Below are 72089 nucleotides of genomic sequence, written 5' to 3' on the forward strand. Positions count from 1 at the left end.
ATAAATATTGTTACTGCTTACTTGTAAATAAATGTTTAGATTCTTCCTCTATCATTCAATTTCGATATGATACATGTAAATATGCCATATTGTAACATTTACTGAGGAGACCGCTCTCAATATTTTTCAAAATCTTTTGTTTTTTTGCATGATTGTAATGTACTTTAGTAAACTAATATAGCCTGCAAAAATCAAGGCTTTATGTGCTGTAGTTTTGTTAAAATCTCGGATTTTGAATAAATCGTCATACGATGGAAATATTTGTCGAACGCGTACACGATATGTTCATAACACAGTACGTACATAGCATTCGGATGGTTGTGACATAGCAAAAGAACCGACCCGACTCACATTCGAATACGCATATGCGCTGCTATTAAACACTAATTTACTTTATACTACCTCATCTGGTTGCGCCAAAATTAAAAGAGGATAGGGCTATATGGCAGTGAAAACTAACATTTTGTGAAAAGAAAATGGAAATGTTACAATATATGGCTTTAAAACGAGACCTGTATTTCATCTGTCTCTATTTGACCAAAATAGAAGGCTAATAGAGCTCCGAAAGCCCCTTGATTGTTTATAATTTAGCTCTAAAAGACCCCAAAATTGCTCATTCCTCATATTTCTGGGTTTTTCAGGCGATTCATACTGCAGTTACTGTCCATTTTCCTATACATAATACACAGTACTCTTACCATTGACGCGTGACCTCTACAAACAGTGCATGTTATAGGTAGGCCTATATGGGCATTGCCTAGTTAACATCACTGTGTGAAAAATAACCGGCTAATATTTAAAGTACTCTCTTGGTTTAATAGCTTTAAATGGGGCTAGTCCTGCAAAGATCGTGGTGAATTCTACTGTAGACATGACTGCATCATGTTTCAACCAGAAAGCCAAGAAAGACCCTTGAGAAATCCTACAATGGGTTTATATTTTGAAGAAAAAACAATCCTTAGATATGTGTCTCCTTTTAAAAAATTTCCACGCTACGCCCGAAAAACACATTATTTTAAAGCCATTTGCAGCGACGCCCTCAATTTTTGCATGATTGTAATGCCCAGTGGTGTACTAAAATACCACATGAACGACTAAGTCTGAAGTGCTTTCAGTACAGATAAAATTAAAAAACTCGTAGATATGGGGCTTAGAAATGGGTAAGCATGGTAAACAGGGATTTTTCTCAACACGGACTTAAAAAATCCACCTTTTTTTCTTAAATTAAAAAAGGGGGAAAAATGGAGAAAAAAAACATCTGCAAATTGCAACAGATTTTGATGATTTAGGCTACTAGGTCTAGAGTTTTGGCTATAAGACATAAGTTTAGGGTTTGAAATTATGATTTAGGGTTAGGGTTTAGATTTAGGGTTATGTCATAGAGTTAGAGTGTAGGGTTATGATTTAGGTTAGGGTTTAGATTTAGGGCTCAATGCTCTAGGGTTAGGATAACACCCCCACCCCCCTGTATAAAACATTGTTCCATGCATCTCACAGGTACATGTATGCATGGCTGCATATTGCCTGGCTACAGGGCTATGTAAACAATGACATGTATCTGTGTGTTGACACTGCACGAAAAGGTGTGAAGTGGCTAGAGTTCATGTTGGCTATTACATAACAAAGCTAATACTGATATAAATTATGGGAAAGTCAATGACTTTGAAATGTAAAATTTTAAACTTGGAACAATTTTGTTGGTTTTCATTTTGTGGCAAATTTGCACTCATTTTAAAATAATTGTCACTCTGACTGTGTGTGTTTTTTTGTTGTAAATCCACAGGCCTTTTGCCAATGACTGGTACGTCAATGTTTTCCGAGTCGTAACATTATGCGGCATGTTGAACCGTAAAATTGTGCGTATTTTCTACAGAATGGCGCAGCACCTTTAAACGAGTCGTAACATTACGCGGCATGTTGAACCGTAAAATTGTGCGTATTTTGTACAGAATGACGCAGCACCTTTAAACGAGTCGTAACATTACGCGGCATGTTAGACCGTAAAATTGCGCGTATTTTCTACAGAATGACGCGGCACCTTTAAAAGAGTCGTAACATTACGCGGCATGTTGAACCGTAAAATTGTGCGTATTTTCTACAGAATGACGCAGCACCTTTGAACGAGCCGCAACATTACGCGGCATGTTGAGCCGTAAAATTGTGCGTGTTTTCTACAGAATGACGCAGCACCTTTCTTGAGTCGCAACATTACGCGCGGCATGTTGAACCCTTGAATTGTGCGTATTTAGCAGATATGCTCATTATGCACTTACTCGATTTCACATTGCTATGGCAAGCTATTAATAGCATTTATAGGGGGGTCAGAAACCTATAAGCTTACCAAATATTTGTGTTCAGCCCTGTCATACCCCTACACGATCCTAGTTTATAATACTCACATGCCTATAGCAGACTTCCAAATGTCCATAAATCTATCATGAACATGGAATTAAACAGGCTTTTATAAATATAATGGTTATCCTATCTGATATCACGTCCATGTTCATACACTTTGTCATGGAGCTGAATTCGGCAGCCGCGACCTCCACAACCGTATCAAAATAAATTTTAATTTTCCAACTGAAAAATATTATGTCAGTCTGATCGCAAATAATTATAATCATGCATTATAATTAAAAGCAAAACAAAATCAACAAAATGCAAGTTGTGCTTCAATTCAATGAGTTTAAATTTTGCACTATAACGAGTTGCACAACTTTTGCATTTCCGGTGTGGAAGCTTGCCCATTTCACCCCCCCCCCTTCACTTGCTTTTAATACGCTACGCACACCATTAAATTCTTTAGAGTAATTGCAAAGATTTGTGCCAAGTCTACATATTTTACAATAAGCAATGAACTTTTTAGACTGCAACAAGCCTGTTTTAGGCTGATTACACGTCTGTCCTTTAAAAATATAAACTTTTTTTCATTTTTATATGATCAAAATAAATTGCAATTTTTAGGTAATTTTTTTGTTTCGATTTCAAATCTGGACATTTTTGAGTCCGTGTTGAGAATAAATTCTGTTGGTAAGGGTTCGGAAGCTCGAGCCGTAGTACATACCCGTCGAAAAATAATTCAATGACCCCCCCCCCCCCCGCATACTACCATGGTAACAAAACACCCCGGGCAAAACAAAACACGAAGACAACAGTAACACGGCCGCTAAACTACAACATTAATATAGATATCCCCATCTTACCTTCAAATATGATATGAAGTTCTTGCTCGGTAGCGAAGACGTATTTTACTAAAACAGAATCTTATTCACCTGTGAATTTTGTTCATTTTGAACAATTCCAAGTAAAAACGAAGTTGTTTTACTCACGTTTTTAGTGACGTTTCACCACTACACTAGTGGCTTCTTCAGACTGGCAACTCATCACATCTGACTGCTTGCTTTTATAGGCAACAGGAAGCACCGTAGAGGGCGTGATGAGTTGGTCAAAGATGTTGTTGAGTGAGTAGGCCCCCTCGTCCTTGTTTAGAGTGTCTTGTCCTTTTCGGCGGATCCAGATGGCTTCTTTCAGCCACCTGGTGGTCTTGTCTGCTTCACGATCAATCACTTTTGAGTCCTCCCAATTGATGGAGTGATTTGTAGAGGCTACATGATCAGTGATGGCGGATTTGTGAATGTCTGTGACAGATGATTGGCGTTTTGCTCGAGTGAATGGTTTTGATTCAAATTTCTCCACCTCTTTAACGTCACTAAAAATGTGAGTAAAACAACTTCGTTTTTACTTGGAATTGTTCAAAATGAACAAAATTCACAGTTGATATCAACATTCCTAATGAACTTGTTCAAAGAAAAGAGAATCTTATTCATCTGGTACATGACTCAATGACTCTTTAATACAATAAATTGCTTTATACCAGCACGTATACCTCAGTATTTCTTTTTACTAATCAAACGTAATGAGAGGAATTCATCGAGATACATTATAACATTCACTGATTAATACAAAACATAATTCGCTGATAGAGTACCGAAGTGTGACGTCATAAATTTTCTTTTTTGCATTTCAGCATTTTCATGACCATATTTCAGTAGAACATGATGAAAAACATCCACAGTCCAAATTTGATGGGAATCGGATCATGAGGGCCCGAGATATGGCCGCATGAATACCTAATTAGCCACATCAGTGTAAATTGGCCTGGTTCATAGCTGTTTGGAACCAGGCCAATTTACACTGATTTCAACGGGGCTATTAGGTATTCATGCGGCCATATCTCGGGCCATCATGATCCGTTTCCCACCAAATTTGGACTGTGGATGTTTTTCATCATGCTCCACCGATATAAACACCTCAAAAGAAATAAGTCCCCCTCTCAACATGTCGTCATAACATCGTAAGGTTTCATTTTGTACCAACAAAACTAACTTTGAAATAATTATATGACTGTTTACTAAGTGCTGTGTGAAAATGAGAGATTTCCATGACTTCAGGGCTGAATGAGCCTAAATTGAAGGCAAAACTGCCCTTTTCAAAAGTCACAAAGTAGGCCTATGCTTGTCACAAAAGTTGATTCATGGCTTGTTACTAATGGAAAACCCCATGTGTTTGAGTGCAGTTTAAAATCCTCACCAAGTGAACATTTACTGTAATGTGTATCGATTCTTGATCATTCATGCAAATCCCCTTGGTGCAGAGTTCAGCACAGTGAGTTGTAAGATGGTCAGTTCCATTCCTTGTCCCAATACGCTTTGCAGTTAACAAGCATAGGCCTACTTTGTGACTTTTGGAAAGGGCACTTTTGTCTTCAATTTAGGCTCATTCAGCCCTGAAGTCATGGAAATCTCTCATTTTCACACAGCACTTAGTAAACAGTCATATAATTATTTCAAAGTTAGTTTAGTTGGTACAAAACGAAACCTTACGATGTTATGACGACATGTTCAGAGGGGGACTTATTTCTTTTGAGGTGTTTACATTCAAAACGCTGAAATGCAAAAAAAGTTTTCGGTGACGTCATCACTTCGGTACTCTATAGAGGATTACCGTTGTCACGTGATACCAACACAAAAGCAGCACATTTGCGTAAATAGACAATCTGAAGTACCAAGCTTTTAGTTAGTAAACTAAAGTCGTATGCAGACTCCGAGTATTGTACGTAAAATATTGTATGTAACCTATTATAATAGCTTATAATCCATTATATGCGCGCATGTTTAGCGAGCAGGGAGACATTATACGGAACGCACCTTGCATTGGCTGGCGACATGGAGGAAAATGGATATGCATAATCAGCTATATTGTTTTATACTTTCTAGGCATGTTATAAAAAGCAACTCCTAAGTATAAGTTAGATTAATAAAAGTCCTTTTTTCCTGACGAAACAAGTCTGAATACGACTTGAAACTATGGGCGACACAGGTATGACATTTTGAACACTTCATCGGAGAATGGGCCATTCATCAGTTCCCACCAAAATATACTCGTGCGGTAGATTCTTTTCATGCTCATCCATCTGTATAGAAACGGCCTTGGAGTACTGTGAAATATGGAAAGATTTTAGCAAACCTCGAAATCTCAGTATAAAAGCTACGGATAACAATGACCAACTTTAAAAAGAGCCAACGCCCTTTATAATCAAGTTAGTTGATACCTGGTTTCTCATGTCCAATGATAAACTAGAATTGGTACCATTTTTTCTTCCCACGAGGGGTCGAAGGTCATAATGGGGACAAAATTTAAAATTAGATCTATCATAATTGTGTTGCAATATACATCAAACTGTTACCCTCATTGCTAGGAATAAAAAAAAGTCAATTGCCATATTGTGCTAGGGTGCTTAGTTCAGGAGCTAAATAGTTTGTCGAATGTCTATATCTCATGCCAAATATCAAATTAATATTATTAATCAAATATCCCCGGAGGGGGTTCTTCCTGGTTGAAGGTATACGAGGATGTGCCACGGTTTTGGGGTCCCTTTTCAGCGATTTTGGTATATCGATGGTATGGGTGGGTTTTCAGTAGAGACCAATGCACCCAATTGGGCGCATTTTGGCAAAAGTGCCCTTAAAGCGCCCAATTATGGCAAATTTGGGTGCTTTTTCTTGCAAATTGGTATACTGATGGGTAGCAAAAACAGCAAAAAGTAGGTACAGAGAAAATCAGCATCCGAAAGTCTGCGTGGCACACCCCCGTACAAAATCTTTCGAAGAACCCCACCGGGCAAATATCACGGAGGTCAAAATTTCAAAATGCACCAATTCAATCGTAACATGTCTTATTACGCCTACTATTTTCGGCAATTTGGCAAACGAAATAGGAAGATAATTTGCTTGAGAAATGTATAACCTCACAATAGGATGAAATTATGGGTCAAATGTTAAGCATACGACATATTTCTATTGGACTTTAGCTGCATTAACTCTGAAGGGGATATGACAATACAAATATTGCACCAGAATTGTGAATTAAGAATGTGGTAAGATTTCTTAAGCATGTTAAGTTTAGGGGAGTATAAACTTGAGACCAGTTTTGATGAAGGACCATTTAAAAAAAAATACCTCTTTATACATTTTTGATATTCTGATTGGTGATGTCACATTGTGCAACTTTGTTGCTATGCCAATTATTCCCTGTAACTCAAAACACAATACAACATGAACATCTTTGAAGAACATGTGGTCGGCATACAGAAGAAGTCAAACATAAAAATTTATCTTGTATCTTAACAGCTAAATACAGATTATTCCAGAAATGAATATTATTTTCATTGATTGAGAGCACTCGTGGTAATTTATAGATAAGAAAGGTATGTTGGAAGGAACATTTCACCCTTACAAGCAGGGTTCGATTTAGGTGATGTTCTTATGATATTGGCATATATCTTTACATTGTAAAAAACTGCAATACAAGCTTATATCCGTTAAATCGAACACTGCTTACAAGACAAGATACTTACTTGGTGCATACGCACCAATATGAACCTCGCGCCAATCGATCCGTGTTCAACGTTACATAGTGACGTATATTTTATGCACTGGAGAAATAGGTAACCCTGAAAATAGTATTTGTTCCTTATGAGGAATAAATGTTTAAATTCTTCCTCTATCATTAATGATATATTATGCTTAAAACGAGACCTGTATTTAATCTGTCTATTTTACTATTAATATGGTGATATTTGATGATATTGATTATTGAATATTATCATATCATGCCTTCCATAGTTTTTTCCTCTATCTCCGCCATAGCACATTATCAGGAACATTACGTCCCGGGCATTACGTTCTGTTAGGTCAGTTCAAGACAAGTACATGCCACGACCATGTGACTTTTGATACTGACATCATAATCGCGTAAAACGTCACAGGGGCATCGGTTAGAACATTTTCCTGGCGTATTGAGCTAACTCCTCAGCTACTTGGTTTTTCACAATATGATAGTAATGGAAAGAAACGACCAAATGTTCGCCGTTTTTCGTCATTTAATTTTTTTTTAACGACGACATAAACATGCATCACCTCTTACACAGGTCAGTCTCTTACACAGCGCATGCCACCACATGCATGATCGCGCATTGAGTGTATGACTGACTTCATTTGCGCAAACATGTGGCTTACCCTATAGTGTATTACTCGAGAATCCTTGGCATTCCTGACAATATTCATACTGATAAGGTTGCTCTGTATGAGTTCCGAACTTCTGCTGCGTCATTTGTGCAAATCATTTCTGGCAATATTCACACTGCGTTCTTTCATATGAGTGTTAATGCGAGTTTTAAGAGACGAATTTCTGACAAAACTCACACAGATAAGGTTTCCTCTTTCATACAGGTATGAGTGTTAAAAGATGTCTTCCAAGAGTATTGTTTCGTGAGAAGGATTTCTGAAAATACCCAGTGGAATACTGACAATATTCCGCTTCACACTCCACTTAACAATAGAAGCGAAAGTAATTTTAATTGTACAACTTTATCCAACTTTGAACAAAAAATAGCATTATTTTGTAGCAGTATTTCTCCAGTTTCCAGCCTTGAATAACAAGTAATTTAGGGCTTATAACTTCTTCTTTTTTACAATTTTTGTAAAAAAAATCAAAAAAATCGGGTACCCGGATTTCCGCTCGAATATTCAACCGGGTACCCGAGTACATAATTACCCGTTAGTTGAACACCCTAATGCAGTGTTTCTCTGGAATGAATTTCTCCTTATTGTGAGTACGCATATGCCTTTTCAAATTACCTGCAAAGTATTTCTGACAATACTCACACTGATATGTTTTTGTGTGAGTTCCGATATGATATTTAAGAGCACAAGAGTGTGCAAAGCATTTCTGACAATGTTGGCACTGATAAGGTTTCTCATTTGTCTGAGTTCTGATGTGTCTTTTGAGATCACCATTTTGAGCAAAACATTTCTGACAATGCTCGCACTGGTAGGGTTTCTCTTTTGTGTGAGTTCTGATATGATATTTAAGACCGCCTGTCTGTTGAGGTCACCATTTTGAGCAAAGCATTTGTGGCAAAATTCACACTGATATGTTTTGTCTTTTGTATGAATGTTAATGTGAGTTTTAAGAGTACTTTTGGTTGAAAAGGATTTCTGACAGAACTCGCACAGAAAAGATTTCTCTTTTGTACAGGCAGGTCTGTGAGTGTTAACGTGAACTCTAAGAGTATTGTTTCGTGTGAAGGATTTCTGACAAAAGCCACACTGATAAAGTTTTTCTTTAGTGTGAATTCTCATGTGGGATTTCAGGTTGCTAGCTTGTGCAAAGCATTTCTGACAATACTCACACTGATAGGGTTTCTCTTTAGTGTGAGTACGGATATGCTTTTTCAAATTAGCACGTCCAGGAAAGCATTTCTGACAATACTCACACTGGTAAGGTTTCTCGTTGGTATGAGTTCTAATGTGTTCTTTAAGATACACTGATTTTGAGAAGCATTTCTGACAGTATTCACATTGATAACGTTTCTCTTCGATGTGAGTTTTGATGTGGTAAGCAAGAATAGAAGAATCTGCGAAGAATTTCTGACAGTACTCACACTGGTAGGGTCTCTTTCTAGCCTCCTTGCTTCTATAAGCCCGTGTATATTTGATCATATGTCTGTCAACATGATACTTTAATCTGTCGAAAGAGTGAAAGTAGATGCCACAATGCATACAAGTAAATAGTTGCACAAGTCTCACCTTCATCGTTCTTAAAAATTGTATAAGAGTTTAGCTATACGTAAAAGATGTGTTGAACTTATTGCCCCATCCACCACTGGAATATATAGACAGCTGCATTAAGGTCCACTTCAGTCACGTACATAAACATATTTGAACTGAATTTGTAGCGGGCGGGCAAGTCAATACCTCAGTACTACCGGAAATGTCACGTAATAATTTATAATCTGGTGCATCTTCTCACTTAGCCAACATGGCCAATAGTACATGTACATGTACAGTCCAAACAATATTTGTTGTCGTCCGGTTGTTTTCCATATGATCCACTTGCGCGAGAAGTGCTTCAACTTAAACTAAAGTCTGCACAAAAAGCAACTCAGCTGTTGTAAATACGCCTATAGCTTCAGAACTAATAATTGTTTCCACAATATTTCAGCATAGAAAGAAGGACGATTTATTTACGCGGATTTTGATACCCCATGTCCAATTTTGTTCAATATTAACATCACAGCAGTGTTTTGAAAGAAAATTATCCGAATTTAAAAGTTGCAGCTATTTGTATTGATTTGAAGTCAGCGCGAAGATAAATGGAGGGTGTTACGTGCTACAATGCTTGCGTAAAAACCATTGATCGCTGTAAACTGCAACTGTTAAATTCGGGTATTTTTCTTTAAAAGCACTACTGTGTTGATAATATTGAGCGACATTTGACAAATGGGGTATCAAAATGCGCGTAAATAAATCGTCCTTCTTTCTATGTAGAAATATTGTGGAAACAATTATTAGTTCTGAAGCTATAGGCGTATTTATAACAGCTGAGTTACTTTTTGTGCAGACTTTAGGCCGTATAAAATTAATGTTTTTGTTCTCGTCCAGAGGAATTTTTTTTTCAATGTAAAATTAGCATTGTCAGTAGTTTCGGTCTTCTCCAACAGTGCTCGAGGAAACGATGAGGCCCTTTTTTTTTTTTTCAAATTTGATATTCTGAGGATAAACCCCCTAGAGTACCACAAAAATACTTGGAAGTGATGCTTGTTCTCTAATAAACTTATTTATATGTATGAAGATTTCATAAATCATTCCAAAGTCTAAAAAATTGAAAAATCTAAAAAATCCCAGAAATTGAGAAGGGAGGGGACGAGAACCAAAATATTAATTTTACACGGCCTTACTTTGCCAACACGGAAAGTGAACGGTCATTGAAATTGGTTATATTTATCCTTCGCTGAGATTTTAAAAGTTTGACATAGTATATTTAATTTGAGTTGTGTGACAGCTTACCAACCAAACAAACAATGAGCATAGGCCTATATAGCCGGACTGACTATGCTGGTCTCAGATCGATGCCGTACGTAGCTAGCCTACTCGGGAGCCTACTGCTTGGAGACCTGGACTTGAGGATCGCTAGTAGGCTACTGCAAATCACTTGATGTTCGAAATATATGTTCTATCGTGTTTTAAGTCTTGAGATTATACTCCATAAATTACTCCAGAAAATAATGTGTTCCAAACAATGTTTAAAAATTTACATTACAACACTGACTGAGGCAACATTGCATTACTACAGTTGGTTTCATATGGGCGCACACCACTAAATAATCGTCCCATTGAAATACACGGGAAAATACAAGAAAGTAAGTTTGTTTTTCTACCCCACGTAACAACATTTTTAATATTTTGATCGAATCAACGTCTTAAATAAAGATTAAACTTTTATTTAAATTTGATTTTTGGGACAAGTTGAGACAAGCTTAAAAGATACGAACTCCTGAACAGCGCCATCCCGAATTTCGGCCGACACTCTCGCCTCCTTACCAGTTCCGACCATGATATTGTTCCGAGGGCCTATTGCCCATGTACATTCGATTCGGAACATTTTCTGAACAGATTTGAAATGTTGAGCTCCTATTCTATCGTTTTATCAAAACAACCAAGAGTCTCTCAAATTTGGTTCCCTTGGGACGCCGATATATTTCGCATAGGCGCTATTTTTTACCGGAACTATGAAAGGTTACACCAAATGCGGAAGGATTTAGTGTAGTGCACTCATATCATAGAATGTAGATTGCTTTAGGGCACACACCACTAAATAAAGTCCCATTAAAGTACACGTAAATAATGAAAGTAAGTTTGTTTTTTACCCCGTGTAAAATCTTTTTTCATATTTTAGTGACACCGATGTCTTAAATAATGATTTCAATTTAATTTAAAACTTGTTCTTTGATACAAGTTGAGACTAACTTTTGAGCTACGGAGACCTGAACAGCGCCACCCTTATTTTCAGCAATTTCGGCATAAACTTCAATTTCAACAAACGTTAACATGGTCAAGGAATGATCTTATATTCTTACCATGGTGACTTCTCTCTTATCTCTTTATATATGATGAACACTGTCACCAAATGTGCATTTCTTTTACTGACATAACATAGCATTTTCGCTTCAACACATATATAATTTTCTGGAGTATAAACATATCATCTAGGCCGCTCCTGATAAGATAACACCTGAGAAGGTCTCAGATAAACACGTGTCGGCCATTCCTTAAAATGCATGGTCCAGCTATGGTTCAATTTAAAGTACACACGCTACATCTGCATCCAAGAAATTACCAACTTTAAGAGTTGAGCTCCACTAGTATCAAAATGCCATTTTTCGGCATTCTTACTACAAACTACTTTTGTATTCAATATTCACAACGGGGTCTCACAACAAGGAAAATGCATGTTATGCCGTTTCCGTACTGTTTTCCTAAGACTTTTAGAGCGGTTTATTTAAAAGGCCCCCCATGAACGTGTGCAAAAAATCGCTTGCCCCCCCCCCCGACTGGCCAAAAATTGCATGCCCCCCTTTCGGCTCGCCAAATATTTCTTGCCCCCCCCAACTCCCCAGGGCTCATAATTATTGCACAGCCCCAGTATCTGTCATTGAATTGACCAGATCACCTGAGGCTGTATGATACACATGGGCCGGTCAATGAGTTACATAAAAATGAAGTTAAGTTCCCGTGGAGGGAATTTTTGCCTGAGGCAATGTGTGGTTAAATGTTGAACACTCACAATAAGAGTTATTACCGTCTATTTGGTTGAAAAAGGAGGTGAGACATGATCAATTCTGTTCAGGCAGTGAAACCTAATGCATATATATTTTCTCATTCTGTATTTTCTTGATAATTATCTTTACTTGACTACTTAGGCCTACTATATATGGGCCTAGTATTATGCATATTTTGTTCTGTCTCTGAACGAAGGAACTATGTCTAACCCCATTATCACTTTATGAACTTTGCACCTCCATCTATGACATTATTCTTTATGACTTTTAGCGTCTATGAATAAAGGGACTGAATCCAGCCCCATTATAAAAAGCAAGGATATTTTCATCAGTTTGAAATATTTTCATTTCGTATGTATTTATTAAATAGAAAAAAATCATCAAAAAATTGCAAAGTGATGAAAAATAATAGGAAACATAAAAAATAAGAAAAATAACAAATGAAATAAAATAAAATTGGCGAAGTGAAAAATCCTCACTTACGAAATAATAAGAAACATGACAAATAAAAAATTTCAAAAGTGATAAAAAATTCTCACTTGTTCTCTCACAAAGTAATAAGTAAAAATTTGCAAAGTGATAAAACATCCCACCTTTTACCTCATAAGAAATGAAATATTTGTGAAGTGATAAAAAAATCCTCACTTTTTTCCTCACAAAATAGCAGAAACATAAGAAATGAAAATTTTCCGAAGTGATAAAAAAAATCCTCACTTTTTTTTTTTTATCACAAAATAACAAGAAACATTTGAAAATTGAAAATTAAAATAATATTAAAGAGTGAGGAAAAAAGTTAGGATTATTTTATTTCTCATTTTTAACTTCTCCTAAATCGTGCCTCAGCAGAATATAAGAAACATAATAAATGAAAAGTTTCCAAAGTGATAAAAATCCTCACTTTTTTCATCACAAAATAATAAGAAACATAAAAATAATATACGCCTAAAGCATACTCAAATAAAAGAGTGAGAAACGAGTGAGAATTTTTTTATCACTTTGGAAACTTTTCATATATTATGTTTCTAATTTTTAACCCCTAAATTGTACCTCAGCTGTCCTTAGCTAAAATGTACTTTGGGCAGCACACCACTAAATCCTTCCGCATTTCCCGGTAAACATAGGTCGGTAGTGCAAACAAGTGGGTGTCCCTTGGGAGCAAGATGAGTAGCCATGATTGTTTATTATAATTAAATTAAAAGATATGCAATTGGTAAATGTTCAGAATATCACAAAATGGTGCATCTTGATCTGGTCAAAAGTTTGGCTCCCAAAACTAATCCGCGTACGGACATGGTAAGGAGGCATTCGTGCAAGCTGAAAATAAGGGTGGCGCTGTTCAAGTCCCCGTAGCTTAAAAGTTAGTCTCAACTTGTGTCAAAAACCCATTTTAAATTAAATTTTAATCTTTATTTAAGACATTGGTGCTACCAAAATATGAAAATGGTTTTACATGGGGTAGAAAAACAAACTTACTTTCATGTATATTTACACGTATTTCAATGGGAGTTTATTTAGTGGTGTGCGCCCTTCGAAGACTCATTTTTTTAGGCTATGGGCATGATTGATACCTGATTTTAAGTGCCAAAAAGTTGAGATTTTTGCCTGAAACTTTTCTATTTGCAAAGAAAAAATGTCTGTTTTCTGTTACCGTCTACAAATACGCGATTTCATTCTTAAACGCACACAATATTGTCTTCAAAACAAAGGTTCCCATCGAATTGACAATTTAAGACCGTGCTATAGAAATGAGCTATTTTGGCCTTAACATCATAGGAGTGGTCACTTTTGATTATACCGACGCAGAAAAAGTGAAACATCTTTGAAATTATTTTGATGCAAAATGTAATTATAAGAATAAAACTCGTATGTTAACGTTTTTAAAATAATCACTGACAATTTAATTGGGTCGCAATAGACTTTGAAAGTCAATGCATGCTTTTTTCGTAATACACGGCCCAAAATGCCGGTATTTTAAAGATGTTGTCAAATATTCAATTCCCAAGAGAGAAATATATCAAACAATTTGAATGATGGGTTTTCTTAATTTTAGATCTTGCCACAATAATACACACAACTTGGAAAATGAACATTTTAAAGTGCCAAAATGACGTTCCATCTACCCATACCCCCAAACTTTAGAACATAGGCCTTTGGCATATCCGTATATACTGCATGATAAACACTGTCACATACTGTTTGTCCACCATGTCATATTTATGATTGTGAATATTTTTGAAAGAAATCAATCACTTTTCTGATATCAATGGGAATATAAATACAGTTTAACATGGCCTACTATGTTGCTCTGGCCCTAGAATTCTAAAAAGGGCAAAAAGTAGTACATTTTTCACTAGGTGCGAACTTGTTTGAAGCGCTGTTTTATAACTTTGGAGCGACTAGCAATAAAAAGAAATGACACTTTTTTAAGATGTTTAACACTGATTCCAAAAATAAAGAAAAACAAAAATATTTTGTTCTTAGAAGGCAGCACACCACTAAATCCTTCCGCATTTCCCGGTAAACATAGGTCGGTAGTGCAAACAAGTGGGTGTCCCTTGGGAGCAAGATGAGTAGCCATGATTGTTTATTATAATTAAATTAAAAGATATGCAATTGGTAAATGTTCAGAATATCACAAAATGGTGCATCTTGATCTGGTCAAAAGTTTGGCTCCCAAAACTAATCCGCGTACGGACATGGTAAGGAGGCATTCGTGCAAGCTGAAAATAAGGGTGGCGCTGTTCAGGTCCCCGTAGCTTAAAAGTTAGTCTCAACTTGTGAAAAAAAACCCATTTTAAATTAAATTTTAATCTTTATTTAAGACATTGGTGCTACCAAAATATGAAAAATGGTTTTACATGGGGTAGAAAAACAAACTTACTTTCATGTATATTTACACGTATTTCAATGGGAGTTTATTTAGTGGTTTTGGGTAACATGATAGACCCTGAATCTGATGCTATGCACCCGGGTTCGGGCAGTGCACCTGTATGCGTATTTTATGGTGTACTCCATAAAATTTAGTGGCGTGCGACCTTATGGTATACGAGCTACCTTTAACGACGCCATCGCCAAACCCGGAAATAATACCAGCTGCACAATGCCTTGTCTGTTTGACCGGACTAGTGCCTAATCACAAGGCAAATTGATTCTTAAATTTACGGTAAATTTGTAAATGAACTCATCATTCGTCATCTAAGAAGCGTACGGCGCGGGGTAGGTAAACAGTTGTACATAATTGACAAATTGTAATTGCACTTCAGACGAGCTAATAATTATGTTTGTTAATGGTAATATCCGGGGGTAATATAATAAATATCGCCAGCGCAGCGAGCAGAATAAGCCCTTTCGCAATTACAACTGCGCATGTGCAGAAACAAAGTCGCCAAATAAATATAGCGATAAACACAACGAGGCTACTGTACATTTTCAATGGGGTGAACTTTGACGTTTCCGTAAAAACGTTTTGTACTGGAATTTCGCTGACAGTTTGGGCTTCGCAGGAAATTTATATTTGTATTTCACAGGAAATATTAACATATGTAGGAATGAATAAAAAATGTTTTACAAAAATATGTTTTTGAAGGAAGTGCAAAGTTCGCCGCCATTGGAAATGCACTGCAGCCTCCTCGTGTTTATCTCCAAAAAATCGGCAAATATTACCCACAATGCATCATGATTCTGAATTTGCGAACTGGCTTATTAGTCATGTTAGTCCACCGCGTAAACTTGTATGGCTCAAAATTCGGGCCGATAGTATCAGTTTGTGAATGAGGACATCGATAAGTTCTTTGTACTAGAGCAGAATCTTGGTCAGAAATCAAGCTACCTCCACACACAGGTTAAATCAATTCCTATTGTGGTAACTTCCGGGGTAACTTGATCGCTGATTCATCTTTCTGCATCGCCAGCGGCCATGTTCGAAAGATAAAATACAGTAACAATACATGTAAATGATGAATGATGTATAGCATGTATATAGTATGGATAGCAAATATAGTATGACTAAGATATGAGCAAGGGAGCAATTTGTTTAACGACTGAGGAGCTGATATCATGAAAACCCGAGCTCTTCCTAAATTTGTTAGTGATGTCTGTGATTTCCTTTGAGTTCCACCCGGGGTGAGGGCACTCCCACTTTGGAGGTGACGCGAATGTAGGGCTGTTAAAAAACCCCTTTTTTCAGCGTCGCTGTCACCCAAAGACCCCATATTTTTTATGAACCCATGCTCTGTCACCCGAATACCCCCTATTTTTCCATTTGATCTGTCACCCATTGCTCGAGAAGTCTAGCCAAGAATTTGCTCACAGATAGCTTCACATTCTAGGCTAGAGACCGTAGCATTCAAAATGTAGTCAGATTCGCTGAAGCATAACACCGTGTAAAGCAATGGAAGTTCAGAAGTAAACACAGCCGATCACAACAGGCGAACAAAAATGTTGCTAAAATTACACTTCAGCAAAATTTTAGACTGCCCAAAATAGGCCAATCTTGCTGAAAAGATGCAGTTGACTCATCAAAATAACTTTCATCCAAATTTCAACATTACCAGAATAAATAACCTCCGTACAAAAAATTGCACCGGTGTCCTAATCGAAAAACCATAGCAAAGCACTCTAGCTTTGAATGCGTTACTATGGTGTGCAAATTCGAAGCTAGAGTTCTTGAGTAAGTCACCCAAAGATCCTTATTTTTCAATTTGAACAGCAACTTTTATTTATCACTGATTTTGTTACTTATTTTGAAAAAATTAAGAAATTTGAAGCCATTTAGAACTAGAAATTCAATGTTCAAGGTTTCTGTTGACGTTTCGGCTCTCACCCAAAGATTCTGTTTGTGTTTGGATCAAAAGTTTCAAATGAAAATCATGATTTATACCAGCACAGATGAACTTTCATGAACGAATTCAAATGATTTGTAAACGGTTGATTACAACGCATGCTTAAGGGATTAAAAAGCTGTGAAGTGTTTCCATGTGCTTCTTTTGTCCAGTTGGCCAACAATATAAGAAACAAAACAGTTCAGGTTAGTTTGATATGTGCTCTAGTCTTATCTGAAATTTACAATCTGCCATTTTTTACAGTATTTCAACTACAGCGCCGTATGTCAAAAGCATCTAGGGCAAAATGGAACAGCAATTCTATACTCTGTATTGCATAAGCAGTCCAGGGCCGTAGCAAGGTTGAAAAATGTGGGGCGGCCATCACAAATGTGGGGCGACCAAATTACAAATATATGCCCAAATTGAATAAAGGTATGAAGAAAAACATAACAAATTTCTCAAAAAGTGGGGCGGCCATGGCATCCCCGGCCGCCCTGCTTGCTACGGTCCTGAAGCAGTCTATTCATAACTTCATCATGGCGACCTCGATGTCCGTTGTTTCTATTCACCATGTTCATTCTAGGTGATCAAGGTTTCAATGACCAGCAGAGAATGAATGCACACCCATTGTTTAGAAATAAAACTGCCCCACGTTTATGGGAATTAGGCCCAGAACACAATCATGTAGGCCTATATTTTGTTCTGGGACTGAATTATTTGTACTACATTGTAGCTGCTATACTATGCACACATAGGTTAAATGTGTGACCTCTTAACTAGCACTGTGAAGTTGGACCAAATCGTTAGCCTGCTATGATAATTGCCTACCTCTTTTTGTAATTTTTGAGAACAAATTACAAAATATGCGGAAAATATGGTTTCAAGCATGCATGTAAACATATATTTATTCACCGATCTTTCACAAGAACACATGATATTGACTAATGAGACAAAGGGATTAATCAGAAATAATAAGGGCGATTTTGTAATACATACTTAAACCATATTTTGTACTTTGTTGGAATAAGTGGCTTGTAGCAAAATTCTACAAATTTTATAAATTTGCTACACAATTTTGGAATTGAATAGGATTTGTATGTCATAGACTAAGACACTGAAAAGTGTGAATATACCAAGAGATAGCAAAGAGATTCATTTGGTAGGATTGTTGAGATCATAAACTGGTTAATTATGTTAGCCAAATCCAATAAATATTACTCACGGAACTGAGCTTTCGCCATCTTGGCTGATGGCTTGATCACAGATGAACTGGTCCACTGCTTTTCCCGCGAAACTTGGTTGCTATAGACGCATCCTCGTTACCCGGAAGTGATGTTGATTTAAGCAGTGGGTCATATACATGATCTAGAAAGTACGCACCCTCGTCGCGGTTAAGTGAGTTCTTCCCCTTTTTTCTGATTTGGATGGCCTCCCTGACTCTTCTTGAGAAGGCGTTGGAGTCTCTATCCAGTAATTTGGCCCCCTCCCAGTCGATGACGTGATTTTCTTGTGCTACGTGGTCGGTTATTGCGGACTTGTGCTGTTCAGTGGTAGAGAGCTTTCTGCTGGCTCTGGTGAAATTTTTGGTGGCGATCTTTTCAGTGTCTTTCTGATGCTCCTTCTTCCTTACCCCAAATGGTCTACCAGTCTCACCTATGTATGATTTATTACACCCTTTGCACGGGATGTCATAAACAACTTCACTGGTCTGATCGATGTCTTTTTTATCTTTCGGGTGGACAAGGACACTTTTTAGAGTGTTGGTTGGCTTCATGGCTGTTGTAAAACCATGCTTGCGGAAAACTCTTTGCAATTTTTCAGAGGTACCCTCCACATATGGTATAACCACCATGCCTTTGATTGGAGTCTCCGTTGTCTTCTTCTGAGGTTTTGCTGTTGTTTTGTCCTTCATTTGTTGTTTCACCTTGTCCATCGCCCACTTGGGGTATTCACAAACCGCCAATGCCTTTCTGATTCTTTTGTTCCTCGTCTTTCTTGTCGTCTTCCTCCGTAACAATCTTGTCTTTTCTGTCCATTAATGTCCGGATCACCCCTAATTTCTGGTGAAGGGGTGTTGAGATTTGAAGCTTAAATATTGGTCGGTGTGGGTTTTTTGCGATACACAAGAAGTTTGACTGTACCATCTTGTTTACGGATGAGTAATGTGTCCAAGAATGGTATTTGGCCCTCTTTCTCTTCTTCATACGTAAACTTAATGTTCCCAGATTGATCAGTGGTGTTGAGATGATCAGTAAGCTTTTGTGTGCTGTCTTTGTTGATAATTTCCAAAATGTCATCAACATATCTCCTCCATAGCTTGGGCTTGCAATCTAGCGGCGCAGTTGTTATTGCTTCCTGCTCCAGCCACTCCATGAAGAGATTTGCTACGATCGGACTGACGGGACTACCCATCGCGGCTCCAAACACCTGGCGGTATATTGACCCGCGGAAGCTAAAATATGTGGTAGTTAATACAAATTGGAGGAGTTGGATGATGTCATCTGGAGTGAGATTTGTTCTTGTATTGAGCGTCTTGTCTTTTTCCAGCCTGTCTTTGATGATGTCAAGTGACTTGTCAATGGGCGTGTTCGTAATAATGCCACCACGTCGTGGGAATTAAAGATGTCATTTTCCTCTATAAGCACACCTGTCATCTCTTCAGCCAGTTGCTTTGAATTGACAACATGATGATCTGTGTTGCCAACTAAGGGGCCCAGAATTTCCGCAAGAGCTTTGGAAGTTTGGTAGCCTAACGACCCAGTATAATCCACAATAGGTCTGATGGGATTTCCTTCTTTATGGATTTTGGTGGTACAATATAGTCTTGGAACGCTCTCTGCCGTGGGATACAGCAACCTATATTGCCCCTCGTTGATCTTTTTTTTTTTTCCTTCAACCGCTTTAAATTTTCTAACAATTTGCGCTTGTATATTTGGGTCGGGTCTTTCTTAAGCTTTTCATAAGTACGCTCATCGCTTAACATGGCATGCACTTTGTTTTCATACTCGGTTGTAGTCTGGACAACGGTGCATCTACCTTTATCTGCACCCATTATAAGCAGATCTTTTGACTTTTTCAACTCATTCATTGCCAATCTTTCTTCCTTTGTGATATTAGATTTTGGAACTTTAGCTGATTTAAGCATACCTGTTACTTCTGCACGAAGAAGGAGCATCAGAAAGACACTGAAAAGATCGCCACCAAAAATTTCACCAGAGCCAGCAGAAAGCTCTCTACCACTGAACAGCACAAGTCCGCAATAACCGACCACGTAGCACAAGAAAATCACGTCATCGACTGGGAGGGGCCAAATTACTGGATAGAGACTCCAACGCCTTCTCAAGAAGAGTCAGGAGGCCATCCAAATCAGAAAAAGGGGAAGAACTCACTTAACCGCGACGAGGGTGCGTACTTTCTAGATCATGTATATGACCCACTGCTTAAATCAACATCACTTCCGGGTAACGAGGATGCGTCTATAGCAACCAAGTTTCGCGGGAAAAGCAGTGGACCAGTTCATCTGTGATCAAGCCATCAGCCAAGATGGCGAAAGCTCAGTTCCGTGAGTAATATTTATTGGATTTGGCTAACATAATTAACCAGTTTATACCAAGAGATATTTTGACAGCAGATTTTGCTATGCACAAAAAATTCTAAATTCCAACGCAAAAAATGACAATATCTTAGATGCCCAGCAAACACAAAAATATTAAATATTAAAAGCATGTTAATTGTTATATGACATTCGTGGCACCCTGTATAGAAAAATTTGTTTTACTAGCTTACATTTACACAATGATAATGGTTCGTAGGGTTATCACTTAGGCCAAGAAATTGTTTTATTGGAGTAGCCTGACTGGCCCTAAAAGTAGGCCCGACCCAGACTTTTTTCCCCTCCCCACAAAAAAAATGAATTAACAAAAAGAAGAAGAAAAAGTTCCAAGGCATTTAATATCAAATGCAATTTACAGCTTTAAAAGTGAAAAAAAAAAGAAAAAAAAAAGAAAAAGAATCCCTACCTACCAACCTACCTTTTTTATGTTGTGCCAATCAAACAATTTTTTAGGCCTAATATGTGGTGAATGTAAATCATTTGTAATGAAACACGTTATTTTTCTATTTTTGAGCATTTAACTTTTTTTTTTTATCTCAGACTATTGATCATGCATGATGGGGCATGGTCACATGTTAACCCGGGCATGGTAATTGTTAACTTAATTTCCCGCTTAATTTCCATTTTACCTTTCAGATACTGTGATCATTCGTCAATCTGCAGCGACATAACTATTATCACAACCTGCAAAATCATTACCAAGATTCCTGGTCGGGATTTGTTCAGGATAAAGCTATAGCACCATTTCAGACTTGTCTGCTTCTTCACAGCTGACTGATCCACGCTGATTACAACATATCCAGTTCATCCATCACTACGATGCAATGTCGAAAACAAGTAATTTTAATGTAAGACTTTTAAACCCATTCACTTGTATATTTTGTGGACTCAATTTCTACTGTTTGAATAGATGGAAACGTCATATTGGGAGACATATGATGAAATATGTAAGAGCTCATAGAAACACACAGAGTAGAGAGAAACCGTATGGGTGTGAATATTGCCAGAAATGTTTTCCACATGCTGGTAATCTTAAACGACACATCAGAACTCACACCAAAGAGAAACCCTATCAGTGCGATTATTGTCAAAAATGTTTTGCACTTAACGGTAATCTTAAAAGACACATCAGAACTCACCACAACGAGAAGCCGTATCATTGTGATAAATGTGACAAATGTTTTTCGGAATCTGGGAATCTTAGAAGACATGTCAGAACACACATGAAAGAGAAACCCTATCAGTGCGTGCATTGTCAGAAATGCTATACACAAAAGAGCGATCTCAAAGGACACATTCTAATTCACACCAAAGGTTGCCCTTACCAGTGCAGCTATTGTCAGAAACGCTTTGGCCGAAATTGTGATCTCACAAGACACATCAGAACTCACACTAAAGAGAAACCGTATCAGTGCGAGTATTGTCAAAAATGTTTTGCTGATTCTGGTTATTTGAAAGTACACATCAAAATTCACAAAAAGAAACCATATCAGTGTGTGATTTGTCACAAACGTTTTGCACAATCTGATGATCTCAATGAACACAACATAACTCACATCACGGAGAAACCAAATCAGTGTACGTATTGTGAGAAATGCTTTACACGAAATTGTGATCTCACAAGACACATCAGAACTCACACTAAAGAGTATCACTGCCAGTATTGTCCCAAATGTTTTGCCGATTCGGGTAATCTAAATGTTCACACCAGAACACACACACAAGAGACGCCGTATCAATGCGAGTATTGTCAGAATTACTTTTCAACACGTGGTAACCTTGAAATACACACCAGAAGTCACACCAAAGAGAAACCATTCAAATGTGATTATTGTCAAAAATGCTTTGCACAAAGTTCACATCTTAAGCGCCACATGAAAACTCATGAACATCCAGAACTGAGGTCTACTTCTCAGATTGTAGAATGAAAAAAATAAACCTGCCCCGATTTCCTTGAAATTGGCATGAAATTGTTCCATCTACTTGTGGGGATTCAGAAAATGAATAGTTTGCACTATCTACAATGTCAAATTACTGAGATGTGAGATACAAATTTGTTCAAATTTTGACCATTTGGTAGACATATTACGGAATTGCCCGTTTGTTTCTCTGCACTGTAACAAATTGATACCAAATACAGAAAAAAGTATTAAAACCTGATGGATAATCACGTTTTTTAAGCTTTTAGATAAAAAGTTTCTTAAATGAAAACACCACTTGAGTTCTGGTGCTCACTAGTACTGCTCTGTGTTTCCGATGAGCGGATTGAGTAAGTGGGCTAGTGCCTTAGATGTTTCATAACCGAGAGAGTCTGTATTATCTACTAGACATGCTAGAGGTCTTATCGATCGGATTACCCTGCTTGTGAATTTAGTGGTCACCCTGCTTGTGAATTTGGTGGTCGTGCAATACAATCTAAACCAAAAGAGACTACGGAACATGTGAAGGAAACCACTCAAACTTGTTTGCCTGGAAAGTGGTCCAGATGACCATATCAATCATACATACCTGATGACGTCCTCTGATGAATAGGACAAAATATTGTAGTGAGTAGAAATTCACTTGGTTTTGTCAAACAAAAATCTAAAATATGTATTCACTGATCAAACCTGATGAATCTATACAAAAAAGAAAGAAAGAAAGCTATTGTTTTACATGTAACCTCTGTCATCTGAGAACAGCTAGGCACGTTGTTACAAAATTTATTCATTGACAGACATTCTAAAGCAAATCTGTCAGAAATTTCTGCATGAGAGTCGAACCATTGTATCTTCGCTATAAGTTCCCTTCTATCCTCGCACTATAATTTAATCAGTGATTTGATGCTCTCTTCACTGACCGAGCCACTAAATAGGTGAATGATTACCTCATTATCATGAATTTGGTTGTTTGGATGTTGGTTGTAATTAAATGTGTCGATATGTTTCACGCTTTAACTACACGTATCCATAATTATCAGTGATGATAGTGGGCTTTTATATTACAGAAGGGTGCTCTCTCATTTCTATATACTTCATAGCGCCAATAGGCAAACATTTACGGTATGTGAGGGTGAGGACCCAGTCTAAAACTTAAGGGCGTTTATTGTTGGTGTGGGTTACAAGACAACATGACAGAAAGGATTTTCTAGACTGTTCTGAACATTTTGATAATTATGTGTGATGCGATCAAGCAAAATCAGTCTGAACTCGGAAATATTGATTTTGAGATGCAGCCAAACAAAGGCAATTTTTCCTTTTATTTCCCATTGTTTTGGAAACTCTTTACTTGCTCATATCTTTAAAACTTTTTGTTCAATATCAATGGGGTTTTCTGCAAAATCCAGCTTTGTAAATGTGTTTTACTATCCTTTAATTTAAGAAACTAAAGATGTAATATTTCCGAGTTCCGACTGATTTTGCTTGATCGTATCACATATGATTTGCGGGGATTGTTCGTCCATTTTAAATATCTAACCTACGAAACGAAACCGTTAAATAGAACACCTTTGGCTGCATGACCTCGGGCATGACCTCTATACTGATATAGTTTGGCGAATCTGTGGTGTACATATGCAAATCATTTAATTTTGAGCATGTAACAATTTTTACTCCCTATTCATTTCACATGGCCGCATGTTATTGTTAACTTAATTTTATTTTTATTTTACATTTCAGATACAATCTCCAGCAACATAACTTCTTTCACCACCTGTGAAATCATTACCAAGATTCCTGATCAGGATTTGTCCAGTATAGAGCTATTATTTAGCACCAGTTCAGACTTTTCCGCTTCTTCACAGCTGACTGGTCCATGCTGATTATAAATCCAGTTCAGCCACCAGTGAATCCATTTCATCCACCACAAGTATGAACGTAAGATTTTTTAAACCACTTACTTGTACATTTTGTGGAATCTACCTCTGCTCTCTGAATAGATTGAAACGTCACATTGGGAGACATATGATCAAATATGTTAGAGCTCATAGAAACACACAGACTAGACAGAAACAGTATCGGTGTGAATATTGCCAGAAATGTTTTACTCTAGCTGGTAATCTTAAACGACACATCAGAACCCATACGAAAGTAAAACATTATCAGTGCGAGTATTGTCAAAAATGCTTTTCACAATCTGAAAATCTGAAAGCGCACATCAGAACTCACACCAAAGAGAAACCCTATCAATGCGAATATTGTTACAAATGCTTTACACTTAGCGGTAATCTTAAAAGGCACATCAGAACTCACCAAAATGAGAAACAGAAACCGTATCATTGTGATCAATGTGAAAAATGTTATTCAGAATCTGCGAATCTTAGAAGACACATCAGAACCCATACTAAAGAGAAACCCTATCAATGCCAGTATTGTCAGAAATGCTATACACAAAATGGCGATCTCAAAGGACACATCCTAAGTACTCACACCAAAGGTGGCCCTCAGTGCAGCTATTGTCAGAAATACTTTGCACGAAATATGGATCTCAGGAGACACATCAGAACTCACACTAAAGAGAAACCGTATCAGTGCGAGTATTGTCAAAAATGTTTTGCTGATTCTGGTTATCTGAAAGTACACATCAACATTCACAAAAAGAAACCCTATCGGTGTGTGATTTGTCACAAACGTTTTGCACAATCTGAAGATCTCGATGAACACAACATAACTCACATCACGGAGAAACCAAATCAGTGTACGTATTGTGAGAAATGCTTTACACGAAATTGTGATCTCACAAGACACATCAGAACTCACACTAAAGAGTATCAGTGCCAGTATTGTCCAAAATGTTTTGCCGATTCGGGTAAACTAATTGCTCACACCAGAACTCATATAAAAGAGAAACCCCAATGTGAGTATTGTCAGAAATACTTTACAACACCCAGTAACCTTAAAGTGCACATCAGAATTCACACCCAAGAAAAACCATTTAAATGTGATTATTGTCAAAAATACTTCACACAAAGTGGACATCTTCAGCGGCACATGAAAACTCATAAATCCTTTTAGTATGAGTCAGAAACACTTTGTAGAAAATCAACCTATATTTCTAACCTAAAATGTATATACTTTTGAGTCATGGCCCTGAACAGGTCGTGTACACTTTTCGTTGGATTCGACCATATACATGTAGCAACGAAAATAAACGATGGGATATTACTTATATGTTTTTCTTTACATTCATATGTTTGTGATCAATGAATTACTTATAATCTTTGACAGGAGATCAGTATTTGTTTTTATATAACTCATACAGTTTCTTGTCATTTGATTGATTTGATTGCCCAATTACTATTGATTATTTCTGCTATTTGTAGCGGCTAAGTGCGAGTGCAATAGTCATTCTTCCATTTGCACTGACGCAGAGCTACCATAGCAACGCTGACAGACGTCCGGGCGTATAGCGTGAGGTTTCCACCTCGATTATAGGTGCGGGCGTTGCTTCTAAAATAAATACACATTTTATAGAAATCTTTTAATTTATTTTGTTTTCCTGGTGATTTATAAAAAAAATTAAGTGGAAGCAACTTATTTATGAGTTATATAAAACAAATATTGATCGTTCAATGGAAAGAATATTTCCATTCGGTGACGGGTGACGGTGGTACATTTTTCCGAATGGAGTCGTCAATAAAATAATAATAACAACCCCTTGGCCTATTGAGCTGGTTGATACATCATTTTACAGTTGAAAGATGAGTTGAGTTTATGACTGAGAAGTTTTATTGATATATGAATTCAAATAACAGAATAAGTTAACAGCAATTTGATTCTAAAAACTCGGGAGGGGGGGTGGGGTGACGGCGGCTCGGATGGTGCGGGTATTAATGTATTTTAGCATATGAAAATGTTAGATTTCCGATTTTGGCTCAAATTTTTTCGGTCAACGTAACAAAAGAATTCTTAGGTCAAAAATTTTTAATTAATTTTTAAAAACTAGATACAAATGTTTGGAAACTTTTGGGCCTCATAACAAAACATCCTAGATGGTGGAATCCTATCCTTATTTGAATTGCTTTATCAAAACGAACAATTATTGACACCTATAGCTCGTTTGCCAAATCGGAGCACTTTGATGTATTTGACCCCCATAGAGCAAAAAATGCCACCGAGCCGCCGTCACCCTCCGAGACGCCGTCACCCTCCGAGACTTGACCTTTTCGGTTATAACTCAAGAACGGTACGGCCTTGATAGGCCAAACTACATTTTCTGAATCCTTGTGACTAGCGGAATACATTGGAATGGTTTTTAACATAATTCGAGCAACTTTGAAATTTAACCCTGTGTATTAAAGGTTCGATGACCTTTTCCGGCCAAAAGCTACTAACATGCATTTTTGGGTAGCCCATGATGTCAACTATCTCTGGTTGCAGTGCAGCATTGCCCCACCAACTGGTACCAAACACCCATCCGAGTGGTCAGGCTCATACGCTATTATTTTCATTTTACCTTTCAGATACATTCGTCAATCTGCAGCAACATAAAATACTATCACCACCTGCTAAATATTACCAAGATTCCTGGTCCGGATTTGTCCATGATAGAGCTATACCAATTCAGACTTGTCTGCTTCTTCACAGGTGACTGGTCCACGCTGATTACATTACAGCGTTTGTAAATCCAGTTCATCCACCATAACAATACAATGTTGAAAACAAGTAACCTTAATGTAAGATTTTTTAAACCACTTTCTTGTACATATTGTGGAATCTACTTCTGCTCTTTGAATAGATTGAAGCGTCACATTGAGAGACATACGATCAAATATGTTAGAGCTCATAAAAACACACAGACTAGAGAGAATCTGTATCGGTGTGAATATTGCCAGAAATGTTTTACACAAGCTGGTAATCTTAAACGACACATCAGAACTCACACCAAAGAGAAACCCTATCAGTGCGAATATTGTCAAAAATGCTTTGCACAATCGGATAGTCTTAAAGTACACATCAGAACTCACACCAAAGAGAAACCCTATCAGTGTGAATATTGTTATAAATGCTTTGCACTTTGCAGTAATCTAAAAAGACACATCAGAACTCACTTCAACGAGAAACCGTATCATTGTGATAAATGTGAAAAACGTTTTTCGGAATCTGGGAATCTTAGAAGACACGTCAGAACGCATTCTAAAGATAAACCATATCAATGCGAGTATTGTCAGAAATGCTATGCAGTAAAGAGCGATCTCAAAGGACACATCCGAACCCACACCAAAGGTAGCCGTTATCAGTGCAGCTATTGTCATAAATGCTTTGCAGGAAATTGTGATCTTAGGAGACACATCAGAACTCACACTAAAGAAAAACCGTATCAGTGCGAGTATTGTCTTAAATGTTTTTCAGATTGTAGTAACCTGAAAGTTCACATCAAAACTCACAAAAAGAAACCATATCAGTGTGTGCATTGTCTGAAACGTTTTGCACAGTCTGATAATCTGACAGAACACATGAGAACGCACACCATAGAGAAACCCTATCAGTGTATGTTTTGTCAGAAATGTTTTGCACAACCCCGTTATCTTAAAGACCACACCAAAACTCACACTAAAGAGTATCAGTGTCAGTATTGTCCAAAATGTTTCACAGATACAGGTAAACTAATTATGCACACCAGAACTCACACGCAAAAGACGCCATATCAGTGTGAGTATTGTCAGAAATACTTTTCAACACCTACTAATCATAAAAGACACGTCAGGATTCACACCAAAGAGAAACCATTTAAATGTGATTATTGTCAAAAATGCTTTACACAAACTTCAAATCTTAACCGCCACATTAAAACTCACAAATCCTTTTAGTGTGAGTCAGAAGCACTTTGTGTAGAAAACCTATATTTCGAACTTAAAATGTATATAGTAAAAGCAAATAAACGATGGGAAACTGACAGTATTTACATATCTTTCTTTACATTCATATGTTCTTGAACAATAAATTACTTGGTAATCTTATTGACGGGAGTTCAGTATTTGTTTCTCTATACAAACGGCAGGTGTAAAAAACTGATCACTGATTACTGATTTTTCATTGTTCTGGGGTGGCCAAATATTCTCGAGCTGTGCTCTCTTTTGACCATCCTTCCATTATATATTTATATTTATATTTTGTATGACTTGATGGAAAAATAAATTATACTAAAATGTGACCGTACAGCACGAATGAGCCGTAAATTCCCTAAATTGTATTCTGAGTTATGTGCATGAAGGTCGTATTCATCGGTAACTCTAGCTGGCGCGACATCTATCTCATTTTGATAGAGAAACACCAATCAATAATCCTATTGTTGAAGAGGATAATAAGCTTCCACTTTAGATGGCTATTGAATTTTTAATAGCTCTGGTCTTTGTTTGCTTTGGCTAAATCCTTTTCAAGTGGTGGGTTACCAGGTATTGTATTTTGTATAACCAACAATTGAATATATGAATACAAAAGCCACCTAAGTCCATACTTTGGCCAAATTGAGTTAAGCATGGGAAATTGTTGCTATACATAGACCTGTCATATGCATGAAAGAACAACTCAAATTCATTCTCTGTGTCTATTGGGCATGTGAAAAATAGCATGTATGAAAGAATCACCCAATTCCTTGATTTGAGTCTTGTAACACATTGATTGAAATCCAGTATGTATAAAAGTCCACTTGTAACACATTCATTGCTAGAGAATGACTTTTGAACAAAAAATGGGTTTAATAAAGGAAAGTGTGTGGTTTATATTACATGGCAGAATGCTTATCAACATTATACATACCTGTGTGCTTTATTTTGTATTATCTTACTAGTGGTAATCTCATTCTAACATTGTTGTCTTTGTATATGATTCAAAAAACCACCTAAGTCCAAAATTTAAAATGACCCCCACGAAGTCCCTGAAATGCTAATCGTCATACCTAATACAGGTTAATCCACTCATTTGCACGTAAAACTTACCATATTGACCAGGTAAATCTAACTGAAGGAATTAAAATGATACACGGGTTTTTCTCTCAAAATAACTTCGCATGGACTTAGGTGGCTTTTGTATTCATGTATTCAATTAACAATGAGAGAACTTTCTTGAACCTCGTTGACTTGGGGATGATTTGAAATGACCGCCAATTATGACTGTTTGATATTTATTGCCAGCAATGTAGAAACGAAAAAAGCTACCATTTTGTTGAAGGAGGAAAGTTCAACAAACCATAACCCCGCTTCTGGATATCGTTAGAAGTCAAATAATATACCATTTTAAAGCTTATGATGTATATTTTCTAAACACGAAATAAAACAAAATTGACCGGGGAGGAATTTACGGCTCATTCGCCGTGTACGGTCACAAATTATACTGATTGTTTAGTCAATGACCACTGATTGTTCAGTGATTTCTGAATAGTTAGTAGCTGATTACTGATTGGTAAGGAGCCGATTACTGTATGGAATCCCAACTTGCTGAATGGCATGTTTAAAGTATTTTGAAACTTTGGAGTTAATCAAAATTAAAGAAACATTAAATGAATTGTTGATTGGCTTGTTTAAAACATTATATAAAAGTTACTGATTGATAGATTAAATTTAGTTTGAAGTTAATCTGAATTAAAGTAACATTAAATGAGTTAGTGATCAACCGATAAAAGAGGTATCAGCAGTTCAAAATCTTCTGATATTTTGCACTCAGTGGTAATAATACGGCCCAATGAATTTTACTTGGGCCATAAAAGCAAAGTGAAGTAATCATACCCTTGCCCATGTTAGAGTTGCGAATTCCCCTTTCCCGGGGGGGTGGCACCCAACTTTTGAAGTGACATTTTCAGAAATTGTAGGCACCTTTGCAGAGTTTGTATGCAATATTGCATTCTGATAAACATTTTTTAAACCATAATATCGTTTAATATCAGTAAACTAGTTACAGCTAGGTAAAAAAATTACTATTCAATTGTAACACTGTATAAGACATGCCATTTTAAAACATTTTTATAAACGTGATATCGTTAACCTGACGTGAGCCAGGTATGTACTTTCATTAAGCTGTAGCTAAGTTAAAATAATGTTAAGTCAATTAAATGGATAATGAAGAAGGAGGCGGCCTATATATTATACCATTCGGTATCGTATTGGTGGATTTAGTGCTGCAATGAAGATGTAGTATTAAGTGTCCCACTTTAATACCTCAATGTAAGCTTTTGTCCTGAATATCTACTGAAAAATGTCATAAAAAGTGGATGCTAGGATCACGAAATACTCCTTTAAATGTTTAAAGTCAAAGTTTCAAAACTAGTTGTGGTGTACCCCTTCGACCCTTTTTTATTATATGTAAAATGATAATACTGTATACAGTAAGGGGTGGTGCAATGATTATGTTTACCCCGGGGTGGTGAATTATAGGGGGGGGCAAAGATTTTTTGCCACGGCCAAGGGGGGGGGGGGGAGCAAGCAATTGTTGGCAGACCATTTTGAGAATTCACCACCCCGGGGGTACGCATAATTATTGCACATCCCCTAAGAATTATTGGTAAGGTATTTTTAAAAGCATTATAAAGATGGGTGACCTGATCGGCAGCATCATCCCCCCACTTTCCTATCAAAATGGAGATTTTGGCATCAGAAGAAGCTCATATTTTTCTCATAATCCCAGTGATATTTTATGCCTAAGATATATTCCGTTTAGATGTTATGAATGAAAAAGTGATAACCTCATCCCCAATTGTGGTATACCACACATACCGATCTATAGACCATCACGGAACATATTTTCACTTAAAGCCTTAATGTACGATCTTTTTTCAGAATATACCTTTATTTTTTCAAAACCGATTTTTGGCATATTTGTAATACTTACACATGTTTCAACTTAAATCTATGAGCAAACTGTCAAATTCCCCCTATTTGTAGTAAAACATGATGATTTTCTGTTGTTCCGTCATATTATCATATTTTTTCAGATTATGATTATAATATCGGAACGGTCGCAAATCGTAGTCTCCTACGAAACCATTTGGTTACGCTCCCTCCGAACATGTGCAGGGGGCGTACAACCAATCTGGCGGAGACTAACTCTACGGCCGCACTCGCCGTCCTAATCCAAAAAGTGCGAGATATTTCGAGCGATAGAGGTGAAGTTTATGATGTTGTTTCTTTGCAAATTTCCAATGTTTTTCGCATCCAAATGTATTGGGAACTTTCATAATGATTGCATATTAACTATTTTATCATTTCGGAAGAAAAAAAGAAAAATCTAAAAATTTAAAAAGATCGTACATTAAGGCTTTAACATCAAAACGGCTAGTGCAATTTACCTCAACATTTGGGAACTGGATTATTTTGGTACAGGCCTCAATGTGAGGTATAAAACACAATATGAAAAAATCTGATGACCTACCTTTCGTACCCCCTCACGTTTGATGGTCATAGCATGCAATTTTAAAGAAGGAGTAGTATTTAGAATAGTTTTACAAAATGACCGCTACGTGATCTTTGAGCGCTACTTGAACACACGCTATTAGGAGCTTGGGTCAGTGGCTCTTGTGGCCGAGTTTTGTCAAGAAAATAGGGTTTGACAGACGCATTGGACGAAGAAAAGTGTAAGAAAGAAGGTTTTGGAAGACGGCAGTATATCAAGAAAGAGCCTGTAAGGGTGGTGCAATAATTATGTGTACCCCCGGGGTGGTGAATTCTCAATATGGTCTGCCAAAAATCGCTTATACCTCCCTTTAGCCGTGTCAAAAACCTTTGCCCCCCCCTTGACGTGCCAAAATCCTTTGCCCCCCCTTTGGTGTGCCAAAAATCTTGCCCCCCCTTACACATTCTCTTATCATATAAAGTGCCCAAAATATCTGTGCCAAAAATCGCTTGCCCCCCTTCGACCTGCCAAAAATCTTTGCCCACCCCACAATAATTCACCACCCCAGGGTACACAATAATTATTGCACCACCCCTAAAGGAACAAAACAAAATAAAAACAAAACAAAAACAAACAGACAAAAAAGAAAAGAAAATCAAAACAGCCGTAACTATATGATGTAACGGCTATATATAATTTGTTCTAGTTCACGGAAATTTACAGAGTAAGAAATGGCACATTTCGAGACGTGTCTTGCTCTGGAGTCTATGAGCAGGAACGAAAAGCATATAATTACCGATTTCGCTCATAACGCGCGATCACGGCTTACGTGCAACATATCTCGTATGCCACTTATGATGTTCAGAATTGAAGCATATGGAACTGGAGCTGTGTGCAATATTTTACGTTATATACAGATAATCGAGTAAGTATGGTACATTATGATGATGTGAGGGTGTGTGTGGGGTGTGTGGGGGTGTGTGTGTAGTGGATAGGTATGTTATTTGATATGTAGAGGAAGGGGGTGGGGTGAGATGTTTTGCGTTGCTTAGGGGTGGTGCACGGTGTACCCACGGGGTGGTGAATAGGGAAGGGTGACAAAGATTGTGTGGCAAGCCAAAAGGGGGGGCGGGCAAGCATTTTGGCAGGTCGAAGGGGAGGGTCAAGCGATTTTGGGCAGGTCGAAGGGGGTACGGTGGGCAAGCGATTTTGGCACAAATATTTTGGGCACCGTTTCTATATTACGCCCTAAAAGATGTAGCTAAACATTAGGAACACGTTTAAATATATAACATTTCCTGCTCGCTGCGCTCGCTTTATTATTATAAGGCAATTTAAGGTTTTAAATTTATTGGGGTTTCCCAAAATATTAGAGTGTAAAGGGGGGGGGGATTTTTTGGCACGTCAAAAGGGGGCGGTTTGGCACGTCAAAGGGGGGGGGGGGCAAGGATTTTTTGGCACGGCCAAAGGGGGGGGGCAAGCAATTTTTGGCAGACCACTTTGAGAATTCACAACCCTGGGGTACACATAATTATTGCACAGCCCCTTATGGTGAAACATTGTAGTTTTAATCAATAAGGAAAAAAGAAAAATTTCAGAAGTGTGCGACTTTCATAAGGTGGGAATTGTCTTTAGATATAGTTAGGATGTAGTAGCTGGTATTTGTGGGAGGCGGGAATGGGGTGTGGGGTTACTGTACATAGGTGGTGGCGAGGGTGTTTTGGTGTGAGTATGCCTTTGTATTGGGAAGAGAGTTGCCCGGAGAGTTGATTAAGTGGGGATTAAGTGCTTACCAATTAAATCTAAGTGACGGCTTAAAAACTCGACCGCTGGTCAACCGGCGGTTGAACGCATATCATTCTTCAGAACAAGAAGACCTACCGGCTCTAACCTGACGGAACCGGCAATTGAGTTTTGAAGCCGTCCCTATAGTAAATATTTACAATCCCCGACTACAAAACGACGAAAGGACTGGTAACACTAGTTCCCGTGGTAACAGAGCTTCACAACTAGAATTCGACTGAGCGGATACAAACGGACATATTAATATACTTTCATACAATATTAGTCATTATTCTTTGTGCATTTTGTCTAGTAGTACCATATTCTATACTATAGACTAAACCAAGGCATAAACCATGGCAGAGAACGGACATACTTGGGTTTCACCTGAGACGCCATCAAAATGCACTTGGCATGCTGAGAAGGATGTGTCCTCCAGTCCACACTACCAAAGCACAAAGTAAGTATAAAAATGTAATAATATTTAAAAACAGTAATATTAAATCGATTAAATTTCACATAAATCGTTTATATATGTTATTACTTATTGTTGGCAATGTCCCCATGCAAGCTTGTTGATTTTGATGATGAAATTTTCTCCCATTTACACGGGTACATTGTACAATCATATTACAGGGGCTATTTTAACGTGCCTCCTGGCACGTTTGTGCAGTGAGATTAGGAATCCGTGCAGTGAGAATTCGAAATCCGTGCTTAAGATTTATATACGCCATTAAGAGTCAACACTGTGTTTGGGCCAAAATAAAGTAAAATTGCTAAATTTTGCACGCTTCGCGCACACTACTGGTCCATAATACCAGCCGTCACCTTGCCCTCTAAATATTAATGCTTCAGCATCTTATTATGTTACGGTTTGAGGCCAAAATCATGACAATTGTTCAAATTTTTAAACCCATTTTAAAGAGCACACCACTAAATTAATGTGCCATTCGTGTAACCCTAGTGTTTTGAGGTATTTTGGGCTGCACTTTGGACTAATAACCAGAGAGAGTAGCGTGTTATGGCTTTAAAAAAATATATAAGTGTAAAGCCTATGCATGAATTTGAATCGCTATCGCCAAAGTCGCATTTGTATAATTTATTTAAAAAGTGGGCAGAAACAAGTTTGCAGCCTTGAGAGCAAGCCAAAAAAGCGGGCGTTGCGGGGCTCGTACCCGGAAAACGAGGCTACCCATGCATTGCAACATAATGTAAAACTTTCATCGATTTGTAATCGACTGGTTATTAACAAATATTTGAGATATTGCCCAAAAGGCCTCAAAACGAGCGAAGAAAACTAGAATTTTAGTGTATTTCAATGGGGGCGATTATTTAGTAGTGCGCTCCCATTAGTGTCAAAAATCAATTTTTGCGCGTATTTCTCCCGGTTAAGTAATTTTAGTTCATGTAGCAGGTCATTGGGTCGGATTTTGACATTTTATTGTGCTCCCCTTGGCCCGACGACCCGACGAGAGTCCAAAAGCAAGGACGCAGCCTGGAATGGCATGTAGGCGATAATGAGTCAAATTGATAACCCTTCCGGCTCAATATCAGGACAATATCAATAAATCTTTTAGGCCCATTTAAGCTCATTTAGGCCTATGACAAACATTCACCATAATTATGGAAAACTTGGTGTGAAAAAGGCTTAACATAATTTAAATTAATGGCAAATGCGCCTTTCCTCACTCTTATGCTCAGGGGCTATTGTAGGGGGGAAAAGACAATGCACGTTGGCAAATGGAAAGTTCTGGATACATGTACTTTACAATGCCCAATCGGGCTATACTCTGATCAGCTCTTAATATTTTTTTTATATGGAGTTTACACTGATATTTGTTAACTCGTTTATAATCTGTACTTTTAATTGAAACACATTAGGTGGGTTAAACCGTCCTTTACTCTTATTATATTTAAAATTCAGTATCCTCGTGTATCATTTATGATCCCGATGTGTTTGTTTGTTCCAGTACACGATGCGTAACTTTATTTCTTGCTTTGAAAAATACCTTACTAATAATATTATTATTGTTAAATGTATTATTATTATTTTATATATACTAAAAAGGGTCCAAGAATTCAACCTTGGTTAAACTAGTTTTGAAACTTTGACTTTGAACATTTAATATCATTATTTATATTATCTGCAATTCTCATTTACAATTTTTCAAAATGTTGGCGTATCAGGACGTGTTGTTGTTACTAAGAACATTTTACATGATTGATCACACGATTAAGAATATTGCAAATAATAAGCATATTAACCAAACGGTTCGTTAGTCCACCATTCTCATTATTTTGTGATGCGACGTTTTTTCTGCCAAAACTAAATATCTACAAAAATATATAGACTTTGAAAGCGCATTTGATTTGATTCGATTTTATTTTTATTTTTAAACCTAGCTACAGCTCGATGAAAGTACACACCTGGTTCATTAATATCAAGTTAATGCTATTATGTTTTATTTTGTTATGTGTTATTCAGAAAATATATTAGTGGGAGTTATTTAAATAGGTAGGTTTTCATTCAAAATGTAAATCCATTTTATGATGAAAGTACACACCTGGCCCACTAATCCCAGCAAACACAAAACGTTTTCGACATTATTCGCAAAAGGTTACAAAAAGGTTGTCAGAAAACGTTTAAATTTCGGGTTATATAAAAGGTATATTAAGGGTATAAAACGTTTTCATAACAATAAAAAACATTTTCTGATAATCTACTGCCCAGCTCACACAAAATGTTTTACAGAAAACGTTTAAATGTCGGGTTATATAAAGAGTATAAAAACGTTTTAATAACATTCCAAAAACATTTTATATTATCTGCAATTCTCAAATACAATTTTTCAAAATGTTGGCGTATCAGGACGTGTTGTTGTTACTAAGAACATTTTACATGATTGATCACACGATTAAGAATATTGCAAATAATAAGCATATTAACCAAACGGTTCGTTAGTCCACCATTCTCATAATTTTGTGATGCGACGTTTTTTCTGCCAAAACTAAATATCTACAAAAAATATATAGACTTTGAAAGCGCATTTGATTTGATTCGATTTTATTTTTATTTTTAAACCTAGCTACAGCTCGATGAAAGTACACACCTGGTTCATTAATATCAAGTTAATGCTATTATGTTTTATTTTGTTATGTGTTATTCAGAAAATATATTAGTGGGAGTTATTTAAATAGGTAGGTTTTCATTCAAAATGTAAATCCATTTTATGATGAAAGTACACACCTGGCCCACTAATCCCAGCAAACACAAAACGTTTTCGACATTATTCGCAAAAGGTTACAAAAAGGTTGTCAGAAAACGTTTAAATTTCGGGTTATATAAAAGGTATATTAAGGGTATAAAACGTTTTCATAACAATAAAAAACATTTTCTGATAATCTACTGCCCAGCTCACACAAAATGTTTTACAGAAAACGTTTAAATGTCGGGTTATATAAAGAGTATAAAAACGTTTTAATAACATTCCAAAAACATTTTTGAAAACTTGATACAAAACATTCTACACATAATGTTATTTTGGGGTTGAAAAATATTTTGCGAAAAATGTTTGCCCACAATATTTGCAATAACGTTTTAAAAACGTTTTCATGACCTTTATATAACCCGACATTTAAATGTTATTAAAACGTTTTATAAAAAACATTTTAAGAATATTTCTGTGTTTGCTGTTTGCAAATATTTTAACATAATGTTATTTAAGTGTTGACAAAATATTTGCCAAAAAATGTTTGCAAAAATAGTTTACAATAGCATTTTTAAAACATTTTAAAAATATTGTTGTAGTATGTTTTCATACAAAACGTTTTAAAACGTTTTCATGACCTTTATATAACCCGACATTTTAATGTTATTAAAACGTTTTTACCTGAACCAAAAGCCAAAATATAACTTACTTAAAACGTTTTTAAAACGTTTTTGTGTTTGCTGGGATGTTAAGTTAACGATATTATGTTTAGAAAATGTTTAAAAACGGTATGTTTTATGTTCATCGTATAAGAAATTGGTTGGATAGTGTTTTTAGATATCTGTAACTTTCGCAACTTTAGTGACATGCAAAGGTGCATATAAGGTATCTGCAAATTATATACAAAAATATTACAAAAAATTAAACGCACTGTCTAAGAACTATATAAATATCCAAACAAACGTAAAACATAATTACTAAGATGTTCAGTTAAGATGTTAAATTGTCTACAAGCAATACACAAAAAGGTAATACCCAAATGATTTGTTGAGTTTATCATTTATATAGTGTTCAGGAGCGTCTACCAGACAATTCAATGTGGATTGGAGACTTAACTTAAAATATCGGCAGTAAACCTAAAACGTTCGTGAAAATTCCAAAACCATAAATGTCTTCTTTACAATGTTGCAAAAATCATCAAAATCATTGATCTGCGTGTCCCGAGGCTTATCCTTACGAGTGACCAAAATATCATGGAGTAAAAGGCGTTGTACGGCAATAATATTGCTTGATTTTTTTTTTGCAAAATGAATATATGACTGATTACCACAAGCTATACCCATTATGTAGAGGACTCGATCATCGTACTTTGTAAAGGAACTTCTTTAATATCCTGGTCATTTGTCCTCACTGCACCTCACTTGTTTTTATCCTCACTGCACGAACGTGCCAGGAGGCACGTTAAAATAGCCCATGACTTATGCTCGAGAAATCCCATTTTAAGAAAATATACACATATTGAAAAAGTGAAAGATTTTGTTAATGCGCAAATTTACCCACCTTATTGCCATATTAAATTTAGTATTAAAGTGTGGGAAGTTTCGAGCGCTACTCGCGTAATGAATTGTAGGGTATGAGCCTCCGGCACATGTGTTAATGGATTGTCTTCAATCCATTAACACATGTGCCGGAGGCTCATCTACAATTCATTACGGGCTCAAGACAAAAATTAACCAAAAGCTGTAATGTGCATCTTTCTTTGGCATGGTTTTAGGCCACAATAATTGTCCACATTTGGGTCATTTTAGCATTAAATTTACAAATTTTCGCGCATTTGTCCTGGTAAACTAATGTTAGTGGGGGTATTTAGAGGGTCAATTTGAAAATCCCCACCTGGCTGGTCCACCTAAAAGAAGTCTACGTGAGGTCACAAATGTGACTGGTCTGCCTAAAAGAAGTCTACGTCAGGTCACAAATCTGTCACCCAAATGAGCGATTTTAAAAATCTCGAGCATAGGCAGCGGAAGCGGGGAGGGGGACTTCCCTAAACATAAATAAAAGAAAAATTAAAGTAATATTTTCCCTGTGCATCTTCTGTTTTACGGAAATTCTTCTGAAACTTAATAATCATGGAAGAAATTAGTCCAGATTTAGAAGCACTGTTGCATGTTCGTAACTAATTTAAAACAAAACCACAAAAATGTATTGTGCAAAAGATCCTTCGCAATATTGTCTTCCCGCCCGCATCCACAATATTGCGAAATATGTATTTGATTTTTATTTGACACTTTCTATGACCGTTGATGATGCTGAACAAACAAAGCACAATCATTGTATGAAATCAACCATAATTGCAATATAATTAAATCCGTTTCAAAATAAAAAATAATAAGTATAATTAATAATTAAAAGTTACCGCGACCTTTTTTACAATACCCAACTGTAAACTCGGAATCAATTGTGAAGGACCTAATGTGTACAGAGTGTTTGAATTTATTACTATTTCTTAACCATGTTAACCTTAGCATTGTGATTTCTCGCACTTTTCTAGTTAAGTATTTAAATTGTGTCACCATGATTGGTATACATGTACATATAGGTTATATTCTCACATATAGTCAGGAAGGTCATGGTAATGCTCACGTCAGCATGGATATTCACAATGTGTAATCTATTCATGGTATTAAGTTCACATCCGCACGTATACATTGTGTAATCTATTTGTAACCGGTAATAAATATAATAATAATATAAAATAATATAATATAATATAATATAATATAATATAATATAATATAATATAATATAATATACAATTGTTATTAACCATGATTAATGTTAGATATTTTGCTGCATTGTTCAACCTCCATACTTGGAAATAGAGAGATTGCGATTTCCAAACGCAGTCATTACTGGTCGAACACGATAGGATTTCAGGTGTAAAAACTTTTCTGATTTTCTGATAGCTTCTTATAGCTTCTGATAGCACGTTAGATTTGTTTGCAGCCCTCACTAGCTATAGCTTTTAATTCAACAAGCTACTTGGGGGAGGGGGCGATGTCCAACCTTCAACTTCAAGTAATTATTTTGTGTAAGCTAACCCTAAGCCTATTCATAACCCTAACTCTAACCCTAACCCTAACCCTAACCAATCAATGGCAGTGCCTGTTTCAAGCCTATAAGCCTGCATGCAGGAACGCCTGCCGAATTCGACTACCAGTTCCAGACCCCGGCTCTATTGGGTAGCTGTGATAACGTGCCTATGACCGAAATCTTATCGTATTCGACAAGCAATGGTGCTTGGACGCATCGAAGTGAGGTCGCGTATTAAGCCAGTTTTAAAGATTTTGCACGTGCGAAATTAACGTAGGTACATCGCTGAAAACGCACAGAATTGGTCCATTTCTCAACTTATAAAGACAGTCAAGGATAATTAACATACGTAGAAAAGTCTAATTATAATTATGATCCTTTTTGATTGTAACAAATCATTATACTAAAGCAACAGCGATATGTTAAAAACCGACTTCATTTATACGCGATGTTCATACGAAGAGATTGTCCATTGAAATGTGTGTGATACTTTCCGTATAAAAATGACATTGCGATTTCACATTTTGGACACCAACGTCATATAAAACGCAGGTGTTACGTAAAAATATGCTGATTTTACGATATGTCGAAGTTCGTGCAACGCGCCTAAGTTCAGAACGAAAAAGTCTCATTTTGAAAGTAAAGTCATGATAATGGATGTAGTGATCCCTAATCTACCAAAATATATGTTTTTGGGCAACTAATATTTGGGGAGCACAAAAATACAATTAAGTTTATGCAGCATGTTAACCTTTTTTTGGTTTTTACCGGTTTTTTTTAGTCAAAATCAAAAGCGCGCTGTTTTAATTAGGCAGAGACTCGGTAGCCTGCGGTATCTTTTCAATCACTATGCCCTCTATCGACCTATTATAGTCTTTGTTCCAGCCGCATTGCTCTCCTTCGTGACGAATGAGCACAATCCAGTTTAGAACCGAGACTAGCAATATTTAACACCGTATTAACGTACGTAAAAACGTACGTTAAAACGGAATTTCGACAGAGTGTGCCAAGCGTTCCAAGTACTTTTTTTCCAAGATTGTAGATGTAAGAAGTCATATTGTAACATAGTGTTACCTGACCTGAGCACGAGTTTAAAGTCAAAATATTATGCCGGGTAACCCACTTCATAATATGTGCCCGTACACCACGAATGAGCCGTAAATGTCCTAAATTGTATTCTGAGTTACAGTGTAAAATGCGCATGAAGGTCGTATTCATAGGTACCTTAAGTTGGGGCGACATGTATCTCATTTTAATAGTCAAACACCTTTTAAACCAATCAATAATCCTTTTGTTGAAGAGGATAATAACATTCTACCTTAGATGTCTATAGAATTCTTAATAGCTCTGGTCTTTGTTTGGCGTTTGGCTAAATCCTGTTCAAGTGGTGGGTTACAAATCATTGTATTTTGTCTAGGTATGTATGACCAACAAGTTAACAATGAACAATGAGAGGACATACCTGAACCTCGTTGACTTGGGGATGATTTGAAATGACCACCAATTATGACTGTTTGATATTTATTACCAGTAATGTAGAAAAAGAGACACAGGTAGAAACGAAAAAAGGCACCAGTTTGTTGAAAGAGTAAAGTTAAACAAACCATAACCCCGCTTCTGGATATCGTTTAAAGTCAAATGATATACCATTTTTAAAGCATATGATATACATTTTCTAAACACGAAATAAAACAAAATTGACCGGGAGGAATTTACGGCTCATTCATCGTGCACAGTCACATATTTTTATTATCATTGTTTAATATTACTTAAGGGTCGTTATTAAAACTTTTTATACCCTTTATATAACCCGACAATAAAACATTTTCTATAAAACGTTTTGTGTTGCCGGGTATAGACCACTTGACATCATTGTTCATCAACAAAGGCGAGGGACTGGTCTATCGATATGCTTGAACGAGACGCTACACTGTTCAATGGCTTTCTATAGAAATTTGGTGGGCGATTTAAAATGTACGTGCCCTGAGCAAACGATGCGTACGGTACGCACACTGCAGCGCAAAGAACAACGAAAACTGCCATAATTCGCGCGCATACGGCCGGTCAATGACGTCACATGTCAAGTGGTCTATAGCCTACCTATCGGATCGTGGAATTAAACCACGCTTATCTTTAACGGGATTTAAAAACAAAAACAAATTGCTTTGATTGTCTTTAACTGCTCTAGGGTATTTACTGAAGACAAAACACGCATCCTACCGAACGTCCTACATGTAATTGGCGACACACCGATGGTGCGCATAAATAACATCACCAAGAATACCGGATTAAAATGCGAATTATGTAAGAACACTTTATTATTTATATAATCTTTCATTCATATTGATCACAAGTTGAAGGTTAATTGTCCTGCTCATGTACATTCCTTTTTTATATATATTTTGTTGACCAACTTCATCAAAAATGGTTAAATAATATTATGTTTACTTTTAGATACAGGGTGAGTAAAAATAAAAAGTGCAAAAAGGCAGAGAAGCTATTATTTCAAAAGCAAGTTCATTGTTCATTTTGAAATGTTCTATAAATGCAATACTCAAAAGTCACCAGGTGTAAAAAATGAAGTTAACCCCGCTCCACCGTTTTATTTTTATGAGTGATTATTCTGACTGCGACACCCTCTTTCAATGTTTGTCCAAGAGGCGCCTGTATTCTGAATAACAGCACACAGTGCGCAAAACTTGCCGTTTGCCTTCTTTTGTATCTTTTGATGTCAATAAAGTCCCTCGTATTTCTTACCTCTTTCATACCCAGCAAAATCCAACTTAGGTTCTCTATATATGCACAGGCCACACTTCCAGGGCGCCATGAGGCACTGTTTTGAATTGAATAATAATATATGTAGGGTTGGAAAAATTCCCATTTCTTAAGGGCTGGGGTATGAACGTTTGGACAGTATTTATTTTGGAACATTAGAGCACATCAGACATATCGAATTGCATTCTGAATACGATGAATGTCATTCTGATATCAAATAATTTTGATTTTTTGAAATTCGCAATTTGATACACATTTTATGGCAAATCATTAAAAATTGATATTTTTGATATTTAACAGTACTTGAAGTAAACTTTATAAATCTGATGCTTTATACTTAAAGTGTATGTAGGTGGGATGAAAAGCCGACAATCAATTGAAAATTTTGACCTTTCGTATTGAAGATATGGATTTTTTCCCCAAAACACACAAAAAAATTAAGTCTTTTGGGAAAAAAATCCATATCTTCAATATGAAAGGTCAAAATTTTCAATTGACCGTCGGCTTTTCCTCCCTGCTACATACACTTTAAGAATATATCATTAGATTTATATAATTTACTTCGAGGACTGTTATATATCAAAAATTGAAAATATCAATTTTTATAATTTGTCATAAAATTTGTATTATATTGTGATTTAAAAAAATGAAAATTATTTGATATCAGAAAGACATGCTTCGTATTCAGAATGCAATTCGATAGGTCTGAGGTGCTCTCATGTCCCACAAAAATACTGTCGAAACGCAATAAGCGCTCATTTTGGATCCCTTAACCTGACTGGCACTGAAGTATTAGATATTTATTTAATGGCACTGGTCTTGAAATAAAAATTTTTATTTTAAGTTTCACACCTTCCTTTGTTTTAAAGATGTTTATTGTTTGATAAGTTAAGTTTCAACAACAGAATGAAGAAATGTATTGGTAGGTTTTTCAGATTAAAGTAGAATTAATTCATTATTATGAAATATTCAGTAAGTTTTTTTTAAGGGGTGTGAAGGACTTAAGCCCGGGGACTTAAGACAAGTAAGAGACTTTCATTTGAATATAAACATGTCGAAAAAAGGCAAAAATCAGGTTTGAATAAAGTTAAAGTCAGTTTTGGACCCGCTTTTGGGTCGGCAGTTTTTGTTGCGCCCTGATGTACATGTATGCTCTCATTCAAAATCATGGGCAAAAATTGTTCCAACAACTGAAATATTCAACTAGGTTCTAAAATAATTATATGGCATCGTTGCCTTATTGCACTATTTGTTGACTCACTCTGTACTTTAGACCAATAATTTCCATAATTTCAAGGTTAGAACCAGCCTTAATTTCTTAATTTACACATCCTTTCCTTCTCGAAAGGACAAGAATGAAGGAATTTAAATATAAACGCAGTACTATATAATAATAATTTACCAATAAAAAGTAATGATTTGCCGAACTTTTTAATTTCAGTGGCGAAACTAGAATTTTTCAACGCAGGTGGCAGTGTTAAAGACCGAATTGCGCGAAGAATGATCGAGGATGCCGAGAGAGATGGTCTCTTAAAACCAGGCTCGACGATCATTGAACCGACATCAGGAAACACAGGTACAGTAATTTTATAGTATAACCGATATTCTTAAAATTTTGGGTTAATATTTTCAAACAATATTATTACCTGTATATTTAAGTTTACTCCAACAATTATTACTGTCCCTCTTCTATCTCCTCAATCATCCCTTTTTTCTTCGTCAACATATCGTCCAGCCTCCAATTTATTAGTATTCTTCCAAAACTCGCGGATTGTTCTCTTAGTACATTATGATGATTGATGTTTATACATCCCGGGTATACATATGATAAAATAATGAGCTGTATTACTGGCATTACTTTCACATGCAGGAATCGGAGTTGCCTTAGCAGCTGCCGTCAAAGGCTATCGTTGTATCATTGTCCTGCCAGAACGAATGAGTAATGAAAAGGTAGCCCTTCTGCACGCTCTTGGTGCCGAAACGATCAGAACACGCTCAGATGCCGCCTTTGACGAACCAGACTCACACATCTCCGTGGCGCAAAGAATAAACCACGAGATGCCAAATTCTGTTCTTCTTAATCAATATAGAAATGCCGGGAATCCATTGGCTCATTACGACCAAACGGCTGAAGAAATTTTGAGACAATGCGATGGTAAGGATTGACTTGTTTGTCCTTGAGTACAACTTGCTGATAGGTTACAAGAATAATAATTTATTGAGCCAATCAACAGCAGCAATATAGTAAGAATGGTGTTAGGGCTGAAGACGAATGAGCCGAAATATCTAGAAACTGTGTTTTAATTGGTCACTGAGATGAATATATCACGTAAACCAATCAGAAACACTGTAAGAAATGGCGCTTGGGTTGTGTTATATCATTTTTGTTGAAATAAGGTGATATTGTAAGAATAATGCTTTTGCTTTGTTTACCCTTTTTGGGCTGGTTTTAACCTAAATTACAAATTTAAAATAAACGTCCAACCGTTTTCCTATTTCAAGTACTTGGACATTAATTTATCATTTTTAAATTTTCAAAAAAAAGAAAGAAAAAAAAAGATTGGGTTCAGATACAATATGGATATTGTCCGCTTGCGATCAGTACCTGAATATTTTTGTTTGACTTAAAATCACATACACTGTAAAATAATATTTATTGTTCCGTCAGGAAAAGTTGATATGATTGTTGCTGGAGTTGGTACAGGAGGAACAATTTCAGGAATTGGGAGGAAAATTAGAGAGAAATGTCCAAATTGCAAGGTAAATGGTAAAGTATCATAATTATGATTAACATCATCTTCATTCATTGTCATCAATAGTATTTATCAAACAAGTACGGAATTAGCAACTACATTGTTTTGTTCAATGAACGCATTACTTAAAACCGTTCTTTTGGCGACCCTCTTCCCACAGATCGTAGGTGTAGATCCAGAAGGCTCCGTATTGGCACACGCAGAAGATGTCGACAAGCCCGATTCTGCTCACTTTGAGATAGAAGGGATCGGTTATGATTTCATACCAACGGTCTTAGATAGTTCAATGATAGACGACTGGGTCAAGTGCAATGACCAAGACTCATTCCTGATGGCAAGGAGACTGATCAAAGAAGAAGGTCTTCTCTGTGGTAAGTGATGTCAATTATTTATAGTCATGATTGTGGTCTTCAACACTGACTTACAACATGTGCATAATAATAGTCATGGTTTTATAATACCGAATACGATACGGATCGGCTTTTCCAGTTGAAATCAATACACCCCCTATGGAAGACATGACCTTAATCTCCCACACAGGGAGTGTGTGTTTCAAATGAGCTCAAACATGTCAAATGGGGTTAGCTGAATGGGTGAATTCATTTGAATTTTTACAAGGGGTGTATGGATTTCAACTGCAAAAGACAAATACCTTTCTGTTGTGATGTGCATGGTTGGGGTTTGAGTGTTTAAATGGGGTTGGGGTTGAGCGGAAGCGGATGAGGTTTTTTGGAATGTCATGAATGTGTAGGAGAAGGTGTGTATCCATTTTAGTATGTATCTATTATGGTTATTAAGTAGGACCATTACAATACCGTCATCACGGTGCGAAACTTGGTTATTTCAGGTGGGAGCAGTGGTGCAGCAGTACACGCAGCCTTGGAAGCAGCACAAAGCCTAGAAGAAGGACAGCGTTGTGTTGTGATTTTAGCAGATAGTGTCAGAAATTACATGTAAGATTTACTCTATTCCTATCTTATTTGAATTTAGTAAACCGTTCCGTGTTCACACATGTCATAAGTAGCCCTATACACCAGAATTAACAACCATCTTGATCCCGATGGCACGTACAAAATCTTTATCATCGACTCCATTGCAGTCATGTATAAAATGTACAGTTCTAAATGGTATCCATCAAGAGGGATCGAACACTGTACCTAAGATCCAAATGACTGTGCCATACTTTACCTCGACAACTAGACAAATGAAATATTTTGGTTGAAAATTAATAAGGCAATATCCGCTTTATAAGGTCTGGCGCAGGTACATTTTGATCACCTTAATTTAGAAAAGATATTACTAAGCTACAAAAGTTATTCCTTTTAGGCACCACGTCCACTTTTGTTCTAAAGCAATATCGGTGCACGGTTAGGTAGCGATGTTTCTTTCTGTCACACCATGGCGACGTAATAAACTGCATCATGCAAAATAATTAATACTTGCAGAGTGTTGCCGTTTTTCATTTAAATCTAAAACGGAAGCACTATGCAAATAATCCGGACCTGACAGGAAGAGTCATCGGTAGCTATATTGGGGCGCCGATCTCGCTATAGGACCAAAACAGACGTTGTGCCTTAGAGTAAATGATTAATCTGTAACCTGAAATACGCGTAGTGAGGGATCTATGGAGGTAGACCTTTAAATATTTCAATTTCTTTGCCATAAAATGTTAGCTTTTACTGTCAGGTATATCGCGTTTTAATTTTGAGCCGAACAACTAAGGCAAAGCAAAGAAAATTGGAATTTACCACCAGCGCCAATGTCGCCAATACGTATAACTCCTTCAGTCGTGTTACATTACGATCCTTTGTTGTGTAGATCACCGTCCCGCACGCCATGTACGTATGTTATGCACTGTGTTATGAACATCGCGGATGCGTTCGACTAATATCTTTTATTTAAAATCTCGGATTTTAACAAAACTACAGCACCTAGGGTCTTGATTTTTGCAGGGTATGTTGGTTTAATAAAGTACAATATAATCGTGTAAAACAGAATTTTGATAAATATTGAGGGCGTCCTCCTCAGCAAATGTTATAATATGCCTTTAAAGTCCGTGACAGTTGTTTAGGACTCGTAGATTTTAGACCTAACTATAATGACCTTTGGAGATCTTGGTGTACTTCGACCACTGTACTGCATGCTATCCAAACATAGGTTGGGCTACTATGTAAAGGTGTTTTTATGTTATCTTCTTCCATCAGGACGAAGTTTTTGTCAGATGACTGGATGATAGAGAAAGGGTTCATGGACAAGAAAACCAAGCAGGAAGAGTCTGTCATGGGAGGAACCGTGGACTCCAATGGTACTGACAGTAGGTAGTATCATGGAATCGAACATGGGACCTTCGACTAAAAGTCAGCAAAGTAATTGTATTGATATCGTTGTCATTCCTGCATACCGACGAACACTAGATAACTATAACCTGTTTGTATTTATCCAGCAAAAGAGGATGTGCACATTTATCTCCGGGAGACGTTAAGTGATGACGTCACGCGCATTACCGCCAACAAATACCGTAGAATTTAATCCTCATATATCTAAGCCTCTAAGCCTCTAAGCCTCTAAGTGTCGTTTACGAAAGAGATGATAAGCAGACGCCCTCTACAAAGATTATTACAACAGCTTGCTCTGACAATAATACTTCCTTGTATAGCCGACTGTATCAGTATAATAAAGTTCTTGTTGAGAGCGTCTGTACTATTTTTCATCTCTTTCGTCAAAACAACTCTGCAAAGAGGTGTAGTATCAACAAAAGTCCGAACATGAATGTTACACGTTCGAATCCCCAATGCACGGCGTATAAAACAAAGGTTTGGTTTTGTGTGTGACGTTACTGCCACGCCATCGTGTCACCCTGAGATGATTTGAATAACCTCTCAACTGCAGATATGCTGAAGCGGGTAGCAAGTGTCCAAGATTCCATGCATGTCGCACTCTGTAGTGAGTATAATGGATGGTATATAGTTGTTCATGGTCCGTCAGTATAAGAAAACATGTTACATGAAATGGGTATTGATATATGTAATTTTCATTTTCTCTCATGTTTTCACAATAATATGGTTCAACATCAGAAGCTATATAAATACGAGGTAGAATGCTGAATGACTGTAATGCTCAAGAGCCGCTTGGTGTTCCAATTACATAGTCAACTATTTTTGGATATTAAAATAATTCAAACGGTACAAAAGCCTATTAAAAATAGTAATGGAGGGGGGGGGGGGGAGGTGACAGGAATACGTTACGGTACGGGGTATTCTTTAATTTGACAATATACATTGCTGGGCTGTTTTCCCGAGGAATGCTTTCTCCAAAAAAGTAACCATGCATAGACCTATGCAAAAAGCAACCATGCATAGACTTATGCAAGTGTCATCATAGTTATGTACGCAATTGTTACGAGCAGTATGTTGGCGATCTGAATATTATCGGCGGGCTCTTTCTTTGTAAATTTCAAAATATATCACGATGCATGTGGTCACATCCGTCAAATATATAGTACAAGTAGTAGTACTGTTTGTTGTTATTATCAATATTTTTATATTGCATCAATAATCTGGTGGCTTTGTTTCAGTTTTGCTGTTTTATTTTGCCTTTCAAATATTTTGTGTTCCATCTTGGCGCCGTGGTCTTTATGAAATGGCACCCTATAAATGCCTTGTATGTAATGTAATGTAATGTATTTTTCTTTCTTATATTTCACGAGACTGTTCTTCTCATAACGTATATATATTGAAACTTGAAAACTATATAAGAAAATTATTTTAGGGAAGTTAAGTATAGACTATATTATTTTATGTATGCCTATACCCGTGTTCATCAATAGATAATGCATATATATAGATTACAAAAACATTAAAGGACCCTGTGTAGTTTAGTCCCATAGCGCTATCGGTGCTACGATATATACCGATGGCTCTTTATGAGGGCACGGTGGCGCAGCGGTACAGGCTCTACCTCACAATCTGAGGGTTGCGAGTTCGAGCCCCGGTGGTGCCCTCATGTTGTGCATTTAGGCAAGGCACTTTACCTCACTTGTCTCTCTCTACCCAGGTGTGAAATGGGGAGCTGTTAGGAATATTGTCCATTGAGCGCCGCCCAAAGGTATGATTAATGCCTTGGGCATTGTATGGCAGCTGACATGTTCTAACAACAGCTGAATAAATGTAAAGCGCTTTGATACACGTGAAAGGCGCTGTATAAATGCCAACATTTATTTATATCGAATGTAATAAATTGCATCGAGCACAATAGTGACATTTGTTTAGTACTATTGGTTCTGAGATGTTGTTGCTATTGTTTACTAGTCCGAGAAGACATTTTACTATGGATCTTTACAAATCCGTTAGATCGTCGTATCGGTACATTCCGAGAAAGAAAAAGAGCAAGGTAAAACAACCTTGTCTGTTTGGTTTATAGTTTGTCTGATATGGGCTATTCTAGAAAATAAGTGCACACCCCCTATAGACAGTAGACTTCGGTTGTATATATAAATGCGCTTTTATAAATGCGCACGTGACCAGATGGCCAGCGCCATATTTGCATTACATCACTGTCGATCACTGAAATGGCGACCATTGAAGGAGTGGCTACAGTTGTGACCTTGTTTCGTGGCTAGCACTGGCAAGGAACATTGGCTGGAGGTTCGATGCTATAAAGTTGCAAGGATAAATCATGGATATCAAAGGATCATGATTATTGCACAGCACCCCATGTACAAACATAACTAATGTTTATTTATTTATTTATTTTTATTTATTTATTTATTTATTTATTTATTTATTTATTTATTTATTTATTTATTTATTTATTTATTTATGCGACGAAAAACGAAAACCCTGTTCTATTTTGAACAAATTGGGAAACAAATTTTTCCTGTACAAATGAATGCCGACCCCAAATTTCGGAAATTTCAGGACAATTTTTTTTTCTTTTTTCTCAAATTGAAATTTATTTACAGATTTTTGTGATTTTTTGGGTTATTTAATTTTTTATTTAATACCAACCGACCGACCCTACTTGAAAGGTCCGTTCGCCCGTAGAACAGGGTTTCTCTCTTTCTCGCCTTACTTATAATTGTATAAATATTATTTGTCCCCCCTTCCCCCAAAACCACCCTCCCCCCTTTTACACTCATAAATTAATTGCTTTTTTGCCAACTTTCCCCTTCCGTGTAAAGTAAAACTTTATAAGCCGGTTGAATCAAACTGAACAAAATTGACGTATACAATTACAATATAATACCATGACAATAATGTGTATGACGAGATCTAACTTACTAGCTGAATAAACCTCAAACCATGCATCACATACGTGATTGTACGTCAAATTGTCATATAACGTATGAGCGTGATGTATAGTATAGTATACGAGTCTTCCTCAACATCTTCCAGCCGGGATGATTAGATCATGTACAGTCATCTACGTGTTGAATGTTGATACTCTAAATTGTACGTCAAAGGGTGACAAAGGGTGTACAGATTACCGATTTAGCATGGGGGACACAAAAAGGTGCTTAAAACACATTTTGAATTTGTTTTTTTGTCCATTTGCGAGCGAATGAGTAAGTTAGAGTTGAGGAGGTCGGGCGGGGACATCTAGCCTATTAGTTTGAGAGGGTCATTATACCAAAAAGGGCTAAAGTTATAGTTTCCTCAATTTACGTTATAATTAGAGTTCTAATTAGGTTCAGAGTTATGTTCATTGGCGGCACTACGGGGGGAGATACTTATCTTGACTCCCAAATAAATCAATCTATGACCCCTTCCTTCCGAAGAAAATGACAGCCCCCTAAGTTCCCTACGTGCAAACATTATCAAATAACATCATCGGCAGCTACCCAGTTCTGACCTTAATGCCAGTAAGAATCACTTTTCGTCATCAATATGGCCAATTGCCACGCCCATTTAGCAGGGAAATAATGAAATATAAGTTTTTAAATCAGCTATATCTAGCTTTTCCGTCATTAATTTTTTTTTTTCCGTAATGGAAAATCCAAATAAATAGTTTATGTTTCGGGTCAAATTATTTTGCCCTTTCCAATCAATGCCACTATTTTGCAAAACCAATTTTCCTTGTAACCTGTCATTTTCGCCTATACTTTTGTGCACATCTGGGTACCTTACATTGTTGGACACGGTATGGCGACTTGTAGATGTCACGTGCGCATTTATAAGAGCGAATTTATATATATATACCCGAAGTCCACTGATAGAGGAGTAACTTTTCAATAAAAGAAATATCTGGATTTCCAATATCACTTGAAAAATCTTGAGGATATCTGATTCTGAACTATATTCAGCTGGATTTTTCGCCTGTTGACATTTTTAAATTCTGGATTTCAAACAATCACGACTGGACAAAATGTCCGGAAATGCGAACTCCTCTATAGGGAGTGTGCATTTTTCTGGAATAGCCCAATGCGCCCAGTGATTTTGATCACTTGTTCCAGTATATGTTTGTACTGTTTTCCAGACACTTCTGTGGGCTCTGGAATTGGTAGTTTTTGGTCATTTAACTTTGCCTGTTTATGAGCGCACATTTGTTGTTTGGTTCATCGTATCTGCCTTTGTCCACATTGATGTATTTGAACACTTCCGTGGGCCTTGGTATTGGTAATATTTGGCTATCGAACTTTGCTTACTTTTGTGCCTACATTAGGTGTTTTTATCCCCCTCTGCGTACCGTCGGGTTATATGTAACTATCCATCTCAAACCGCTCGTTAAGTCGTCAAATTGTATTTCGAGTTACAGTGCAAAATGTGCATGAAGGTTGTATTCATACTTACCTAATGTTTGTCCTACATGTTTCTCATTTTAGTGTCAATCAAACGCCAATCTTTAATCCTATTGTTGAAGAGGATAATAAGCTTATACTTATGTAAGATTTAGTAAATAGCTCTAGTTTTTGGTTGCTTTGGCCAAATCCTGTTCAAGTGGTGGGTTAACTAACAATCAACAATGAGAGGACATTCCTGAACCTCGTTGACTTGGAGATGATTTGAAGTGACCGCCAATTATGACAATTTGATATGTAATGCGATATGTAAGCGATGTGGACAAAGTGAAATAATGTAGCACCAAAATAATATACCCTTTTACTGAAGGAGCAAAGTTTAACAAGTCATAACTCCGCTTTTGGATATTGTTTGAAGTCAAATGATATATCATTGTAAAGCTTATGATATATATTTTCTAAACACGGAAGAAAACAAAATTGACCAGGGGCACACTTTACGAGCGTTTCGACGTGGACGGTCACAAAAAAGGTCATGAAAACGTTGTATGAAAACGCACTACAAAATTATTATCGATTATCCAGAATGTTTTGTCAACTTAAATAACATTATGTAAGAATATTTGCAGTACGTTATCATGAAACGTTTTTATATAGCCTTGATATAACACGATATTTAAACGTTTTCTAAAATGCACAACATGGAAAAAGCAACAATAATTATATCCAATCAGGTAGTTTTCTAAACGTTTTTGTCATTTATTACTGCACATGTAGTCGACACATAATAGGTAAAATACCATTGCAAGCCTTCGCTAGAAGTATCGATTTGCGGCTGCACATAGTACGGTAAACATTCTATTTAGATATTTTTGTCTGGGTACGAAAAATGTACTTTACATTAATATTATCATTCATTAACCCTACATGTATTAAATTCAGTTCATTTAGCAATGTTTAGCGAAGTTTGAAAGTTAACTTAAAACTTTTTCATTCAGTAATCGATGCTTAACATTAACTGTCCAACGGTTGTTTGGAGGGTATTAGTAGAGAGACTACTTTCTGGCTACATAGGGTTCCCTGCATCATTTTTGGACAAAGGTGCCAGCCAGATTTATAGAATTAATGGTTAAAGTCTCCTCTGTCTGTTTCACCTGGCTGGCACTAAAAAGTGACGTGAACTGAGATATTTTTAATTGCTTAAAGATGTGTTTTTTGTTACTTTTTCCCCATTTTTACCCCCAAAATGTCAAATCTAAAAGTAGCTAATTTTTTACCATGTAAAATTGACTTTTTTGGGTCAAAATTGAACAATTTCATCAAAATAATGCATTTCACCCAAAATATTGCATCAAGATAATAGAGATGATTTTTTTGGTTAACAAATATTGAATACACATATGTGACGTGTCATGTCAAAATCAGACACTTTTGGGCAGGTTATACATTTTGAGGTTTTTACATATCTTAAATATAGAGATATTTTGCTCCATAACGCCATTTTCCCAATGAAATCGGACATTCCTAAGTGAAGATAATGAGTTCGTAAGTTATGGTAATATAAAATTGGAAATTGAGATATCGGCCTTTAAAAATATTATTGACAATGTTGAGAGTAGGAATTACCTTGAAAAATGTCTCAAAAATACAAGATGCCAGTTATATTCCGGTATAAAACTATCAGACAATATTTTTAACATTAATAACATCACAAATTCGCAACAAACCCAAATTGTGAAAAAATCACCCCGGGCAGATATTTGTTTATTTCTCCATTTACGATCCTGCCCAAAAGTGTCTGCCTTTGACATGACACGTCACATATTACATGTAATTACAGCAAATGTGAAAGTCATACTAAATTTTCTTTCAAAGTCATATCTGTTTTAATAATTGCCACTTTTGGTACAAAAACTGTAAAACAGTCACAAGAACTTCATTTTTTAACTCAAATATCTCAGCTTAAGTCACTTTTCAGAAATGCCAGACGTTCAAATCAGAAAGATGAGACTCTCGTGGTTAATTTTAATCCGGCTGGCACCTTTGTCCAAATATCATACACGAAAATCTAGAGCAGATAGACGGATGTGGCCTCTCTACTTTATTGTGAAATTCGAAACATGTTGCATTTTGAACCAAGGAATACCCGAGGTACAAAGCAAAATTCTTATTTTTTTTGCACAATACCCTCCAAACAACTAATTCTTGGTTTAGACTAACATATGAATACATGAAACCCACCCAAGTCCATACTTTGGCCAAATTGAGTTAAGCATGGGAAATTATTGCTATACATAGGGCTGTCATATGTATGAAAGAACAACTCAAATTTATCCTCTGTGTTTATTGAGCATGTGGAAAATAGCATGTATGAAAGGAAAAGCCAGGATTATGTCATATTATGTATAAAAGAACAACTTTTGAAAAAAAGGGTTTAATCAAGAAAAGTGTGTGGTTTATATTACATGGCAGTATGTTATCAACATACATACCTGTGTGCTTTATTTTGTATTATCTTACCAGTGGTAATCTCATTCCAACATTGTTGTCTTTGTATATTATTCAAAACACCACCTAAGTCCTGCATTTAAAATGAACACCCCACGAAGTCCCTGAAATGCTAATCGTCATACCGAATACAGTTTAACTCACTCATTTGCACGTAAAACTTACCAAGTAAATCTAACTGAAGGAATTAAAATGATACACATGCTTTTTTTCTCAAAATCACTTCCCATGGACTTGGGTGGGTTTTGTATTCATGTATTCATATGCTAATTGCTGCACAGTTCTGAACCAAATTTATAAACGTCACTATGCAACTCACTTCTTTATAAAAAACAATAACAAGATTTTCCTCCACTGCATTAGGTAAAAAGGAGTGATTTTAATTACAATTTACATTTTTCCCACTAAAAGCCGAACTTGTCTACCACAAAGTAAGACTTACAACCAAGTAAAGTGCAATTACCGTAAAACCCCGTCTACAAGCATATAGTGTGCTTCTGATGAAAGCTACATTAATCCAGACGCCATTATGGAGTTTGAGCAAATAAATTACGGATCCAAGCATATACAAACAAGTATTATTTTAAGACCGATCTATTGTATTGGTATATTAACGCTTGCTTCGAATTAATTAAACTTTTATAAAAAAACCCACTATATATGCTTGTAGACGGAGTTTTACGGTATGGCAGTTGCTCGAGCGTGAGCTGTTCTGCGTCGCATAAAATTGGACACGCTTAAGTCTTTGTAACACTTACTTAACTTAACTAGTCGGATAATATGGTTAACATTTTTTAATTAGCAATTCTAATTCTTATGAATTTTTATTGTTAGCGTAGATATTTGTTTTGTTTTGGTAATGATATTTTTCGTAATTACAAGGCAATCTAAGCCGTACGCTTTTGTCGACAGAATCTTGGCACAATTTACAGCTTACTCATTTTCTTATCCACTTCTATTTCTTTTTGGACGTAGAGTTAGTCTGACTAAAGCTCCTTTTATTTAAAGGGGGTTTAGAACCCTTTCTCTTTACAGACGTATCAGAGACACTAGAATTTAAGGGTGGTTTAGAACCCTTTCTCTTAACAGACGTATCCGAGTCACTAGAATTCATCGATGATGTAGACGTTGACCGGCTTGGAGGACGACCACTTGGAGTTGATAGCCTTGAACTCGATGATGAATTTGACATTGCTGGGCTAGTAGCTCGGGAACCTTGAGGCGTTGACCTAGAACTCGATGATGAATTTGGTGTTGCTGTGCTGTTAGCTCGTGAACTCTGAGGTACTGACTTGGAATTCAATAAGTTCGACCTTGACGGGCTAGCAGCTCGAACACCTCGAGCTACGGCCTTAGCAAAAGGACGCCATGGTACCGGTTGTGGTGCGACGGATTGCCGCCTCTCTGGTGTTTGTGTTGTGCGACTTGCAAATTTCTTTGGTGGCGGAGGGGATGGGGGCGGTGTAATTTGTGTAAAGCATTCAAATACAGGGGGTGGCGGTGGAGGTGGATCTGTTTGAACATACAACTCTCGATACGCCGGCAACGGATCGGTTTGCTGGTATATTGATCTTAATGCCGGTGGTGGCGCTGTTTGACAACACGAGTCCTTCGTAGGCAAAGGACATGTCTGAATTGATATTTCACAAACTGGGTCCGGTTCTGTTTGCGTGTAGTCATCGTTTACATCCAACTCTTCTGTTTGAATAGCGGAGTCCTGATAGACGGTTGATTCTGTTTGGACCTCCACATCCTCAGCTGCTGGAGGCACAGTTTGACAATCGATGTCTTGTGACCAAAACCCGGGCGATGTTTGTAAAGATACATCCATAAGCATAACTCGTGGTATGGATTTAGGCAATGAATTCACCTGTATTCCAATATGTCTTACGTCTGGCGCGGGCTCTTCTCTCTCTTGGAGTTCTCTTATTTTGTTGCATAGCGCCGTTTGGAATTCTACAACCGTGTCTAATTGTGTGCCAACTTTGGAATGTATCTCTTCAGTTCTTTGAAAGAGTTCGTTGGCTTCTCGAGATGTCTTGAATATCATGTATCCGTCACCTATGGTACGATTGATGTCTTCCACGGTGTCGAAAAACTTCTGGAACATTTCAAATCTGAAATTGGAAAATATAAATTAAACGTGATTGAATTGTTATTTTCATAACATAATCCACTAATTGGGGAGGTATGTAAGCAGGAAATAAAATTGAGTTTTAAATTGATTTTAAGATTTTGGATAATCGACTTAAGGAATCGGATAGCAACGTTTGCACAGTATGTTTTTCTGGCTTCTGAGACCACGTCAGCCATATCGAATTGCATTCTGAATACGAGGAATGTCCTTCTGATATCAAATAATTTTGATTTTTTTTTTAATTCGGGATTTAATATAAATGTCATGGCAAGTTATTAAAAATTGATATTTTTATAATTTTTGATATTTAACATTGTTTTTGACCTTTCATATTGAAGATATAATTTTTTCCCCAAAAGACCTAAATTGCTTTGGTGTTTTGGAGTAAAATATCTATATCCTCAATACGAAAGGTCAAAATTTCATATAATGGACGATCTATTATTCCAGCTACATACACTTTAAGTACATGTACATATCATTAGATTTATTTAATTTACTTCGAGGACTATTAAATTTCAAAAATATCAATGTTTAGATAATTTGCCATAACATGTGTATTATATAACGAATTTCAAAAAATAAAAATTATTTGATATCAGGACATTCCTCGTATTCAAAATGCAATTCCATATGTCTGATGTGTGCTCAAGTCCCACTAACATGCGTGAAAACCACTATCCGAGCCCTTAGTTTCCGCGTACCGTTATGTCAGCTATGTCAACTTAATCTTGAAATAGTCAATAAACTAATCATATTTTTGTCTGCACTGTAATCTTTGTTTCATAAATCTCTTGAGATATCTTGCTACTGTTCTTGAATCAAAATAGTAATTTTTGCATTGACACAGTAGTCAAGAAGGGAAATAATTACAGGCCCTGTTTATAATTATTCTGTCAATGTCAAAATCACTAACTTGAGAGCAAGTAGATCATTGCGCAGGGCCCTGATGTCGGCAATGGTTATATCCGCTTCCACACTCACATCTGCTGCAGTTTTACTTGCAACGTAGCGTTCCACCAAATGTGACATGACACGCTGAAACAGGAGGTTGAACATTATTATTCAATGGTATTATTTAAGGTAAGCGGGTAAGCTACAATCCAGGACAAAATGTGTTGGATCACCCAAGGTGTTTTTGAAGCTTCAAATGACCTCGCAGTCACCATGATATTCACTTATGAAACATGTTGATTTTGTAACATAGATCTTAAACAAATGCCTATCCCCCAATCCCCCCTCCCCCAGTCAATGTTGGGTACTTCCACAGCATCAGAAACGAAATTCAAGGATTCAACATTGATAGGGGAAAGGGGATCATTTACAAAGCACGTAAGTAAAGTAGGTAATGGGGAATGGGATACGCATCATGTACAAGAACAAATAAACACAATGGGGAACGATTGCTTGCTACAAGAGGAAACTGTTTATAAGAAAGAATGAACAGTTTCCCAACCCAAAGTGTTACAATTAAACATGACAACAAATAAACACAAATCCCGACCGGCACACAACCCAACTTCAAAGTTGAAAGTTGAAACTTCAATTACAAAGCACATGCTAAAAGTGACCCAACAATTTTACCCCGTATTGTAATTCCGATGCATAATATGCAACATCAACTTGTATTGTTAAATATTACAAATAATGTGTCGTCGGGAACACCACATACTGACAAACCCTAAATAACTATAAACCGTTCCTTTTGAATAATAATGACCATAGAGGGTGACATAAGCGATTAGGTGCGGTGCAAAGCCGTTTTTGCCAGTGTCGCTGCCCGCGCTCGGCGAATCTCGTAGGATACTTCACGGTTTATAGTCCTATATGGAAAGTTTATAGTACTGAACTGGTATTCTTCACTCAGTATGCGCAAATCACAAAAATTCGTTGGCTTCATTCCATAGTGGCGTAAGGTGGGGCACCGCGAATAAACAACTTTTCGAGAAAAATCGGGTTTGAAGAAATGCCAATATAAAATCGAATTGTGTAAGTAAAAAATTCATTATATTTTAGTTTCATAAACATTCTGTGTTTAATACCCATACCAGGACGTTCAAAACGCTTTACCCAAACTAAACATCGCCCTCCTCTTTTGTCCGCCATTCTTCAAAACGGTTTACTATTATCTGGTCGGCTGTATCATTTTATGACGAGATTTAACTTTAATAGTCTGATGAAACAGCTGTCCTGTTCAATCCGTGGTAGGTCATCATCTTAATTTCATTGATTTTATGTTATATTATATAGTTCATAAATGTGACCGTCCACCACGAAACGGTCGTAAAGTCGGCCCGATCTATTTTGTTTTAGTTCGTGTTTAGAAAATATATATCATAGTCTTTAAAATGATATATCATTTGACTCCAAACGATATTATTGCTTGTTGAAATTGGCTTCTTCAGCAAAGGGGACCTTATTTTGGTCCTACATATGTCTCTTTTTCCACATTGCTGGTAATAAATATCAAACGGTCATAATTGGCGGTCATTTCAAATCATCCTCAAGTCAACGAGGTCCAGGAATGTCGTCTCATTGTTAATACATACCTAAAAATACAATGCTTTGTATCTCACCACTTGAACAGGATTAAACCAATGCAAACAAGGATTAGAGCTATTTAAGAATTCTATACATATATAGCAGCTTATTATCCTCTTCAACAAAAGGATTAATGATTGGTTTAAAAGGTGTTTGACGGACACTAGGAAAACGAGATAGATGCAGCATCAACTTGAGGTGCCTATGAATAGAACCTTTATGCACAATTTGCCGACTTTACGGCCGGTTTGTGGTTGATGGTCACAAATATTGATTACACGCATATTGTTTATGACATTACCTACCCTGTATTGGGATCTGTCACTTCTTTTAAACTTCTTATTTCTCTGAAAATGAAACACGGTAAGACAAATCAGCTGATTATTTAATTTCCGAAATATAAACACAGCACAAGAAATAAGCCCCTCTCAACATTTCGTCATAACATTGTAAAGGTAAACTTTAAAATAATTATATGACTGTTTACTAAGTGTAGTGTGAAAATGAAAGATGTCCATGACTTCAGGGCTGAATGAGCCCAAATTAAAGACAAAAACTACTCTTTTCAAAAGTCAAAAAGTAGGCTTATGCTTAATCACAAAGGTTGATTCATAGCTTGTTACTAATGGAAAAAAATTAGTTGTAAGATGGCCAGTCCCAATCACTAGAAGAAGTTTTGGATGAGAACACGGACATTTCGATGAGAAACGGCCAAAATGGTGAGAATTTAAATTTTGTCATTCTTTTGGATGAGAAAATAATAATGTTTATTTTGAGCTCAGCGGGGATTAGCAATTCTCACCAGTTTTAATAAGACAATAATGATTGACACACACACCAGGAAGTTTCTCATCCAAAAGAATGAGAAAATTTAAATTCTCACCATTTTGGCCGTTTCTCATCAAAATGTCCGTTTTCTCATCCAAAACTTCCTCTAGTGAATACACCTTGCAGTTACCAAGCATATGTCTTCTTTGTGACTTTTCGAAAGGGCAGTTTTTTTCTTTAATTTGGACTCATTCAGCCATGAAGTCATGGACATCTTTCATTTTCACACTTCACTTAGCAAAGAGTCATATAATTATTTCTTAGTTAGTTTTATTGGCACAAAGTTTTATTTTACGATGTTGTTATGACGAAATTTTGACTTGTTTCTTGTGATGTGTTTATTACATGTTATAATATTATAAATATAAACTTATAAGCAAATTTGAAGCATAGAGATGTCTCAACTACTCTAAACGATCAAGTAAACAAAACTATGGGTATATTTTAGATGATGGGTGTCTAAGGCAACACAAACAGTTTGCTCCTATAGTGCTATCGGTGCTCCGATCAGCTCTTTCTATCGTATCCTGAATTATTTGCAAAGTGTTTTCGTTTTTGATTCAAATAACAAACGATAACACTGTATGTAAATGTTAAAGGCAACGTGAGTAAATAATAGGAAATGAAACATGTAAGAGCAGCGTGGCACACTGGTTAAGGTCTTTGCCTTTGGTGCAAGAGGTCCCGGGCTCATTTCCCCGCAGGACCCAAAAAATTGTATCCGCTCTCCCCGTGGCTCATCTGATAAAGGCGGGGCAGATGACCCATGATAAAAGACCTCGTTACAGTCGGTTCCGATCAGGGTAACAAGCCCGATTGTTGGCTACACTTTACTGTCCTGTACAAATTGCCCCGACCAACTATCTACGGCGACCCCCTTCGTTCACCAGGTCACTTGTGCCTGGCCGAAGATTCGTCAGCGTTATCTCCTAGATTTCAGCTGTAAATGCCTACATATGCTCGAAAAAAAACACAAAAAAAAAATCGCATTATATCTTCAGGGCCGGTATGATGAAAAGTGTCACCGGTACCTAACGGGGCACCAACAGCGCTATTGGCCCAAACTATACGTGCTTTTAAGATTTTCTTTATTGCACAAGGTTAAAAAAACCGGTGGGAAGGAATGCATTATTAATTAATAATGTAACATTATATTGTGATTAAATTTGGTTTGAAAATAAAACAAGTAGTATTTTGGCATTCCAACTTTGATCTTTTAAAAAGCCATAATACTACTTTTAAATGAGGATGTTCCAATTTCTAGCCTTTACACACAAATATTCATTGTAATCACCCGTTGTCACATCGAAATTGTTTTCCGCTGAAACATGTCTCTTATTGACCACGCCTATAAAGCGGTGAAATTAAATTCTTTGGAATATACAAGAAAATTATATTTCATCCTTACATTGTTTTCTAATTTCCATGTCTCCCTTAATCCTTAAAAAGGGTGAATGGTATGGAAATCTACTGGGAAGTGGACGATAAGGTTAACGTGGTGAAAGGCATTCATCGATATTGGACCATCCCCTTAACAATTTGGCCCAATTCTAGAATACACTTCGTACCTGTATCTTTTGGTAAGGGTTAGCAGGGTTAGGATACGGGCTTGGGGTAGGATGTTAAGGGTACGGTTAAAGTTAGAGATAAGGTTACAGATAGATCTTCCTACCAAAGTAAAGGAGCAGCACCTGCTTTCTAGTTAACTTGCAAATACTGCTGGTTTACTTTGTGAGGAAGAGATGCAAAGGTACAATAGAATTATTCCAAATGTTTTGCCTTGTGTACTTTGTATACTTTGGGTGGTGCGTAATCCGACGAATTAGGTCGTTCCACGTGTTTTCTTATAAAAAACCAACACTTTGAGTATAACATGTTTAGGATCCATCTGATATCTTCAGTAGAGGGTAGAAGATTAAATGGTGGCGGGACTACGTCGTTGTCCTGTAAGACACCTAACCACATGGCGGTAGAGGCGAATTTCCATTCAACATCAGCGTTTTCCTAGTAAGAAAAAGCGATAAGAGAAAGTAAAACATTATTTCGAACATGAATTACGTTACTATTCCCCTTCAATAATGTCAAATACATTTGACAGGTAAAGCTACGTATCAATCACCGTTAACAGGTTAAGCTACGTGTCATTTACGTTTGACAGGTTTAGTATCAAACGGAATTCATATAAGAATATCTATCACTGTTGTGATTGGATTGCCAGTTTGATAATTATACTGTACATGATGCAGTCATGTCTACAGTAGAATTCATCTCGACCTTTGCAGGACTTAAACCCCATTAAAAGCTATTAAACCAAGATAACACTCATTGAAAACAGCTCAACTGATTAAATCATATCTTCTCTGGTTAAATACACACAACATATGTTTCTGCTTTACACGTACAATGGAGCAATAAGCTGGGATTATAGTTTCAGTTGGGTGAACGATTATAAAGCGAGCGCTAGAGAACAATTCTGTGTGGCCTTTGTTTACGAAATGAGACAATACGTGCTTATTGTTAACCAGCGTTCTTGAAAATGAGAAGCATGGTGGTTTGCAGACTTAACACGGTTTGGAAACAATTTCTTCATATTTTTGGTGTTATCTGTCGTTTACATATCCTTCCTAAAACACCAAAGTACGCATATTTCCAAACATCTAAATTAGCTAACAAATTAGGACATGTTACAAAACTATATTTTCTAGAACTTTAGAAGAGTACTTTTAATATTGGCCGGTTATTTTTCACACAGCGACGTTAACTAGGCAAATCCTCATACTTTTAACGTAGGCTATTTGTAGAGGTCACGCGTCAATGGTAAGAGCACTGTGTATTGTGTATAGGAAAACGGACAGTAACTGCAGTATGAACAGTTCAGGTATACTCGTGTGGTTAAACTTGACACGGTATGGACATGGATGGTTTGGAAAGCTAATGGTATAGCACAGTGCGGATTTGCCGTCAGAGTAAGAACTTCATGGGTTGCAGAGCTAACATTATTACCACAGTATGGCTACGGTCATTTAAAAAGCTGATCAAAGGCATGCACAAATGAGGTAGCATGCTATGTTAGTGAAGTAAGAACAAATTTTAATCTTTCTCCAGAGCAGCCAGCGCACACACACATTGAAAAAAGTGCATCTTGCCAGATTCGGAGGGTTGCCAGATATAAACGTTGACAAAGGCACAATGCATCTGCCGGATTCGAACCTGCGACCTTAGTAATACTAGCACGACGCTCTAGCAAACTGAGCCACAGTGCCTCTGTGCCTCGGTTGACTAGAACCTTAGCTGGATAGATCGTCGTGCTAGTATTACGAAGGTCGCAGGTTCGAATCCGGCAGATGCATTGTGATCATGCCTTTAATCAACGTTTATGCGCTAACTGCTCTTGGGAAAGATTAAAAATGTGTTCATCTTATCAACCCAGAGTACTAAGTATAAAAACTTTCTTAGTGAAGTAGATAGAATATACACCCCTTTACCATAATTCGAGGCGTACTCAATAATATTTAAAACAATAGCTGTTGTAACAAATCACGAGATAAGCTAACTAAAACATACCTCGACATCATTAAAGACATTGCTCATAACAGCGATTAAGGCATTCATTAGAACTACAACGACGAACATATAGAACATAGCATATAAAGAATTTTTCCAGCCAGCTGTAGTACCCAGGCTTGTTGAGGTAGCAACAAGGGTTCCGTGGACTCGAGCCCAAATGTGGACCAGTATAAGTAGACAACGCTTTCCATTAGACTGAAAGAAAAAGGTGTGAAGCAACGTTAGACTTAATGTTAATCAGGCAACCACCCAAACCCTATCCCACGGCTGTTTGATGTGATCATTTAATAATTATAAAACATTTTACAGTGTCCATGTAGACCTGGACAATACCAAGAGCTACCATAAATATAAACATATATTTTGTCAAATTATTCATATTTTTCTGGGTTTTTTGTGTGGTCATTTTGATTATATAAACTGTACATTTGTGTGCAAATTGAGGGCACTATTTACACTCGCTTAAGATTAAAATTAGTTATTCCTTACATGTCGTGATATAAAGTTTTTTTAAATTTTCTTGCATTTGTTAGTCTTTTTCTGATGTTCTGATACCACTATACAAACATGTGTAAATATGCAAACAAGATTTTAGATGGATAGCGCCATCATTGTTCAACTTTACTTAAAAATCAATTACAGTTTTACATGCAATTAAACAACCGTGACCCGACCGATAACTTAATTCTTTACTCTCAAACATATCCATAATTATGATCACTAAAGCCTATCCCTAATCCTGACCATAACTGTAATTCTATCCATAAATATAACTTTAAATAATCTTAGATCCCTAAAACGAACCTTAATGCTATGATTCTTCCTCTGAAACTAAAACCTAAATACTTGGCGGCAGTTTGTTTGTATTAAATACCTCCTTGACAATTTCGTCTGTTGTAAGTAAATTTGTGTATGTCCATCATCTTTAGATCAACTCTTTTTTCCTCTTCTTCAAATAAAGGTCTTCAAAATCCTAAAATAAAGTTGACAATTTGTCTAAGCTACAGTGCAACAGAGCATAAACACTCCAAATGCACCTTTTTCAGATTTTAGGCCATAATTCAAATGTGTGGGTTTTTTCAATCATCTTGGGATGTTTATACAATGCAGAGCTATGTAGGATCTAACCGTTTCTGACATATTTAAGGAATATCTAATTTGCATCTCATTTACATACCATTTTAAGTTAAAAAAAAACTCTCTTTAGTGTTTCATATATTGTTCAGTTGTTTAAGATTGTGATTTAGCTATTGTTATTGGGATTTTAATATTGGTATATGGAGCTTATTTGAAAGGATCGGAGCCTTGTGAGGAGTTGAACCTACCACCCCAAACAAAAATTATTTAACTTTACCCAGCAAACCCAAAAACGTTTTAAAACATTTTAAATAAGTTATATTTTGGCTTTTGGTTTAAGTAAAAACGTTTTAATAACATTAAAATGTCGGGTTGTATAAAGGTCATGATAACGTTTTAAAACGTTTTGTATGAAAACACACTACAAAAATATGTTTTAAATGTTTTCAAAAAATGTTATTATAAACTTTAAAAAAAAAAGTTTTTACCAAATATTTTGTCAATACTTAAATAACATTATGTTAAAATATTTGAACCCAGCAAACACAGAAATGTTCTTAAAATGGTTTTTTCAAAACCTTTTAATAACATTTAAATGTCGGGTTATATAAAGGTCATGAAAACGTTTTTAAAACGTTATTGCAAATATTTTGGGCAAACATTTTTCGCAAAATATTTTTTCAACCCCAAAATAACATTCTGTTTAGAATGTTTTGTATCAAGTTTTCAAGAATGTTTTTGGAATGTCATTAAAACGATTTTATACCCTTTATATAACCCGACATTTAAACGTTTTCTGTAAAACATGTTTGTTTGCTGAGCAGTCGTGAAAACGTTTTATACTCTTAATATACCCTTTATATAACCCGACATTTAAACGTTTTCTGACAACCTTTTATCACCTTTTGCGCATGATGTCGAAAACGTTTTGTGTTTGCTGGGTACTGACTTGATTTAGTACTTACTTTCCTAGAGTACCTTTTCGGCATCCACCAGGTACCATGTTGATCTCTAAACATATCTCATATCTTACACTCTCGTCATCGTAAAAGGCATAAAGATACGTTAGCCCAATAGAGAAGGCAAGCACAACCACTCCTACCACCCAAAAGAAATGAACGGTCTGTTTTACCATCGAGCCAACAGATATTTGCAGCGGACCAGTGACGTCACTCAGCACTACGTAAGGAAATAAGCGCAGGAATGTAATGACTGTCGAACATGCGAACAAAGCTGTAGCTAGAAGCCCCGGGTTCCACCATTCTAAGCCGAGAAAATGTAGATGTTTCTCGTTAGTGATATTATATGTAGGTCCAGCAGTATCAACCTGAGCCTGTCCTCCTTGAGACTTTGGCCGGGCAGCTCTTGCTCGAGCAATAGGGATCTTGGCAATCCGATGTATGGTTATCGGTCCTGTTGTTTTGTTAAGATCCGATGGTAGTTCTTCCGGTTCAAAATCTGATGGTAGTACTTCTGGTTCAAGATCTGATGGTAGTTCTTCCGGTTCAAGACCTGATGGTAGTTCTTCCGGTGCAAATGTTAAGTTTGCGATTATTGGAATGTCTTTGGTTGCTGCCACTGAAGGGAGAATTACGGATCTTTTATTAAGACTACTGACGGCATCTTTCTCAACACCTTCCTGTTTGGAGAGAATACAAGAAATAATCAGATAGATATGACTAACATTGTTTGCTTTTATGTTGACGTCTGAGGTGCACTTAATAAGAATTAAACTGGTGTCACTGTCTAATGCATCCCGAGATATCAAGGGTCAAAATGTACACAGGGGTCAAGCACAGGGGTCAAACCCAGGGGTCAAGCATTGGGTCAGGTGACATGTCACGTGATTTAATAATAATAATATAATAATTTATTCTTATATAGCGCATTACATCAAAGACCACAAGGCGCTTTACAATTAAAACATGTGTACATAAAAACAAAATACCCATTGAATTATAAATATACATCATTAAGAAATAAGAAACAAAGGAAATAGGCACACGATGACACATTGCAAAAAGGGATTGCACGGAAAAAATGCATGCAAAATGGGCAGAGAAACAACTAAGTGCAATGTTCAAAGTGACGGCATAAGCAATAAAGCAAAATAAGTTTAACCAAATAACAATTTTGTATAAACAACGGCAATATACTGCAAACAAATATCAGAGATGAAATTAGAATCAATTTTTTAAACCGCCAAGCTGTACACTACATTGATAACACGTGAGTAGAAAACAACAAAAATGAAAATGAAGTATACAGCGAGGCAATTAAACACATGTTCAATTCAATGTAATATCAAAAATGGCAAGACACAAATCAAATTGATTTACCCACGTGCAGGGCCCATTTTGGAGTCAAATGTCACGCATGAATAATTATGGTTAAAATGTTACTTTTCCACAAATGTTTCTTGTCCTACAGATTATGGTACAGTTATGAGACATGAACATTTGATTTGACTATAGCCGGGGTTTATGGGGTGAACACGTATTTAGGGTCAAAAGTCTTTTAGACTTAAGATATAAATATGTGATTTTTGCCCGAAATTTTGTTTTCCTTGACTCATTTCCTATAAGATCAATGTGTTGATAATAAGAATACAAAACATTTTTTTAGTTAAGGGGTACTACACCCCTGTGGTAAATTTGTGACTATTTTTGCATTTTTCTCAAATAATAACACACTGGTAATAAAAGTTATGTATATTATTGGGGCAAGGAATCCAATTACTACACTGATATTTCAGTGACTCAAGACAAGCGGTTCAGTATATATGATAGGAAACGAGGTACATCCTAGCGGTACCTTATTTCTTATCATAGATAACAAACCACTTGTCTTGGGTCACTGAAATTCCAGTGTAGTAATTGATTCCTTGCCCCTATAATATACATAACTTTTGTTACCACTGTGTTATTAGTTTTGAGAAAATGCAAAAATAATCTAAATTCATCGAGGGGTGTAGTACCCCTTAAATGGACAAAACTGGAAAAACGGTAGTATAATAAGAGCATGTATAGATATGGAACTTACTATGTTAACGTTGTAATAATGTTGGGCGAAACTAAACAGGAAACTTGAAAGAAATAGCGTCACCAAACTTATATCTCGTAGATGACGGCTTTGTGTGAAGACACTCTTGCCATATTTCGTTACTGACTTAACTTCACGCCATCCTATACCTATTGTATGGAATACAACATTATTAGCTATGGTTTAGAATGTTACAGCCGGCTATGTCGAAGGTTCGCACTGTCGAAAATAAAATTTGCTATGCTGAATATGTGTAACCTAAGCGTAACTTTAACTATAACCCTAGTTCTAACCGTAACTCTACACCTGGTCCTAAATCTAACTTTAGCTAACTTGTTTCATATTCGACACGGCCAACGTTATGCCATATTCGACTTCGCAAACCTTACTTTTGATATTGAAATCCTTCGGCATAGAGGGCGGACACCGTTAGAAATAATTTAAGGGGGTACTACACCCCTGCCCGATTTTGTGCCTGTTTTTGCATTTTTCTCAAAATTATAGCGCATTGGTGATAAGTAAGATATGTATATTATAGGGGCAAGGACTACAACTACTGCACTGGAAATTTTATTTCAGCACAGACAACAGTTGTGGAGTTACAGTCAAAAATTAGGGAAAACCAGTATTTGATCAATAAATCAAGAACTACTTGCCTTGAGTTGCTGAATTTTCAGTGCAGTAGTTGTAGTCCTTGCCCCTATAATATACATATCTTACTTGTTACCAATGCGTTATATTTTTGAGAAAAATGCAAAAATAGGCACAAAATTGGCTAGGGATGTAGTACCCCCTTAAGGGTACACGAATCGATTTTCATTATTTAAATCAATATATTATTGAAATATAACACTTTGATGTTTTGCAAAATTCGTTCTACAAATCATATACTTTGAAAACATGCTTGATTTAATGTTGTTAATGAGTTATGTACGTTTTACAAAAGTGGTGTTGTTTCAGCCCGCTTTACAACATAACTCAAGAACCACAGGACCTACAAAAGTATATCTGTGATATTTGAATTTTTCTACACTCGCTATGAAATGATCAATGCAATTTTGCCATAGCTCACTACAATTTGCAAGATGCTGTGAACTACCAAATCGCAACAGTTGCAAATAGTTGCTAACCTTAAGTTATTTAAACGTCGGTTCATATCGACCAGCTGTTAATCTGCAGATCAAGGCATTCTTAAGAGTACTCGACCGACAGTAAATTTTATATATAAATATGGCATTTTCATTTATTTCACATTCTATTACCTACACGACCCATTATTCAAAATCGCGCACTGTGATTTGTTACGTGAAAGACCTTAAATTACAATGATGTGGCCAGGGCAATGAGCTTTATGTTCTTCTCGCGCAACAGCACAGAGAGAAACGTGATTCAGTACAAGCTTAAGCAAAGCATTACAATTAATCACGCGTACAGTATTTCCGCAATACTCGCTGTCATGCTTTGGATAAGCGTACGCACCCCACATTGAAGTAAAAGCTTAAACTATTTCGAGGGGCGAGGTAACATTTTCTCTTGCATTCGAGTATTTTGTGGTAATAGAATAGAAATAAAGGGTGCGGCATTATCCTTTACACCCAAATAACGTGTCATCACCCTCGTTTTTACGTTTTTACTGCCGCGGACACAATATTTTGATGTCAAGGATAATATATTACCCTTTATTTCTTAAATGCATCACAATTTATATAAACTAGAAATCACGAAATTCGAAAGAAATCAATCTATCAAAGAAACAAAAATCAGTCAGACCTAATTTACATTTGTATTATCAATATAAGTTCCTAATGCTGATGAACAAAGATAACTATTAAAGCTGGTCTCTTTGCACTGAGTATCCCTTTCGATCATTTTGTTTTCGCAGAACAAAGCTGATTTTGTATTGATTTGATCAGTATATAAATTCAGTACAGTAAGCCAAAGAATTAAGGTACCAGTTGTGTTCACCCCTGTATATCTTACATAAAGACAAATATGTCAAAAAAAAATTGGTTGAGAAATAAAGAAACGGTGATCTAAAACCTAATAAAGAAACGAAATCAAAGTTGCATTTTTGTGTTCTAATCAATAAAAGCACGAGGCTATAATTAAAGACAGGGATAAAAACAATTTATCGCGTCTGATGTCACTGTCAATTACGATCCTTGATTGGTTTACACAAGTTAATCAGCGCGTAAAAGGAAGACCGATCTATCTGGTGCTGATCGGAGAAAAGGAATAGCAGCAAATGGTGAAAAAGTTCGTACTTTTACAAGGCAAAAAGCAGCTTTTCTAGGCATTGTGGACATGGTGCCTTCACCAAAGAAAGTTTCCACTATAAAGACCTAACTTTTGAGATGGTTTGCATGTCGAAAGGTGCAAAACTAACAATAAGGCGCCCGGTTATAAATCCGCGTTCAGCAAGTCATCATCACGACACTTGTAAACAAACCGTGCTCGAGTTTGATTGACAGGTGACGTCAGACGCGATAAATTGTCTTTATCTTTGTTTTTCATTATAGTTTAACGCACTTGTCAATGGAAGGACGGCACTAGTTCTCTTGTTCATGAACGCTTTGTGTACAAATCAATAAGGCATGTAATGGGGCAAACTGCAACAGTATACTTTTAAATTGGCATCTTCCTTGGGTTTTTGGATCGTCGTGTCTTAATTTCTTGACCAATGTCAACGAATGAGGTCTTAAATTCGAGCTAAAAGCTGCAGCTATTGCCTGCTGGGTCCAATTATGACATATCTGTCTTTGTTGAGGATATACAGGGGTGAATACAACTGGTACCTTAATTCTTTGGCTTACTGTAATTGTATACTGGCATTATGATGAGTGGATACAATTTCTTTACCTAAAACATAAAGAAGGATGAGCCCTTTGGTTGGTGTTTGTAGTGGTTCGAAAGATTCAACTTCTCCCCGAATAGATATTGTATCAGCGAATAGTAAAAAGACAAAGAAGAGATCTGATGCTAGCTGCACCATAAACCTAACGTACCTGTCGTGGAAACATGGAGAGACAAGTTAAAATACGTTAGAATGTCAGAACAAATTACATTATACTCCAAAAACTTTAAAAATTATTTCTAAAAATCCATTTCACTTTTTTTCCCTACGATTCCTTTTTATATACAGGTTGTAACAAACTATTATATTAAGCAAAACATATTAGGCAAATATACCACTTATACTGATATCTACTTTGACATCAAAGTAACATCTTACGCTACTACATAAGCTTTTTGTCAATAAGATCGGTGCTCTACAAGCGAAGATATGACCATGAGTAGTCCTAAAACACTTTCGTGTCTTTTTGTGTAGCAAAGGTGACTGAATTGAGTTGCATCATGAACCATCTGTCCTCTTATGATGGGTTATTTGTAAAATTGGACATTTGAAGTGGTATTTTATTATGAATAATTAATAGCATATTATGTATTATTAATGTAAATTATGTGAAAAAACATTCAAGTTAAAATTTAGACTTCATATTACGCGGTACAAACTTGATATGTGCGAACATGGTAAAAAGTGGCCCAACTTGGGCGATTAAGTATATCGGGAATAGCGTTTGAGCCTAAAGTTTAAAACTATGAAAGAAACCAATTCTTTGTTAACCAATTCTTTGTTATTTTTTGTTAACCAAGAATTAGAACTAATTCAGCGGCACATAACATTTCGATATTGCCCCTTTTATTAATTTTCTAAAAATCGAAAGTAATCCCGAAAGTGAATCTTGTAAAGTGAATACGAGAACATGAAAAAAGTGGCCCTACATGTTTTCTAGACGATTTAGTTAATTGGGCATAGCGTTTAATACCAAACTAGTAATGAAAACAAAAAAGGTTTATCTATTAGCCAAGATAATTATTACTGATTGAACTGAATATAAAGTTGTTGCAATAGCCCCTTTTTCTAAAACAACAGAATTGCATTTATATATTTGCTTTGTTGCTGATCTACCAGTAATTATATACTATTTATGGGAAATATATATATTATTTTCAATATGGTACCTACGAGCAGATAACAAGCAGGTACTGCGATTTTACTTGAGAGACACATATTTGTTGGTGCTACTAGTGCAAAATGCGGTATATGCTATGTCATGTGCTCA

At 36.5% G+C, this 72089-nt stretch overlaps 4 protein-coding genes across 11 annotated transcripts; 2 read left to right on the forward strand and 2 right to left on the reverse strand.

Annotated features, from left to right (window-relative positions):
* Positions 1-15250: 15250 nt before the first annotated feature.
* LOC140169968 (uncharacterized) lies at positions 15251-29009 on the forward strand. 5 transcript variants are annotated; one of them, XM_072193277.1, is made up of 4 exons: positions 15251-15344; positions 21254-23163; positions 24274-24471; positions 27057-29009. In XM_072193277.1, the coding sequence occupies exon 4, from the start codon at positions 27246-27248 to the stop codon at positions 28401-28403; it is 1158 nt and encodes a 385-aa protein (XP_072049378.1). In that variant the 5' UTR covers positions 15251-15344; positions 21254-23163; positions 24274-24471; positions 27057-27245; the 3' UTR covers positions 28404-29009. The 5 variants fall into 5 exon arrangements, with proteins under 5 accessions (XP_072049378.1, XP_072049375.1, XP_072049377.1 ...); XM_072193274.1 differs by having other exon boundaries at positions 15257-15397; XM_072193276.1 differs by having other exon boundaries at positions 15257-15397; positions 24274-24463.
* LOC140169364 (uncharacterized) lies at positions 19093-19416 on the reverse strand. The gene has a single exon (XM_072192622.1). It carries the CDS (start codon positions 19414-19416, stop codon positions 19093-19095), a length of 324 nt encoding a protein of 107 aa, XP_072048723.1.
* A 3745-nt stretch (positions 29010-32754) lies between the features above and the next one.
* On the forward strand, positions 32755-48746 carry LOC140169969 (cystathionine beta-synthase-like). Of its 3 annotated transcripts, none has more exons than XM_072193279.1 (9): positions 32755-32842; positions 34013-34159; positions 42190-42305; positions 44218-44352; positions 44647-44931; positions 45445-45536; positions 45690-45900; positions 46377-46482; positions 47734-48746. In XM_072193279.1, the coding sequence occupies exons 2-9, from the start codon at positions 34056-34058 to the stop codon at positions 47849-47851; spliced, it is 1167 nt and encodes a 388-aa protein (XP_072049380.1). In that variant the 5' UTR covers positions 32755-32842; positions 34013-34055; the 3' UTR covers positions 47852-48746. The 3 variants fall into 3 exon arrangements, with proteins under 3 accessions (XP_072049380.1, XP_072049381.1, XP_072049382.1); XM_072193280.1 differs by having other exon boundaries at positions 34016-34159; XM_072193281.1 differs by lacking the exon at positions 32755-32842 and having other exon boundaries at positions 33929-34159.
* Positions 48747-54942: 6196 nt separating this feature from the next.
* LOC140169972 (uncharacterized) lies at positions 54943-63920 on the reverse strand. 2 transcript variants are annotated; one of them, XM_072193283.1, is made up of 5 exons: positions 63844-63920; positions 62077-62283; positions 59757-59798; positions 57827-57948; positions 54943-56890 (listed from the first exon to the last, which is right to left on the reverse strand). In XM_072193283.1, exons 1-5 carry the CDS (start codon positions 63910-63912, stop codon positions 55729-55731), a joined length of 1602 nt encoding a protein of 533 aa, XP_072049384.1. In that variant the 5' UTR covers positions 63913-63920; the 3' UTR covers positions 54943-55728. The 2 variants fall into 2 exon arrangements, with proteins under 2 accessions (XP_072049384.1, XP_072049383.1); XM_072193282.1 differs by having other exon boundaries at positions 62068-62283.
* Between the last annotated feature and the right edge of the window lie 8169 nt (positions 63921-72089).

This window comes from Amphiura filiformis, chromosome 14 (assembly GCF_039555335.1).
Source record: "Amphiura filiformis chromosome 14, Afil_fr2py, whole genome shotgun sequence".
Taxonomy (NCBI): Eukaryota; Metazoa; Echinodermata; class Ophiuroidea; order Amphilepidida; family Amphiuridae; genus Amphiura; species Amphiura filiformis.

What these genes read in the sequence shown, in the direction of transcription:
- LOC140169364 (XM_072192622.1), bottom strand. Translation starts at nt 19,416, where the DNA reads ATGGGTAGTCCCGTCAGTCCGATCGTAGCAAATCTCTTCATGGAGTGG.
- LOC140169968 (XM_072193277.1), top strand. Translation starts at nt 27,246, where the DNA reads ATGTTGAAAACAAGTAACCTTAATGTAAGATTTTTTAAACCACTTTCT.
- LOC140169969 (XM_072193279.1), top strand. Translation starts at nt 34,056, where the DNA reads ATGGCAGAGAACGGACATACTTGGGTTTCACCTGAGACGCCATCAAAA. An exon ending in AGAAATGTCCAAATTGCAAG is followed by an intron (nt 45,537 to 45,689) that starts GTAAATGGTAAA and finishes CTCTTCCCACAG; the next exon opens with ATCGTAGGTGTAGATCCAGA. An exon ending in AGAAGAAGGTCTTCTCTGTG is followed by an intron (nt 45,901 to 46,376) that starts GTAAGTGATGTC and finishes TGGTTATTTCAG; the next exon opens with GTGGGAGCAGTGGTGCAGCA.
- LOC140169972 (XM_072193282.1), bottom strand. Translation starts at nt 63,912, where the DNA reads ATGTTCGTCGTTGTAGTTCTAATGAATGCCTTAATCGCTGTTATGAGC. An exon ending in ATGTCTTTAATGATGTCGAG is followed by an intron (nt 62,284 to 63,843) that starts GTATGTTTTAGT and finishes TTTTCTTACTAG; the next exon opens with GAAAACGCTGATGTTGAATG. An exon ending in CACCACCCAAAGTATACAAA is followed by an intron (nt 59,799 to 62,067) that starts GTACACAAGGCA and finishes TTTCATTTTCAG; the next exon opens with AGAAATAAGAAGTTTAAAAG.